The sequence below is a fragment of the Cupressus sempervirens genome, chromosome 1 (assembly GCF_028749045.1).
Source record: "Cupressus sempervirens isolate cs-2001-9-10 chromosome 1, ASM2874904v1, whole genome shotgun sequence".
Lineage (NCBI taxonomy): Eukaryota > Viridiplantae > Streptophyta > Pinopsida > Cupressales > Cupressaceae > Cupressus > Cupressus sempervirens.
Window position 1 is genome coordinate 143,779,435 of NC_143118.1, and position 72,089 is coordinate 143,851,523.

Genomic DNA, 72,089 nt, shown 5'->3' on the forward strand with positions numbered 1-72,089 from the left:
ACATACATACATATATACATACATACATACATGTATGTATTTATGTGTATAAACAGAGAGATCTTTTTTAAAGTGCTAAGTGACTTACCTTTGGATCCTGCACACAAATAATGTAGACTAGGAAAAAAGTTAGAGTTCACAAGAAATTTTACAAAAACATATCATAGCAAATATTTTTAGAAAGAAACATGCCATAACCTAGTTAAATGGGTCTAGTTGATTTGCTGGGTTGATTACAAATTCATGTAGATCTATCATCAGGTTAGGTATAATAAAATGAACGACATTAAGGGCATGACAATGAGATGTAGAGATCACAAGGGCATGAAACTAAAATGCAATGATCACAAGGGGATGACAATGAATCCAAGATCTCCACTGATCTCCAATATCAACAAGATTTCTCTATATATATACATATATATACATAGACACACACACATGTGTGTATGTATGTATATATATTTATATACATATAAATATGCATATATATATATGTATATACATACATACATACATACATATACATATTTACATATTTACATATACATGTATGTATGTATATATACAGAGAGATCTTTTGTAAGGTGCTTATTACTTCTTATAATAACAACAAAATTGATCCACCTGCATACATATTCTAGAATCCAAATAATAAAACAATAAAACTCACTCAAATTGTGCTAAGTGACTTACCTCAAAATTTTTCATAGAAATAATGCAAAGTTAATGGGCAATATGTGTGTGTGTGTGTGTGTGTGTGTGTGTGTGTGTAATGTAGGTTGTGAAAATATAATTCCCATTAACAATGGCATTAATTCTGCCCATTTTTCCTGGTTTGTATATATATGTACACACATACATACATTTGCATCCTTTACATGGTTTAGAGGTAATGTCATTGTGGTAGAGCCTTCTACAAGAGAAGAAGAACTTGCTTCTTCAACCCCTTACACTTAACTCCTAATTGAAGTTATTCTTGTAGTAGTGAGAATAACTGCTACAAATTCCTAGGAGCCAAGGGACCTTGAATCAATACTACATTTTTTGGAGACATGGGAGAAGTTACTACTAGCTTCAATACTTCATAACATTCTAGATCATATAGTAATGCCAAAATTATAAGAAATAGTAGATACTTATGACCCTCACAGGGAGACTATGCCAATACATGCATGGTAACATATTTGGCTTCCATTGTGGGCTAGCATATGGAGCCTTTATATCCAACCATTAGTTATAAATTGGGGAATATGCTTCATGCTTGGCATGTAAGTGATGCATCTACATACACAATTTTATCACCTTGGAAAACTATATTTGGTCATTGGCTTTGTTCAAGTCCCAATTTTAATGAAATAACAATGTGGTTTTTAGGATGGAAAGGATGATTTCAACCCAATATTCTTGCTAATGAGAGGATAAGAAGTCAACTAAATTTAGCCCTTGAACTGATAAATCAAGCTGTAGAGGGTGCAACTGTGGAACAACCTGGGGCTAGAGATAATGCAAGCTATCTTAGGGTGACAACAAAACCAATTTGAGGCACTTTAATAGCAACAAGAAGCAACAACATATGCTCAACATCAAGCCTCAACTTCCATGGGTAGTGGGATTCACATAAATAATTCCATTGGTGCACTTTAATTGAGTTTGAAGGAAGTGATTGAAACATATGCACAAGAACATGGCATCAAAATTTTCCCTAAAGTAGGATGCACACATGATGGTCTTTAGGTTTATGGCTTTGGAACTCTCAGCATCTATCTAGATTTTATTAAACAACAAGTGCTTGCATAATCTTGAGATAGATGGGTAATTACATCATTAGAGTAGTTAGCTGAGATGTACTATAATAAAATTGAAGGAAATCATTGATAAACCAAACATATAATGAAGAGGAAACTTTAAAAATTGAATGGTGAAATGCTGAAATGAAAGTTATTGAGGATCAAATACGTATGCCAAAGTTACAACAAAGTGTGAAGTTAATTTTAGATTAAAAAAAAACATGACATAAATCATTCACCATTTGTTTTGATTGTGGAGTGTTGTACGCAAAAGAGGCTGGATAGCTCCAAAAAAGGGTGGAGAGTTCTGAACTTTGGTGGAGATTTCATTGTTGTGTCCTTGTGATCTCTGCATTTTGTTTCCATGCTCTTATGATATCTGCATTTCATTGTCATACCCTTGGTGTTGATCAGTGGAGATCTAGGATTTTTTTTCTGTGCCCTTCTAATTGCTACATTTTATTGTCATGCCCTTGTGATCTCTACATTTTATTGTCATGCCCTTGTGATCTTTATGCCCTTTCTCTATGATTCTGTTGCTGTGTCATGCCCTTATAATCTCTGTGCCCTTGTTCTACAATTTCATTGCCATGTTGTGTCCTTGTGATCTCTATTCCCTTGTTCTAAAATTTTCTTCAAGGGGAGATAAAAGCTTGAGATGAGATTTGAATAATATTATTATGACATTATTTTGTAGACAATTTATATGGATTCATATCTAATTATCATTGTCCAAAGGTTTTCATGTGTATCATACACTTTTCATGAAAATAAACCTAGTTATAGAAGTTGCTTCTACCATTAGAGAAAGTATTCACCTTTGAGTGAGGACTTATATGCCATTTTTAAAAGTCCTTTACCTTTTTGGGACATGGAGCACATTCTATGTTAGTAGATTCAGGTCTAGAGTTATTTGCATTTTTTTTCAAAGATGTGAATAGTGATTGATTAGAATTTCATGAATTTGTTTCTAGATATTACCCTCTATCATTTTCTTCCTTTGTACATTATTTTCATCTTTAATTTCTAAAATGTATCTATACACAACTTCCTTCTACCCCACCATAGGCAGGGACTAGAGTTGCATGCAACCCTTGTTCTCTAGCATGCATATGGTCAAATATAGACATGAATTACATAGGCATTATTTACTGACCTACATATAGTCTTTTATTTTACACAATCCTCCGTATGGCCTATTAAAAATATATAGTCTAATTTTAAGAAGAATAATAGTATTAAATGAAAATGATTAAATAAAATAAACAAGAGTACTAGCTGGGTATGTGCAGGATCACGGTCAACCAAACTATGCTCTTAAGTGGCAATAAACAATAAAAAAATTAGGGTTATGTCACCTGACGTGCAATTTTCTACTTCTTATTAACTTTATATGAAAAAGTTGAGAGAAAAGAATCTCTAGAAAATTGAATCTAGTTTCTAAACTACTAGGACTTATCTCAAAAAAAAAAATTGATTTATCAAAATTTTGAATTTTAATGCAATATTACAAAAATTTTAGAACAAAAATAAGAAGTAGAAATATGTCTAACCACCTTAATCAAAATCAAATGATAATATTTTTTAATAATATTCTAGATATAAGTAGTAGACTTATGCCTAGATGTGACACATATTTTTGCATATTTTTATTCTAAATAAATAATAATTAATTAATTTTTGACTTTGATATTTTTGGAATAAAAGAACTCTCATGTTTGACCACCTTAACTAATTCAAAACAATGCAAAATTTAATTTTTCATTTTTTTCCTTATAGTATAAGAAACATAGAATGTGATGCATCTTTTGGATTTAAAAAATCTTGTACCAATTTAAAAATTATAGTTGTTTTTCAAGTATTGTGCCAATCGACACTTTATACATAACTCCATTAGAAAATAAGTAATAATTACTTACTAAACTCATAATTTGACAAAAATTACATTTATAGAAAGATAAGAACATTCTTAAGAAACCTTTTTCATTTCATCAAATTTTGGAGAAAAAAAAGTTGTCAGCTACATGTTTGAAGTAAAAGTCATATAAAAATAGGCCAAAAGCACATTTTTAGGATGTTTTAAAAGTTGACCATATAGGTTTGGTATCAAAAGATATAGTAGACTTTATAAAGATATTAATTGTTTTCATTTAATATCAGGGTGGGTGGGAAAAATGTTGGAATAGATTTTGAAATGGTTTGAAATATTTTAGAACTAAAGATTTTTTAGATTGCTTCTTTTTGGCACACCATGATCCTCCGCATACCCAGCTACAGCTATATAATTCTAGTATTACTAATTATTTAAAAAAAATGTTCAATAAAACAAGTATGAAGTAACATAAATGGATCATCTTCTTGATCCTATTATGACTTAATGTGCATGCATCTGATAATTACCTGGATGGTATTATGCATTAGATATTTACTCAATCACCAAGAGATAATATAATTTATAAGTACAAATTTCTACATACTTAGTTTGGTATGAATAATTTCAATTAAATTGAAGGATAACTACTTGTGTGAATTCAAGACATGAATGATTAATTTAATTTAACACAAGTACCATGCAAGTGTGTATGTATGCATGTAAAGAAGTTCACTTAGTGAATTGATATACATACATACATGCACATATGCATATAATCATCATAATTAGTTATCCTTGAATCTGACCAAAGCTATTGTATATGAATAAGAGATACATGTTTAGAAGAAAAGAAAAAAAACATTTATATAGTTACCTCTTCTCCCCTTGAAGAAAATCATAGAGCAAGGACACAAAGATTACAAGGGCACAACATAATAATGAAATGCATCGATCACAAGGGAAAGACAAAAAAATCCTACATGTCCACTAATCTCCACCAACATTTAGAGCTCTTCACCCTCATTCGGGGCTATCCACCCTCTTTCATGAATAGCTCTCCACAATCAATCAAAACAAATGGGGAATGATTAATGTCATGTTTTCATTTCTTTTTTTACTTATTTTATGCATTCCTCAATATGGCCTATTACAAATATATAGCCTAATTTTAAGAAAAATAATAATCTTAAATGTATATGATTAAATAAAATAAATAAGGGAACTAGCTATAACTATATAATTTTAGTATTAATGATTATGTTAAACAAAATATTCAATAAAAAAAAGTATGAAGTAACATAAATGGGTCATTTGCTCGATCCTATTATGACTTAATGTGAATGCATCTGATGATTACCTAGATGATATTATGCATGATATCTTTTCTCAATCACCAAGAGATAATATAATTTGTAAGTAGAGATTTCTGCATACTTAGTTTGGTATGGATATTTTCAATTGGATGCAAGGATAATTGCTTTTGTGAATTCAAGACATGAACGATTAATTTAATTTAGTGCAAGTACTATGAAAATGTGTATTAATATATGTAAATTAGTTCACATAGTGAAATGATATACATACATACATGCACATATGCATACAATCATCATAATCAATTATACTTGAATCTGAAAAAAGCTATTATATATGAACAAGAGATACATATTTAGAAGGGATAAAAAAGAACATTTACATAGGTACCACTTCTTCCCTTGAAGAAAATCATAGAGTAAGGGAATGACACAACAATCACAAGGGAACGACATCAAAATCCTAGATCTCCACTGATCTCCACCAATGTTTGGAGCTCTCCACCCTATTTTGCATGTACCTCTCCAAAATAAATAAATAAAAATGGGGAATGATTAATTAATGTTGTGTTTTTTTTTTTTTTTTTTATAATCCATAATCCACAATCCACAATCCACAAGATCTCTCTATATAGATACTTGCATACATACACATAGACACACATATACATTTACACACACACACACACACACACACAAACATAGATACATACATACATATATACATACATCTATGAAAATGATAATGTACTATGAGAGTTTATGATCATTAACAAAAATTTAGAATTTTTCAAGAAAATGAACCTGAAGAACTATTAGCTTAGAAGAAAGAACATGGTGTTGAAATAGTATAGAAAGTGCTTCACATGAGAGGTTTGCAAGTGAGGGTGTTTACCAATCTTGAAAATTTGAATGGTGAAATGAAAGCTATTGATGATCAAAGACCTATGCCAGAGTTACAACACAATGTGTAGTTGATTTTAGATATGGTAGAGGTAGCTATTCAGAAGTTTGATAATCAAAGTTTAAGGCACAAGAGTAAAGGAGAGGGAGTAGCTTTAGAAAGAGAAGGAGAAGGAGAGACTTTAGAAAGAGACTACATGAAAAAAAAACAACTAGACAACATAGAGGATATTATGGGAGCCACTGGATAGAATCTAGTAATGTGTTTCTCTAGGTACTATGACATTGGAATCATTTGAAAGTGTTATTCAAAATTTACAGTGCAAATATCAGGAGGACTACAAGTTTTGCAATTTGTCATGTATTGCATCTGCATTTTCTTCTAAGAGTGTTTCAAGTATTGGCATAGTATCCTAGTGATGATCCCATCTTACAAATTCTTATAAAAGTGTTTCAAGGTTGGGAATGAATTCAACATCCTTTCCATAGTTTAGAGGTAATCTCATTGTGGCAAAGGCTTATGCAAGGGAATGAGCCTCATGATTATGGAATTTACATAGAAGCATAACTTGCTTCTTGAACTCCTTACACTTAAATATACTCTTCCAATAGTGAGAATAGCTGCTACAAATTCTTGGGAGCCAAGGGACCCTGATCGTATGCTATGTTTTCTAGAGACATGGGATAAGTTACTACTGGCTTTAGTACTTCATTACATTTTGCATCATATAATGATGGCCAAATTAACAACAATAGTAGATACCTGGGATCCTCATAGGGAGAGTATGCCAATACATGCATGGTTGCATCCTTGGCATCCATTGTTGGGCCAGTATATGGAGCCTTTATATCCAACTATTTTGTATAAATTGGGGAATGTGCTTCATGCCTGAAATTGAAATGATGTATTTTCATATGAAATTTTATCACCTTGGAAAACTATATTTGATTTAACTAGTTGGGAATAACTAATTATTCATTTTTTTGTACCTAATCTAATGATAGTTCTATAAGAATTTGTAATCAACCCAACTAATCAACAACTGGAACCATTTAATTGGGTTATGGCTAGTTTATTTCTAAAAAAAATTGCTATGATATGTTTTTGTAAAATTTCTTATGAACTTTGTCCATTTTTCCTAGTCTACATTATTTTTGTGCAGGATCTTGAGGTAAGTCACTTAGCACGAGTTGAGTGAGTTTTATTTTATTATTATTTGAATTTTTGAATATGTATGTAGCTAGATTAATTTTTCTATTGCGCTAATATTTAATAAGCACCTTTAAAAAGATCTCTAAGATATACATGTTTAGAGGGAACTATAAAGAGATACCCATTTAGAAGAAAAAGAAATAAATATTTACATATCCCTTGAAGAAAATTGTAGAGCAAGGGCACATCAAAAAAATAGTAGAGCAAGGGCAGGACATGACAAAAAAATCATAGAGAAAGGGCACTAAGATCTATCTAGAAGAAAAAGAAATAAATATTTACATATCCCTTGAAGAAAATTCTAGAGCAAGGGAACATCAAAAAAATAGTAGAGCAAGGGCAGGACATGACAAAAAAATCATAGAGAAAGGGCACTAAGATCTATCTAGAAGAAAAAGAAATAAATATTTACATATCCCTTGAAGAAAATTGTAGAGCAAGGGCAGAACATGACAAAAAAATCATAGAGAAAGGGCATTTAGATCAGAGGGGCATGACATGGCATCAAAATTATAGAGCAACAACAAGACATGACAAAAAAATCATAGAGAAAGGGCATGGAGATCACAAGGGCATGAAAAAAAAACCATAGAGAAAGGGCACGATAAAAAATATGTAGAGCAAGGGAATGCCAATGAAATGTAGAGATCACAATAACAAAATTGTAGAGCAAGGTAATGAAAAGGAAATGCAGAGATCAAAACAACAAACTGCACTGATCACAAGGGCACGACAATGTTTAGAGCTCTCCACTCTCTTTCACATGCAGCTCTCAACATTAAAAAAAAATGGAGAATGATTTATGTTGTTTTTTCTATAATTTTTTTATACTTATGCTAGCATGAAAATTACAATATAAACACTAGAACTGTGATGATGTCAAGGACAATTACAAAAAAATGAAAATCACCACAAATTACACTACCATCGCAAGTTTCCATCATTTTTTGATCCCAAATGGTGTAGCAACACTAGCTTAGAGAATGGAAAAGAAGAAGATGAGAAAAAGAAAGAAGAAGAGAAAAAAAAAGTGAAAGGAAGAAGAAAAGAGGAAATTTGAAGAAGAAAATAAAACAAAACAAGAAGAAGAAAAGAAGAGGCAGGAAGAAGAAGAAGAAAGGAACAAACCTAAGAACATTGCCAAGAGTAATTAGAAGATAGTAATGCATGAATCTTCATTCATACGTCATCTCAAGCATATAAAAACTTAGTTTGAGAAAGAAAAATTCTAGCATGAAGAAGATATCTTGCTAAAGATTCTTGATAAAGGTAAGACACATTTGGATTCAGCTTTAGAGAATTTATCTGTAGATGATGATGATCAGCTAGGATTAATATCATCTTCAGCTAGGATTGATATCATCTCTGAGAAATTTATTCTAAAAGAATAAGAATGTAAAAATCTTTCAAAAAACCTTGGGAGAAGTATCTAATAAGTTACAAGATGTTGTATCTCTTAGAATAGTAGAATCTAATCCCCAAAAGAGAACAATTGTGCTAATGAGTGCATTTGATAGTGAATTCACTCTGTTAACAAAGGTAGCAAAAGGTCAAGCATAAATAAAGCATGATGCACACATATTTGATAGTATGTGTACTAATGTGAGAAATTATTTGTAGACACTTGATGCTTGCATCAAGGAGATAAGGAGATGTTTAGAAGAAGTAAAGAAATTGTATAGATAATGTACCTTGTCATTCAATTATGTCAAGGACATAAATAATGAATTCAATGCTAAGTTGAAGGAACTACAAGTTGTGATAGACAAACTTTAGTGTCCAGAAACCAACATAGAAGATCTTGAGGTGGAAATCACACAAGTTCATGATGATATTAGAATCATTGAACCGAGGAAAGAGAAAGTGATAAATATGTTTAGTTTTCTAATAGAGCACCTGGATTTGAAGATAAATAATGTGAAGAAGCATCTTGAGGAATTTCTTGCAGCCAAGACATCATATGAAAAGTTTGTTTATACATATTTGAACATAGTAGAGGTGGAATCTTATGGCCTATGTGTATTACTTAGCATATTAGAAACAATCAAGGACACCTTCCAAAAGAAATTTGAAAGCCTAAAGAAAAGCTTTACAGATTGGGTTTTAAGAGTAACACACTCATAATAAGGGGAAGGTAATATAATTTTGACTTATACATAAGTTTTTGGCACCTTTGTCATTTATGTCAAAGGGGAATAGAAGAGAAAGAAAAATTGTAGAGAAGGATAATTGTATAAATGCATATATGTAGAAGGATAAGGAAAATATATCATATGTATGAAAGGGATAATAGTCAAAGGGAAAATTATATAATGTAATTAGGAGATATAAGGAAAGATGGTTAGAATGTAATGATCCATAGCTTTAAATTTTTCTTAAGGCTAAGTTTTGTAAAGTTTTGAAGTTAGTCATTTTGGAACTTAACTAATTATCCCATATGTTACCATCAATGCCAAATGGGGAGATTATTGGAAATTTGGCTAAGGTAGACATTGGATGTTCTCATTTATGGAAACATATCTTTAGTATGAGAAGAGAACACTATAAAGAATGAGTTATTACATCCGTACTTAGAAATATTTTTAAGTGTCACCTAGCTTATTTGGCAGGACATATAGAGTTTTAATCATTGCAATTTATATTGTGATGTGGAGCTTAATTAGACTCAGAGGTTTATTCAGTGTGGTTTTCTCCTAGTAGTGTCCCTAAGATGGGATCAAGGGGTAGCACCCTTTTGGGGCCTTGGGGTAGCGCCTTAAGTGTAGTATAGGGTGGGGTCAAGGGGCAATGTCCCCACGGACATTTTCAAGGGTAGCATGCCCAAAGCCAAAAATACCCATATATTGTAAAAGGTGTCGACTACTATTTTTCCTATTGCCATAATATTGTAAGCAACAAAATCTTGTATAAAAGGGCTTACAGTTAGGGATTCTATAATGTAATGGTGATATTCTAGCTTCTTGTGGTGATATTGAGCTGTAAGGGATTGTGGATTGTAATCACTAGCTAATAATAATATTGGACTTGCTATTGGTGGATGTATCCTAGGGTTTGGGTGAACCATGTAAAATCTTGGTGTCTTGTATTCTCTTTTGGGAAATTCATTATTTTTTGATATTGGTTATATTTGCATGTAATTGTTATTTTTGTTTAAGGTTAATCTTAATAGTTTACTGAGGAAACATGGACACATGAAAAGTTGCATACAGACACCTAGGATAATAATGATAACATGTTTGAGCTTGTACCTTAGTATAGATAGGATGACAAGAGATTTTGGCAATTTACCAGTTACAACAATATATAGACAAAACAAAGTATACTAAAGAATTAGATATTTTAGGTTAAGGATTTTTTTTTTTTTTTTTACAAAATATTCATTTAACTAATTAGGGATGACATCCTAGATGTTAAACATAAGTTAGTGAAAGATAATAATGTATTTTGTAAAGTGTGTAAAAGCATGAAGGCTGACTGGGTAGTAATATTATAATTTTAAAGGATTGCAATGTTAGAAATGATTGAATTGATAATAAGAGTTGTTGGAATGATAAATAATGTTCTCAATCATTGTTTTGTCATTGATGTCAAACTTGCTACTTGCAGGAATGAAAATTGCTTTAGTGATCCAAATACTATCAATTAGTTGGTTGACAAGGTGGTGGCAATCAATAAGATGTAACTAGAACACCTAGAGAAAGGTTGAAGTTATGATGTTGTAATGAAGTACTAGGATCAGCTAAGTCATTGATGAAAAAGTGTATTTGATAACATACTATAAGATACAGAAAAAAGGGCACACTGAAACATATTAAAGAGGTTAGGTGTTAGCTAAGTCTTTTACAAAGCTCAACTAAGAGAAGGTGCCAAGTATATCATATAAGCCGAGTGATCTTCAGGTGCCGAGTAAAGAGCAGGTGCCGAGTAACACAGTTTTCTGTAGGTGCCGAGTAACACAGTTTTCTGTAAGTGTCGAGTAACACAATTTTTTGTAAGTGCCGAGTAACACAGTTTTGTGTAGATGCCGAGTAACACTGAGATGCCGAGCATCAGTAAAACAAATAATGCCGAGTTGCTGCATTATTTCGAAGATCGAAGATTCGAAAGAACTAAGCCGACAAGGTTATTACTTAGAAGTTTGTAAATTAAATAGAAGATAAGAATGATGAGCTGGTGGCACAGAACACCATGCAAAACATTTTTGAGGATACAGCTGGCGAAGTTTCTAGAAGAGAACAAGATATGGGGTAGATACATTATATTTTACCTAATCCATATTGAAACCCTAAAAGTAAAGAGGGAGAATTGAGCGGCAAAGGCATATCAGATCTCTATATAAGGAGTCATTAGTTAATGAAAAAAGAGAGAGAGGGGTGGTCAAGCATGAAAGTGTAAAGTGCTGAAGAAGGTGGAAAAGAGGAAAGAGAGCATAGTTACTCTATTTTAGTAAGAAGACCCCTGATATGGATGCATTAGTACAGTGAGTTAGAAGACTCAAGGAGACGAAACTTGAATAGATGACAAGCAGTCAGAGCTGAGGAGATAAAAGCCAAGCATAAGGACTAAACTGGAAAGTGTGATATGAAATCTGCAAAGTATGTTGTAAGTTATATCAGATCAAAAGTTCATTGTTGTTACTTTCTAGCAATTGTAACAATTGGTTTAAATCCTATGGACTTAGGTTGGTTTGATAGCCATGAGATAGATCCTTTAACAGGGTGACATTCCCAGTGAATGTTCTAAAGTCCTTTAACCAGGCCCATTCCTAACAGTTTGGTGAAATCCTTTGACAAGGTCACATTTAATAGTGTGTTGTAAGCCTTTAACAGGGCAGGCCTTTAACAGGGCATCACTTCAGAACAGTGAGAATCAAGTAGCATGTTACTGGTGGTTTTTCCCAAATTGGATTTCCATGTAAATCATTGTGTCATGTGTTGATCTTGCATGTTTTACCTTCACATGTTGATTTACTGTAACTTGGTAATATGATTGATTTAAGCTTGGATGGTTAAAAGGCTTATGAGTTCACTACATTTGGTGAAAAAAAAAAAAAAGTTTTATTAGGGCATTTGGGACCTTGAATAACTAATTCACCCCCACTCTCAGTTATTCTAAAAGATTCTAACAATTGGTATCAGAGCAGACTGCTGATCCAGTTTAAAAGGACTAGAAGCAGAAAAGATCAAAATGCCTAAGAGAGAAGTTCCCAAGCTCAACAAAGAAAACTTTGTTGCATGGCAAAGTTTTATGAAACTACATCTTGGATCCATAGGAGATTATGCCCAAAAATCAATTATTACTGAACATGTCGATCCAACAAGTGCTCCTACTGTAGAAGATATGAAAAATAAGCAAGAACATAACCAAACAATGCTGGAGATTGCCTCTGCACTTAGCTATGCTGAATTTGATGATATCAAAGGATGTGACACCGCATTCAAAATGTGGAAAGCCCTATCAAACATCTATGGAGGAGATCAGAATGTACAAAGAGCAAAAAGAGAAAGTCTCAGAGGAAAATTTGATGATATGAGAATGGAAGAAAATGAGAATGCTGTTCAGTACGGTGCAAGAATAAAAGAAGTGGTAAGTGGGATAAGATGTTTGGGTGGTCAATTGGATGAAGATACTGTTAATAGTAAGTATTTGAGAACCTTGCTCCCTATCTATGCTATTAGAGTATCAGTAATAGAGGAACTAAGATGTGTGCCAGGAAACAATCTAAGTTTTGAAGGTATCATAGGAAGACTCACTGCATTTGAGTTATCTAACTTTGACAACTACAGACCTGATAATGTTGAATCTACTTTCAAGGCCAAGTTATCACTGAAAGATGCTGAACAGGTGAAATCTAAGAAGGGAAGAAAGATGAAATATGTATCCAGTGACAGCAGCACAGATGAGGAAGATGTGGATCAATTAGAAGCTTTACTAGCTAGAAGATTTCAAAGAGGTAAAGGAAAATTCAAAGGTAAGATGCCTATCATTTTTTTCAATTGCAATGAAGTAGGTCATATTGCTGCAAGATGTCCACAGAAAAAGGATTACAAGGAAAGAAACAAATACAAGAATAGAAGAGATGATGACAAGAAAGATTACAAAGAAAGAGGTAAGAAGTGTTATATTGTTTAAGAAAATTCCGATGACAATGATGATGAAGTTGTTTATGTAGCCATGAAGGACCGATCCGATGAAGAAGAAGCCACAACACTGATGACTTGTATAAACAAAAATGATAGATGGATCATAGATAGTGGATGTTCACATCACATGACAGGAGACAAAAGTAAATTTGTTAACTTTACTCAGTATGATGGAAATAGTGTTAGATTTGGTAATGATGCCCCTTGTCAAATCAAAGGAAAAGGTTCCATCAAGCTCACAGAAAAAATCTCATGTGACAATGCATACTATGTTGAAGGATTAAACTACAATTTACTGAGTGTCTCACAGTTACGCAATATAGGATGCAAAGTGGAATTTGGAAACAAAACTGCAAAAATCTATGATACTGATGGTAAACTAATAGGAAAAGGAGATCAAATGAAGAGTAATCTGTTTTACCTTGATATGGATGTTGTTTCTTGTTTTATTGCAAAATTTGATGATGAATGGTTATGGCATAGAAGATTATGTCATGTCAATTTTGATAATCTGGTCAACATTAGTAAAATGAAGAAAGTCAGAGGTTTACCAAAATTGAAGAAGCCTGATAATATTATGTGCAAACAATGTCAACTAGGAAAGATGACAAAGTCAAGTTTCAAAAGCAAAAACTATACATCTAAGGAGATACTTGAGTTAATTCACACTGACTTATGTGGTCCAATGAAAGTACAAAGCTATAGAGGAGATAAATACATCATGTTATTTGTTGATGATTATTCCAGGATGATGACTGTCATGTTCTTAAAACAAAAATCTGATGCTTTCCAAATATTTAAATGGTATGTGGCTAGAGTTGAAAAGGAAACTGGAAAAAGATTTAAATGTCTAAGATTAGATAGAGGTGGTGAATTCACATCAAATGAATTCGAGATATTCTATAATGACAAAGGAATCAAAAGACAAATGTCAGCTCCTAGAACTCCCCCACAGAATGGAATTGCTGAAAGAAGAAATAGATCTGTAATTGATTGTGCCAGAACATTAATGATGGAAAAGACTATTGCTCTAAAATACTGGAGAGAAGCTGTAAGTGTAGCTGTTCATACACTAAACCGTGTACAAATCAAGAAAGGTACAAATGCAACACCTTTTGAATTATGGTATGGTCACTCACCCAATGTAAAACATTTCAAAGTGTTTGGCTGTAAATGTTTTATTCTTAATAATGTTAGAAATGGAAAATTTGATGCAAAAAGTGATGAAGGTATATTTCTTGGTTACTCCACAAGAAGTAAGGCATATAAGTGTTTGAATGTTAACACTAACAAAATTGTGGAAAGTACAAATGTAAATTTTGATGAGCACACAGAAGTTCAAGCTGAAGAACCAAAGAAAATGGAAGAATACAGAACCTTTGTGTACTCTTATGAAGGAATGACTGCTGAGGAGGATGATGTCAATCCAATTGAAACTCAACAACAAGTATCAGTCTCAGCCGAGTCTCAACCAGTGAATGCCAAGCTGCATTCAAAAGCCGAGTTGCAGAATGAAGGAAATAAACAATTTGATTCTGAAGATGGAATACATGATGAAGAACAACCAGACAACGAAGTGCAAAGTGATCCAGAATCTGAAAGATCAAACATGGAAACAAGGATAGAGCCAAGATTATCCAAATATATAAAAAGACATCACCCTGCTGAACAAATAATTGGTGACAAAGATGTAAGACCAATGACAAGGAACAGACTAAGACATGAATCATGTCTAATCAGCACATCTGAACCCAAGAAAGTGTATGGTGCATTTCAAGATGATGACTGGTATAAAGCTATGGAAGAAGAAATTGATCAAATAAAGAAAAACAAAATTTGGAGTTTGGTTCCCAGACCAACTGACAAAAATGTGATTGGCACCAAGTGGGTATTCAGGAACAAGCTAGATGAGAATGGTGAGATTACCAGAAACAAAGCTAGACTAGTATGCAAGGGTTATGCTCAAGAAGAATGAATAGACTATGGAGAAACATTCGCTCCTGTTGCTAGGATGGAAGGAGTAAGAACCTTGCTTGCATATGCTGCCTACAAAATTTTTAAAGTCTATCAGATGGATGTAAAATCTACTTTCTTGAATGGTATAATAGAAGAAGAAGTCTACATTGAACAACCAGAAGGATTTGTTGATAAAAACAACAGGGATATGGTGTGTAAACTACACAAAGCACTTTATGGTTTGAAACAAGCACCAAGAGCATGGTATGAGAGACTTCACAAGTATCTAGTGCAAATTGGATTTGAAAGAACTGATGATAATAGCAACATGTACATCAAAGCAGAAGAAGGTAAAGACATTATTGTATCTGAAATTTTTGTGGATGACATAGTATTTGGTGGAAAGGAAGTACTTTGCAAAGGCTTTGCTGACAAAATGAGACATGAATTTGAGATGTCTATGTTTGGAGAAATCAAATTTTTTGTTGGCTTACAAGTACATCAACTCAAAAATGGAATATTTATTACACAATCAAAGTACATCAAAGAGATTCTTAAAACATTTGGACTGGAGGAATCCAAACCAGTCAGCACACCAATGGCCACAGGAAATAAGCTGTCCAAAAATGATGAGTCAGCTGAAGTCAATCAAACAATGTACAGATCCATGATTGGAAAATTACAGTATGTAGTACACAGCAGACCAGACATAGCATTAGCAGTTGGAATAGTGGGTAGGTTCTCTGCTAATCCTAAAGAAAACCATCTTATAGTAGTAAAAAGAATAATGAGATATCTCAAAGGAACTGATAACTTTGGTCTATACTACAAAAAGAGTGAGAAATTTGAACTCAATGCATACACTGATGCAGATTGGGGAGGAAACATTGATGACAAAAAAAGCACAAGTGGAGGTGCATTATTTTTAGGCAAAAGGCTAGTTACCTGGACTCGTAATAAACAAACATGCACATCCCAGTCCACTGCAGAGTCAGAATATGTGGCAGCTGCAGTCAATTGCACAAACATTGTATGGCTCACACATCTATTGAATGGAATGAAAGAAGAGGTAACCAAACCTATGATATTGTATTGTGATAATACAAGTGCTATAAACATATCCAAAAATCTAGTAATGCATGCAAAAACCAAGCACATTGCAATCAAGTATCATTATGTCAGAGAATTGGTAGAAGACAAACAAGTGAAGCTGGAGTACATTCACACAAAGGAACAAATTGCAGATATTTTCACCAAACCATTGCCCAAGGATGCTTATGAATATCTTAGAGGCAAGTTGGGGGTAATACCCCTAACTCAAGCAGTTTAAGGCAACAAGGAAGCTGCCTTGCATCAACAAAAATCAAACGTTGGAACAGTAACAGGTTGATGCAAAGGATGATAGTAGGAACAGAAACTCCAAATCAGTCACAAGCATGGTGACAGAGGGAGAAAGACAAAGAAAAAGACAAAGCTTATATTTTGCATGATAAAGATGCTTCATCTTTGGCATTTATGTCAAAGAGGGAGAAATATGATGAAACTGATCTATGCAAAGAAAGAGGGAGATATATATGAAAGAGGGAGATATATGCGATCAGTAGTAAAGATGCAGCAGCACAGAAAAGAAGCAGATAATATATACAATCAGTTTTGGTGGTAACTAAGTTGATCCATTGATCAGTTTGGTTTGCCATCAATGCCAAAGAGGGAGATTGTTAGAAATGATTGAATTGATAATAAGAGTTGTTGGAATCATAAAGAATGTTCTCAATCATTGTTTTGTCATTGATGTCAAACTTGCTACTTGCAGGAATGACAATTGCTTTAGTGATCCAAATACTATCAATTAGTTGGTTGACAAGGTGGTGGCAATCAATAAGATGTAACTAGAACACCTAGAGAAAGGTTGAAGTTATGATGTTGTAATGAAGTACTAGGATCAACTAAGCCATTGATGAAAAAGTGTATTTGATAACATACTATAAGATACAGAAAAAAGGGCACACTGAAACATATTAAAGAGGTTAGGTGTTAGCTAAGTCTTTTACAAAGCTCAACTAAGAGAAGGTGCCAAGTATATCATATAAGCCAAGTGATCTTCAGGTGCCGAGTAAAGAGTAGGTGCCGAGTAACACAGTTTTCTGTAGGTGCCGAGTAACACAGTTTTCTGTAAGTGCCGAGTAACACAGTTTTCTGTAAGTGCTGAGTAACATAGTTTTGTGTAGATGCCAAGTAACACTGAGATGCCGAGCATCAGTAAAACAAATAATGCCGAGTTGCTGCATTATTTCGAAGATCGAAGATTCGCCAAAACTAAGCTGACAAGGTTATTACTTAGAAGTTTGTAAATTAAATAGAAGATAAGAATGATGAGCTGGTGGCACAGAACACCATGTAAAACATTTTTGAGGATACAACTGGCGAAGTTTCTAGAAGACAACAAGATATTGGGTAGATACATTATATTTTACCTAATCCATATTGAAACCCTAAAAGTGAAGAGGGAGAATTGAGCGACAAAGGCATATCAGATCTCTATATAAGGAGTCGTTAGTTAATGAAAAAAGAGAGAGAGGGGTGGTCAAGCATGAAAGTGTAAAGTGCTGAAGAAGGTGGAAAAGAGGAAAGAGAGCATAGTTACTCTATTTTAGTAAGAAGACCCCTGATATGGATGCATTAGTACAGTGAGTTAGAAGACTCAAGGAGACGAAACTTGAATAGATGACAAGCAGTCAGAGCTGAAGAGATAAAAGCCAAGCATAAGGACTAAACTGGAAAGTGTGATCTGAAATCTGCAAAGTATGTTGTAAGTTATATCAGATCAAAAGTTCATTGTTGTTACTTTCTAGCAATTGTAACAATTGGTTTAAATCCTATGGACTTAGGTTGGTTTGATAGCCATGAGATAGATCCTTTAACAGGGTGACATTCCCAGTGAATGTTCTAAAGTCCTTTAACCAGGCCCATTCCTAACAGTTTGGTGCAATCCTTTGACAAGGTCACATTTAATAGTGTGTTGTAAGCCTTTAACAGGGCAGGCCTTTAACAAGGCATCACTTCAGAACAGTGAGAATCAAGTAGCATATTACTGGTGGTTTTTCCAAATTGGGTTTCCATGTAAATCATTGTGTCATGTGTTGATCTTGCATGTTTTACCTTTGCATGTTGATTTACTGTAACTTGGTAATATGATTGATTTAAGCTTGGATGGTTAAAAGGCTTATGAGTTCACTACATTTGGTGAAAAAAAAAAAAAAAAAGTTTTATTAGGGCATTTGGGACCTTGAATAACTAATTCACCCCCCCTCTCAGTTATTCTAAAAGATTCTAACAAATGTGAATTTTTGATGTGGTATGCATGTATTATGTGATGTGTGCAATTTGATATATGATTAGAAGAATGAAAATTTTGCGAGTAAAAAAGGTAGTACCAGATATTGAAGATATCAACAATAGTGTAAAGAGGTTTTTATACGTATCTCTTTGTATTAAGGAACTACATTATATATTGCATATTTGGGCAGTGGGGTCATCTTGCATACACTACAACCTTTGGGTCAAATTATGATGAAAATTTGCAACAACAATATAATTTGCGGTGATTTTCATATTTTTTTGTTTGCAATTGTCCTTGACACCATCACAATATCAATGTTGGCATCACAATCATGATACCCATGTGAGTAAAAAAAGAAGGAAAACATGACATAAATCATTCCCCAATTATTTTGATTGCAGAGAGCTACACGTGAAAGAGGGTGGACAGATTCAAATGAGTGTGGAGAGCTCTGAATAATGTCATTCCCTTGTGATTGGTACATTTCATTGATGTCATCTCTACATTTTATTGTCGTGTCCTTTCTCTACAATTTTGTTGCTATGATTTCTTCATTTTTTTCTATGCCCTTGCTCTGCGATTTTATTTTCATGTGCTTGTGATCTCTACATTTCATTGTCGTGCCCTTGCTTTGTGATTTTGTTTCTATATCCTTGCTCTGTAAGTTTGTTGCCATACATTTCCCCTATGATCTCTATGCCCTTGCTCCATGATTTTGTTGTCATGTCTTGCCATTTCTTTGTGATTTTGCTGACGTTCCCTGGATCTATGATTTTCTTCAAGGGCTATGTAAATATTCATTTCTTTTCTCTCTAAATAGTTATCTCTGTATATTTCCTTCTAAACATATATATTTAGAGATATTTTTTAAGGCTCTTATTACATCTTAGCTCATCAAAAAAATTGATCCAACTACATACATATTCTAGAATTCAAATAATAAAAAAATAAAAATACTCAACCCATTCTAAGTGACTTACCTCAAGATCTTCTGCAAAAATAATGCAAACTAGGAAAAACGGGTAGAGTTCACAAGAAATTTAGCAAAAGCATATCATAGCAGATATTTTAAGAAAGAAACTAGGCATAACCTAGTTAAATGGGTCTAGTTGCTGATTAGTTGGGCTGATTGCAAATTCTTTTAGAACTGTCATTGGATTAGGTACAATAAAATGAACAATTAGTTTTTCCTAGCTAGCAGGATCAAATATAGTTTTTCAAAGTGATAAAATTCCATATGCAAGGAATTGAAGAATAACTTCAATGAAGAGTTGAGTGTAAGGAGTTGAAGAAGCAAGTTCTATTTATGTATAAATGCCATAATCATGAGGCTCATTCCCTTCCATAAGCCTTTTCCATGTTAACATTACCTCTAAACCATGCAAAAGATGTTGAAATGGTTCCCAACCTTGAAACACTCTTATAAGCATTTGATACTTGAGATCATCACTAGGAGACTGTGACAATACTTGAAATAGTCTTATAAGATTTGATATTTGGACTGTAAATTCCTAAAGATACTTGCAAGTGATTCCAATGTCATAGTATGTACAACAAGACTTTCTTGGATTCTATCCAGCGGCTTCAATTATATCCTCTATGTTTTTAAGCTATTGTTCCTTCCATGTAGTCTCTTTCCAAAGCCACTCCTTCTCCTTTGCTCTCATGCCTTAAATTTTGATTATCAAACTTTTGAATATCTACCTCTACCTTATCTAAAATAAACTTCACATTGTGTTGTAACTTTGGCATAGGTTTTTGATCATCGATAGATTTCATTTCAACATTCAAGTTTTCAAGATTTGTCAACAACCTCAGTTGTGGACTCTCATGTCAAGCACTTTCAGTACTATTTCAACACCATGTTCTTTCTTCTGAGCTAACAATTCTTTAGGTGCATTTTCTTGTAAAACATTAATTTTGTTGGACAATTGTAAACTCTTAGAAAGTGTATTTTTGTTTTTATGTATGTATGTGTGTGTGTGTATATATATATATATATATATATATATATATATATATATATATATATATATATGTTTGTGTATATATGTATGTATTTATGTATGTATACATTTATGTATGTATATATATATATACATATTTATATGTATATAGGTACATATACATATATACATACATACACACATATATTTGTGTGTCTATATATGTATGTATGTATGTATAGAATTATCTTGTGGATTGTGGATTATGCATTATAAACAAAGAAGAAAATAAAAAATGACATTAGTCATTCACCATTTGTTTTGATTGATTATGGAGAGATGCATGTGAAAGAGGGTAGAGAGCTCTAAATGAGGGTGGAGAGCTTTGAACATTGGTATAGATAAGTGGAGATCTAGGATTTTTTTTCCATTCCCTTGTGATCACAAAATTTCATTGCCATGTCATGCCCTTGTAATCTTTGTTCCATTGCTTTGTGATTTTCTTCAAGGGGAGAAGAGGTACCTATGTAAATGTTCTTTTTTCCCTTCTAAACATGTATCTCTTGTTCATATATAATAGCTTTGGTTAGATTCAAGTATAACTAATTATGGTGATTATATGCATATGTGCATGTATGTATGTATATCAATTCACTATGTGAACTTCTTTACATGCATATATTCACACTTGTGTTGAATTAAATTAATCATTCATGTCTTGAATTCACACAAGAAATTATCCTTGCATTCAATCAAAACTATTCATACACAACTAAGTATGCAAAAGTTTATACTTAGAGATTATATTATCTCTTGGTGATATAGTAAGGATCTTGTGGATGATATCATCCAGGTAATGATCAAATGAATTCACATTAAGTCATAATAAGATTGAGTAGATGATCCATTTCTATTACTTCATACTTGTTTTATTGAACATTTTGTTTAACACAATTAGTAATACTAGAATTATATACCTATAGATAGCACTCTTGTTTATCTTATTTAATCATATACATTTAAGAATATTATTTTTCTTAAAATTAGACTTTATATTTGTTATCAATAAAACACAAATATAGATCTCTGACAGTTATCTTTTTACATTTCAAGATCTTGATATAAAATGTGAAGAGTTTCCACTACTGGACAGTGGAATAGCCACAATTTGGAGCCACATAGCTCTTGGATTATTCCACCAAATCATAGTTTTATTATATTTTTTCCTTCAAAAATATTATAGGTGAATGTTCTTCTATTTTTCCATTCATTTACTAATTTATCGCTTGTCATTTGAGGAAATTTTTTATTTTGAGATAGAGAAATCTATCAGAATGATGGACATGCCATTTTTGATCATTCCACTTTCAATGTTGATTCCCTTATCAAATTAATGAAACTACTAAAAACTAACACCCTAATTTTTTGTAGCTTGCTCGATTAGCTATTCACACAACCATTTTCCTCTTACTGCACCATAGCACACAACTCTTGCTTGAGGTTTATATCTTAGTCCCTCTTGGGTTTTGAACCTCATTGAACCTATTTCAAAATGGTTCTAGTTCAATGTCCTAGGCAGTTTAGTGGTTTCAATGTTTAGAAGGCTCTTGGCTCAGATCAAAGTATTGAGATTCAAAGACTCTATAGTTTAGATTGAATGCTTCATATAAATCGGTGTAGATTCTTTTAGATGTTCCAACAACATTTAAGTGTATTTTGGTTCATAATAGTTCATGCACCACAAATCAAAATCAAATTTCACATTTCAAAAGCTAGAGGTTCTAATCATGAAACTAGTGGTTCAAAGTGTTGGTTCATCAATCTGAATGTATAGTTCAATGGTTCAAGTTTGAAAATTCCAAGTAGTTCATACTATTTCAAAAGTCCAAGTCCAGTGATTTGTATCTAGCAATTAGATGATATAAAAATTCAATATGGAGGAGGATATATTGGCATCACAAATGAATCATACCATATCCAACATAAAAAGCCAACTTCATATAGTTGTCAACCTTTCTAAGATACACATGCATTAATATATATGTAATGTTTGTAATGATCAAGTTTTTAGGTTTGAATTTTCAGTGTTGATGGGTGGAGCCATTCAATGGAGTGTTGATGAAACAAACATTGGAGACATGGGTGGTCATATGGCTAAGTCTTGACATTATTTGAACATAGGAATCATCAATGATCCTTACCAAAACACCTACAAATGGGGAGTTGATGGACCCAATTGAGGTTGACCATAACATCGAGTTTAGATTTGATAGAAACACTTACATTTCTCCTGTAATGTAGAAGGAATTTAAGGGCATGAGAAGATCATAAAGAGATAATGACAAGAATTATTTAGGGATATTAGGCGATGGTATAATAAGCACATGGTAAATCTAGAGGTTGTCACCTTCTCCCAATGCATATTTAGTGTAATCCCATCCAATATCAACATGCTCTGACTCGATACAAATAAAACCCAATATCACCATAGATGAAAATGATAGAGGGCAATATCTAGAAACAAAGGTTGGAGATTCTAATCAATAATTGTTCATATCTTTGAAAAAAATTCAAATAACTGTAGACTTGAATTTTAGTAACATAGAAAGTGGTCCATGTCCCAAAAAAGTAAAGGTCTTTTACAAATGGCATATAGTTTCTCACTCAAGGGCAAATACTTGCTCCAATGCTAGAAATAACTTCTATAACTAGGGGTTTTTTCATGAAAAGTGTGTGATATACATGAATACCATTGGCCTATGATTAATACATATGAATCTATATAAGTTGTTTTCCAAACAATATCAAAATAATTTTATTCAAATCTCATCTTAGGATTTTATCTTCTAAGTGAGAAAGGTTTTTGGGTAAGTAGGGATATTATAATTTTGATAGTGAAGATAGTAGTTGGTCTTCAAGAATGACACACAAGCCAAAACTATATCTCTATGGCTCAATTATAGTATCATCTTATTGGTAAATTAGTATTAGTTCCAAACAGTCCATAAGTTTGAATATCTCTCATGGTATGATCTTTCTGCACGAGTGTAATTTATTATTTGGATAAATATCTCTAACTAATATGTAGTTTGATAAAATGATAATGATGGAAAGAGTGTGGTAATTGAAAGGTTAGATTTGAATTACTCAATTCCTCAATTTCTTGAGTTCATCTCTGACACAATTCTAATTATGTATAAGAGGATTATATATTTCTTCATTGTTTCCAATATCTATGCTCATTATAAATTTGTACTATTTCTTGTTCTTAGTACATTCTTTGACAACAATTTACCTTTCAACTATTGTTAGGGCCTAAGCTTCAGAACCAATATATGTTAATTTGCATGGTGCTAGAATTTCTTAAATTTATTGACATAGTGGTAAGTGGAATCAATTTTTTTAAAATTTTAATTCTCCATTGGGGACATAATCATATTTTATTCCTTAATTTTGGATTAGTAATGAGGTTTTAGCTCAACCAATGGGAGAGCATTTGAGTTGTGAACATAAAATTGGGAACATTTAAGCTAGAAAAAACATCTAATCTTCTTTAAGTATATCTCCTCCAAAGACCCAAAACATGGAGCCATTATCATAATGAGTACACTTGGTCTCCTCAAATAAATTCAATTGATACTATTCATACCAAACTAAGTATGCAAAAATATGTACTTATAGATTATATTATCTCTTGGTGATTGAGTAAAGATCAAATACAGTTTTCCAAGGTGATAAAATTGCATATGCAGATGTATGTATGTATGTATATATGTATGTGTATATGTATGTATGCATCCATGTATGTATATATGTATCTATGCATCTCTATATTTTGTTTTTGTGCTCTTCTGATATGTGCATCTTAATGCTGTGCCATTGAAATCTTTATATATGTACACACACACACACGTGTGTGTGTGTGTGTGTCTATGTATGTATGTACATATATAAACAAAGAGATATCTAAAGATATGGATACATAGACACACACATATATGTGTATGTATGTATATATATCCATACATATGTGTGTATGTATCTATATATACACATATAGATACACATATTTGTGTACATATATGTATATATTTATATGCATACACATAAAGAGAAGCTTCTCTAATCACTTGTTGGGGGAAATATAAAGAGATACATGTTTAGAAGGAAAATTGCAGAGCAAGAACTACTACATTTGGGTCCAAATTACACCACAAATTACACAGTCATTACAAATTACAAAAAGAAACAAATATGAAAATTAGTGCAAATTACACTACCATCATAAATTTACATTGCAAATTGACCCCAAATGTTGTAGTGAAAAGGGCAGAAAGATCACAAGGGCATGGTATGGAAAACAAATCATAGAGAAGGGGCACAGAGATCACAAGGACATAACAAAAAAATTCAGATATCAAAAGGGCATGATAATGAAATGCAATGATCACAAGGGCATGACAATGAAATTATAGATCTCCACTAATCTCCACTAAGGGCATGACACAAATTGCAGAGATCATAAGGGCACTTCAATGAAATGTAGTGATCACAATGGCATGAAAATAAAATCTCTACCAACATTTAGAGCTCAGAGCTCTCCACCAACATTCAAAGCTTTCCACCCTCATTTAGAGCTCTCTACCCTCTTTCGCCTACAACTCTCCACAATAAAATAAATGGGGAATGATTTATGTCATGTTTTTTTCTAAAAAATAAAATAAAAATGATAATATCTGAAATCAAATTCACATTATAACTCTAGCATTAGTGTTTGATCCTCGATAGCTTTCATTTTAGCATTTTAACATTCAAGTTTCCTCTTCATTCTATGTTTGGTTTATCAATGATTCCCTCTAGTTTGATTACAATGCATCTCGACTAGCTACTCTAATGATGCAATCAACCATCTATCTCTAGATTATGCAAGCACATGTTGTTATATAGAATCTATATAGTGTTGGAAATACAATGGAAAAAGTAAACTCTAAGGGGGGGCGGGGGGTGTGAATCAACACTTAAAACCTCAAACTTAAAATTATTCACCACACATTAATCTCACAATCTATGCATGTATACTAAAATACCAAATTAAGCACATACATCCATAACTTGAAAGTAAAAAAATATTTAACACATGTATGACACAAGATATTTGGTTACCCAAAAACCCTCCAAGTAGAAGGTAAAACTAGGATGGGGATGACACCCACAAATCTCCACTACTGTCGTAATTATGTGTATCTAATGAAGGTTAAAATGTTTGATCATGAAACATGATCTACCCTATGAAAGGTCTACCCTATTAAGGGTTTACAAGATTGTTAGATCTTACCCTATTAAAGGATTTCAACACCCTGTTAGAAGTGTTCTTGGTAAAAGGACTTTAACTGACAATAAAGTAAGCACCTTATTGAAGGATTTAAAACAACCTATTAGGACTACTCTATTAAGAGATTTAACTAATTCACCTATTAAAACTTTCTTAGAAATGATCATGCACTTAGCACTCTGCTGCTAGATAATAGACCACCTCTTTCTTGATGTGTGGTTGGTCCTCACTAATCAGATGTATCTCTTTTGTCCTCTAATTCTTTTCCTCTATTGTCCTTTAACTGATTCTACAATGTACCTCAAATCAGCATACCTTAGTCACCATGAATGCTCTATTTGCACATGCAAAATTCTCTCTTTTCTCTTTCTATGCACATCAAAATTTTAGGGTTTATTTTCCTTAAGAAGACCTAGGTGACTTAAGGTTAGATATGAATCAACGATTTTGATTCACCCATTATGCCACTTAATCCTTCCCTTTTTCTAATTGGTTTCATGTACTAAATAGGGATTCTCAATAAATATTCTTCCTCATCATCTAAGATTGCAAAATAATACTTAAGTTGGCTTCAAAATAGTTTACATAGTAGTTTTTTCCATTACAAACAACTATGTCAAAAACTGTATTACTTGGTACTTGAAGTCCCTGATGCTCAACATCAACTGCAAATTCAATGTTGTAACTCAGTCGTTGAATGACTCAACATCCATTGATCACTTGGCATTTGAATGACTTGGAACTTACTATTTTCTTGGCACTTGGGTGACTTGGCACTTACTATTTGGCAACTTATGCTCAACATGCATTACTTGTTTAGCATGAACTATTAAATGACTTAAGTATATTGTTAATCATATGTCAAAACCAATCTAAGATTAATAATCTCCCCCTTTGACATGAGTGGAAAAATAGTTGGTCATGCGTGATTGATCTTAACTCAGGAGCATGACTTAGATATTCACTATCTTTGTTCGACATATATATAAAAAGTCAAAATTTTGCAAAAACTTGACTTAATAGTCATACCTCAAAATATTATAACTCCCCCTAAGTTGATTATTCTATTCCAAATTTGAACCAATACTCTTGCTAAGTACATATGCATATGTTGAACTATGTTGTACTCTACTTCTACCTTTGACACCCCTTTGGTTGGTCTCCCCCAAAACTCTATCTATTCTTTCCTTGGAGTCATTGCCACTATCAAAACTTAGTGCTCCCATTTACTTATTTCTCCCCTTTTTTGAAACTTATGTCAAAGGGTTATACATGTATAGTGTGTTTATCCAAGAAAGGTTTATAGATCTTAAGTATTAACTTCAAAACTGCATCCTAGTTATTACAAGCTACGTCCAATGATTTGATTTGGATGGCCAACTTAGTAGCAAGATGAACTAGGCCTTAAAGTGTAAAAATATTGGGATCTTTCTGAATTAATGTCTCAGAAAAGGCTAGCTCCTTGTGAAGCATCTCCATGTGAGGGGTCAATGTGGATTGGATGTTGATCAGTGTAGCTCAAATATTTGTATCTTGAGCATGTAGAGATGCCAACTGACCTTGGGAATTCATGAAATTCCTGAAGTGATTTTGAATTTGAGCTAGAAAATTTGGTAGTATAGTACCTATTAGCTTCGTATCTCCCTCTAGGTTTACAATATGGCACTGCACTGCTTGTGTGAACAGAGTCTTATCACACAATTAATTTAAAGTGAGAAAGTATTGTCTAATACTTTATGTACACTATCAATCTTGGTTGCTAACTCAACATGACTAAGTTCAATAGCACTTGATTTCTTTTCATTGACTTTTCCTTGAAAATTTCATTCAATCCATTCGATTAATTTTACATTTGAATCCATGTCTACATCATTGATTTGTTCTATAATGTTTACCAAATACTCCATGATAAGCTTGTCTTCTTTAGGTGTTGGTAGGCTGAATGCATCAAGAAATATATCCTTGATGTATTGCAATGTTTGGTTCTACCTTTGCTCCCTTTTGAGTAGTTCTTGATACCTTTTCATTACAAGTTCATCTTGTAGTATGCTCATTTATTCAATAGTGATTGTTGCAAGGTCAAACTTTGGTAAAACAATCACTTCATCCAAGTTGACATTACCAAATGATGTAACTTCATCTACCTTGGATGTAATAGGACTAGGCCTTAAAAACTATAGTGGTGTAGCTTCAACACTTAGCCTATGAAGTACTTGACTTGGAGGAGTAGCATTACTGATAAAGTAACCAGTGTTTGTATTGCTAATTGCTCCTCAAACTATGTAGTCAAGTCTGACTCTTCAGTCCTCTCCTCTTCTTGAATTTTAATTTTAATTACACCTTAAACTTGTGCTAGAGGTATAGGTGCATCTACCTAACCTATTTGAACTTTTGTTCCAACCTATGATTCTATGGCAAATTCTAGTATTGACACAGTGTGCACCAATTTGCTTATGTTTTTCATGGATGTCTCTTTTCTTTGATACACTACAATGGGTAATGTAGGTTGTATCATAGTAAATTGAGAGGTTTTTGATATGTCTTGTGCTTCCACTTTTGTAGATGACTTCTCAACCTTCTTAAGTTCATCTACACTCACCAATATAGGATGACTACATAGTTGGGCCCTGGTGGTGGTGTTTAGCAATATCTTCTTCATGTCCTCCTCCAATAGGGCATTGATGTTCTAAGGAACATTGTTAGAAACATACTTGATCTGTATAATTTTAGTGTCTTCTTTTGTCACATGTTGTGGACTGGCACTTGACATCTGTATAACTAGTATACTCTATTCTATTTTTTGATCATCTTCAACTATTTCCTATGTATCCCCATTTTCTTACTGCCTTCCATAGGTGCATCTTTTGCAATATCAACTTTAGTATTTTTAGTTACTTCTTGTTCATCTTTTTCATCAATAACCTCAACATATGTTTTCTCAATTTCCTTAGGTGTTGTCAGCCCATAAATTACCTTCCATATTTGGGTACTTTGTTGAACAACATCTTCAATTTTATTTCGCAAAATATGAAATGCTCAATACTTTGGAGCAAATCTTCTTGCATACTTCTTAATGGCCTTTGTCATCTTAGATTTATCTAAATATGGCATCAGTATTCCAATTGTAGTTTCTCTTATATTTCTCTTTATTATGAAACCATATTACCATATTGCTCAACTCTATCATATAAGTTCTTTCGTAGAGAATTGGAAATCTCAATTGGAGTCATCTTAAATGTTGGCATCATGGCATATATTGACTCTTCTAACTTATCCATTTATATCTTTCCAATCTTATCAAATTCAATATTTGAAAATTCACTTAAATCTACACTAGTCTTTATATTTTCACATAGATATCCAAATTAGAAGAAGAATTATGACTTACCTCTTTGAATTGGCTATTATCATTAGGTTTTTTCCTCTCCCCATCTAATTCATAAATGGAGCAATGTACATTCTCCTTTTTCTATTCTTAGAATCATCATCTGGTATAGGTTTCTTGGTATTCTTTTCTTTTGGCTTTTCCACTTCTTGAACTTTCTTAGCAATAGCTCTTGTGCTAGTTCTAATAGCTAGAATTGTAGGCTTAGGTTTTTAAATATTCTTTGGTTTTCTAACTACTAGAGCTTTAGTTTTCCTCTTATTCTTCTTCTCTATGGCTATAGATTCTTCATTGGCTTCTTCTCCCTTGGAACCTTCTTCAAGCTCAACTTCTTCTTCACCTTGATCTTTGGTTAGCACCAATGATACTTAAGCAAGGACATCTTCTTCTTCATCATCTTCATTGTATTCCTCTTCTTCATCTTGCTCTACTCCTTAACTAAATTTTTCTTTAAGCTTCTTAACATAGAAAAATACACATACAAGTATTGATCCAGACTCGCATTGTGCACTCTTGGTTTTCCTTATGGCTCCCAAGTTTTTTGATAATTATTGTAACCATAGCTCAACAAGGTCATAAGAATGGTCCTTCTTCACTATCTTGTAGCCTACATCAACTACAAGACATGGTGCATTGCTAAATCTACTTGATTGAAAGAATACATGTGAAATAATCCTTGCAAAAGTAGTGAGAGGATCTATGATAGTATCAGTTGTCATTGCTTTCTTGTTCCATACCACCCCTGTGTTTTTCTCAATAACCTCTTTTTCTTCACTTCTCATGGTTTTGGGTTTGTCTAGAGTTGGATACCCTATTACCCTCTGCACAATCTTCTTAGTAATCTAGATAGGTCCATCTTCTAACCATAAAAAATTGTCATGAATTCTTCTCAAAACAATCTTTATCCACTCTATCTTAAAAATGTTTGGAAAATCTAGGGCATGAATTGTTCTTTTAGTGTTCAATTTTCACATAATTTTTCATATAGGTCTTTGATTTCCATGTCACCTATGCTACCCATCTTGCATGTGTAGAAACATCTCACATCTTGAAGAAGAACTAGATGCCATATTTAATACTTAGGGTTTGCAAAAATTCAAATAGCATAGCTCGGTATATGATAAATACCTTCATAAACATGATGAATGTTGTTAAATAGTGATTTAACTCACTCTAAATGATCTCTTCAATTTTTCTTTAGCTCTTTATGCTCTCTTCAAATTTGAATGATGTCAAATGAGTCAAAAATCAATCATATAGACCTTAAAACTTCACAATTAATGCTTAGTTCTTACACAACACTAAGCCTGGGTTGAATAGAAATTTCAAATCACTCAGCTTCCATGGAGTTTTCTTTAACCTTAGAAACCACTATAATCTCAGTCAACACTATCACTTACGATAGCTTGACATTAAGTAGATTTCACTGGGTAGCTTAAGTGAAACTTTTTATGCTCAACACTAACATGAAAATTGACAAAAACTTAAAGGTTTCTTCCAAATTCTAAAAAACACTTTGCATCTTTCTTCATGCAAATATAATCTTTTTAGAACTAAATCCTTGGAAATACTATATAGTATATCTTTTAAATATCAGTCCCACACATACCTCTTGATTGCTTAATTGGAGGTGGTGTGATCACTTGACCCATTAGGTGAAGTGATCCCATCTAAACTTGATGTGTTGCAATCTTCCTTTCTCTTTTGTGTCTTGTTCATCTCATCTCTAACATTCTCAAATTTTCTTTTCCTTTTCCTTTGTTGAACTCATTGCTTGGTGCTCTTAACTTTGTTGGACAATTCCTACTTATGTGACAAGTCTTTAAGAAACTAAAACATGTAGTTTGACTCAACCATCTTTTATACTCACTTTTCAAATGTGTTCTAATGTAATTTTCAGCAACATGTCCATACTCTTGACAATAGTGACAACTATACCTTGTATTATAACCCCAATTATAAGAGTTGCAATTGTGATTTACCTTTGTCTACTTGTTTGATGACCATTTGGTCTATGATCTGCATTCATATGCTTTATGTCCATACTTATGACAATTATAGTAGTATCCTTCAAATCTTTGTGTGCTTATGATCTTGGTTCTGCATTCATGTTCCTGATGTCGTTGTTTGTTGCATTTGTGGTAGAGACCCATGAACTTTTTCTTAGGATTCTAATTTATATTCTTGCTCCTGCAAACATGAGTAGTATGACCTATCTTACCACAATTATGACAAGTAGGTTTTGAGTTCTTACCATTGGCATTTCTTTGTTCACCACTTTTAGATGATTCTCCTTCTTCAGTACTAGTATAACCCAATCAAGTAGTATCACTATTAGATCTAGGAGATCTTATCAATTGCCCAAAATACTTTATGGCTTCACTAGGTTTTTTGAAACTTTCAGCAAATTCTTTTTCTCTTTTCAAATTATTTCTTAGTTGCTCATTCTGCAACTTCAGTGTTGTGATCTCAATATCTTTTCCATTCAATTCATAATTTGAAATCATCATTTGATTCAATGCTTCCAATTGCATGTGTACAGTCCTATTCACTTCTAATCTCTTTTCTTCTAGTCTATTGGTCAATGTCCTTTTGTCATCTTCAATCATGATTTTTTCTTACCCAACTTTCTTTTTCTGCTCAGTCACCTCACAAAGCAATATCGATTGGACTTCTTGTTCTATTTTGAGATTCTAAGCTCTTTAGTTAGGGATCCATTATTTTCCATAAAATTCACTTGTGTATCCTTCAATAAATGGTCTATTAGTATCAACTCTTGGTATTGTGTGTCATTCTCTTTAATGGCTATATATTCCTTCTCTTGAATGAATGCTTTAGATTATCTCTTAGTTCATTCAACTGATGTAGGGAAAGCTATATTTGAATCTTCCAGTTCTCAATAGTCTTTCCCAACTTCTATACTTCCATTTCCAAGATCTTTCCTTAAAACTACAAAGATTTACTTTCTAGAGAGCAAGGCTTTATACCAATTATTGGAAATATAATGGGAAGAGTAAACTCTAAGAGGTGGGGGGAGGGGTGATTCAACACTTAAAATTTCAACCTTTTAATCATTCACCACACATCCATATCACAATCTATGCATATAAATTGAAATACCAAATTAAGAATATACATACATAACTTGAAATTAACCAAACATTCGATACATGTATGACCCAAGATATTTGGTTACCTAGAAACCCTGCAAGGAGAAGGTAGAACTAGGGTGGGGATGACACCAGAAAGTCTCCACTACTACAATAATAAAGTGTATGCAATGAAGGTTATGTAATATTTTATCATGAAACATGATCTACCCTATGAAAGGTCTCCCCTATGAAAGGGTTATAAGATTGTTAGATCTTACCCTATTAAAGTATTTCAACACCCTATTAGAAGTGCATCTAGTAAAAGGACTTTAACTTACAATGAAGTATGGACCATGTTAAAGGATTTAGAACATCTTGTTCAGACTACTCTATTAAGAGATTTAATTGATCACCTATTACAATGCTCAATAATGATCCTATTGTTAGTGCTCTACTAATAGATAACAGATCACCTCTTTCCTAATGTGTACTTCATTCTCATTGATTAGATGCATCTCTTCCATCCTCTAACTCTTTTCCTATATTCTCCTTTAACTGATCTTGTAATGTATCTTAGATACCATACCTATCACCATGAATTCTCTATTTGTGCATGAAAAATTATCTCTTTTGTCCTTTTGCACACATCAAAAGTTTAGGGTTTGTCCTCCTTAAGAATGCCTAGGTGACTTAGGGTTAGGTATGAATCAATGATTATGATTCACTCATTATGCCACTTAATCCTTCCCTTTTTCTGATTGGTTGCATGCACTGCATATGGATTCTCAATAAAGATGCATCCTCATCATCTACTACAAAAAACTATGTCAAAACTATATTACTCAACACTTGAAGTCCCTAATGCTCAACACCAACTGCAACTTTAGTGCTATAACGTAGCCTCTAAATGACTCAGTTTCTATTGATCACTAGGTTTTTGAATGACTTGTCACTTACTATCTGCTCAACACTTACTAGTTACTCGACACTTACTATCTAGCAACTTATGCTTGACATGTATTACTTGTTTAGCATGAGCTAAGTAAATTACTTAAGTATATTATCACTCATATGTCTTAATAGATAGATATTGAGAATTCCAAAGCCATAAAACTGAAGACCATCATGTGTGCATCCCACTTTAGGGAAAAATTGGATGTCATGTTCTTGTGCATATATTTGAATCACTTCCTTTAAAATTAATTGAGGTGCACCCATGGAATTATCCAGGTGAATCCAACTACCCATGGAAGGCATGCTTGTTGTTCAACATATGTTGCTAGTGGTTGTTGCTACTGAAATTCCTTAAATTGGAATTACTCCATTGCTCTACGATAGTTTACATTCTCTCTAGAAAATGATGCAAACCTGTTGTCACCCTCAGGGAAAAATATTCCTTTCCACCCTAAAAACCACTTTGTTACTTCATTAAAATAAGGACTTGAACAAAGCAAATGATACAAAACCTACTGCCACTTTGGAAAATATGTTGCCTCCAACATTGCAACCATATGATAAATGGGAATAGCAATGCCTAAGCCATAACCTAGTTAAATTGGTCTAGTCGCTGATTAGCTAGGTTTATTATAAATTCCTATATAATTGTCATTATATGAGGTATGATAAAATAAACAATTAGCTATTCCTAGCTAGTAGGATCAAATACAATTTTCTAAGGTGATAAACTTGCATATGTAGATGCATCACTTGCATGCCAGGCATGAAGCACATTCCCCAATTTATAATGAATGGTTGGATATAAAGGCTCCATATGTTGGCCCAAAATTGGAAGCCAAGGATATAACCATGCATGTATTGGCACACTTTCCTTGTGAGGATCCCAAATATATACCATTGTTGTTAATTTGGGCATCACTATATGATCCAAAAAGTTATGAAGTACTACAGCTGGTAGTAACTTTTCTCATGTCTCTAGAAAATGTAGCTTAGGTTTAGGGTCCCTTGGTTCATAGAAATTTGTAGCATAGGTTTAGAGTAGTAACTTCTTACACTCAACTATTCACTAATGTTATTCTCACTATCACAATGGCATTACCTCTAAACCATGCAATGGATGTTGGAGTGATTCCCAACCTTGAAACACTCTTATAAGAAATGACAAAGAAAATGCAAATGCAATACATGATAAATTGCACAACTTGTAGTCTTTATATATACAAAGAGATCTTTTTTAAGGTGCTTGTTACATATTAGCACAATAAAAAAATTGATCTAGCTGGATACATATTCCTAAATCCAACTAATAAAACAATAAAACTCACTTAACTTGTGCTAAGTGAATTAGTTCAAGATCCCGCACAAAAATAATGTAGCCCAGGAAAAATGGGCAGATTTCACAAGAAATTTTAGAAAAACATATCATAGACAATATTTTTAGAAAGAAATAAGCCATAAACTAGTTAAATTGGTCTAGTTTCTGATTAGCTAGGTTTATTACAAATTCTTGTAAAACTTTCATCAGATTAGGTACAATAAAATGAACAATCAGTTATTCCTACCTACCAGGATCAAATACAATTTTCCAAGGTGATAAAATTGCATATGTAGATGTATGTATGTATGTATGTATGTATGTATGTATGTGTATGTATGTATGTATTTATGGATATCTATGTATGTATATATTTATGTATGTATATATGTATGTATGTATAAACATATATATACATATGTATATCTACATATATGTGTATATTTATATACATACACACACATATGTGTGTGTCTATGTATGTATGCATGTATATATATAGAGAGATCTTTTGGATTGTGGAAATTAGTGGAGATCTATGATTTTATTGTCTTTTCCTTGTGATCGCTGCATTTTGTTGCCATACCCTTGTGATGTCTCTATATGTATTTATGTATGTATGTATATACATATATATACATATGTATATGTATATATGTGTATATATACATACATACACATATATGTGTGTCTATTTATGTATATATGTATGTATGTATATAAACATAGAGATCTTGGTACAACAAAAAAATAATAAAACTCACTCAATAGATAGCAGGGCATAGATGCAATGGCAACACCTATTGGTGAGTAGATTCCTCTTTTTCTCTCTCTCATTTTTCATGTTTTTATTTCATCCTAACTATTATTTCTTAGGGGGCATTTTGTAATATTGGATATATTTTATGTAGGACATGATAAGGACATTCCTAGATGTGTACCCATGTGATGAATTGATCATAAGAAAGGAAGATGGAATTCCCTTGAGAGTAGCAGGAGGTGATGAGGACATTCTAGGTAATTTAAAGATTGGTCTCATAAAATTCCAAGTAACTTACCATGTTTATACATGTATAGATGTTTAGGTAATCAAGCTTACATTTAATAAAAGGAATATGCTCTTCAAAACTATATTTGCATTAAAAAAAAAATCATGCATGGGTAAACAATTTTACATTTGAAAAAGGGTCCCCTTATAGAACTAAGAATCCATACTTGTGGTTTATCTTAAGAAATTTTAGTAAATGCAACCTAGTCTACCCAAATTTTGAAAATAGAAGGCTAAATTCTGAGTTTTAGCATTAACTTGACTGGTCTATTTAGACTCGTTGATTATTGTCACAAGATTTTAAATAGATATAAGCAGTGAGTTAGGATGTATATAGGTTAACCTTACATTAACTATAAACTACAACACAGAGGTTGCAACAGGGTATTATAGTATTATAATCATAGAAAATCACTTGATTTGTCCAAGTGGGTATATGATGGTGATGAGCTATATTAGGCAAGTAAAGCTCACTAGTGGTTACAGGAATACAACTAAAAAAAAACAAGAATCCAAAACTAAATATTCATTAGAGTGAGTAGTTCAAGGGTCATGATCCCATGGATACAGGTATGTAGGCAACCTGGTAGACGAAGTATGCCTCCAGTGTGCAGATGCCTTGGACATAGTAAGGTAGCACTTAACTATTTTAAGACATTATATGTTAACTCACAAGGATCATTCTCCTACAGAAGTGTCTTCCAAAATGACATTACCTCTAAACAATGCAAAGGATGTTGAAGTGGTTCCCAACCTTGAAATATTCTTATAAGCAATTGCAAAGAAAATGCAAATTCAATACATATATAGTGAACCCACAATAATGGGTTCCACTTTAGTGGAACGAAGAAAAATGAAAAAAATTGCAAAATGAGGAATTGAGTTTACCATATGGTCGCACGAACTTTTTTTTTAATTATGTTCGCACGAACATATGTGATATATATATTCACACAAACATGATTTGCATGTTCCCGCGAACATGGTAAACGTGTTCGTGTGAATGCCATGTTCACATGAACATGCAAAATCACAAAAAATTTAACTTTTTTTTTTTTTTTTTGCTCTTTTGATTGCCATAATTGCCGGAGAATGATCTCCTACTGTAAAATAAAAAAATTTCAAAATGTGCTGCTTTGAGCAAGCTTACCAACGACTATAATTTTATTACATAATTTAATCATTAAGACTTTCAAATATGAGTTTAACTCATTATAGGTTCATTACCGATTGAACGTCAACCGACTTTGACACCTCCAGAAAATTAGTAAATTAGGTCAAATTTTTTTTGAAAAACATGGAGGCACTGGCTTATTGAGATACCTTTCTATTAAAAAAAAATAAAAAATGGTTTATGATAAATTGACTTCAAATTATCTGTGTCAACGGAACATATATCTGAATTACAGTTCATGTCACTTCAAAACTTCATAAACTATACAATATTCAACAAAAATAAATCAAACCAAATGTAGACATTGGATATTAATGTTACAAATCCAACACTGAAAGAATTACTTCATTATCATTTCTAGAAAAAAAGTTATGTGTGTCAAACGGATTGTCACTTTTTAAAATATTGAATTTTATTATGTACCACTTTTTTGAGGAGATAAAAAAAATTGACATAAATAATTTTTTTTTAAGATTAAAAAATATGGTTACAAAGTAGGAACAAAGTACTCAAAATCACTAGTTTATGTCATCTCGAAATTATTTATAGTTTTGGAGATATAGTCACTTGAACTTGACGTTTGTTGCAAAAATATTGATTTCAGTGTCAAAATAGGTCAAAAATTGGAACCCATTATTGTGGGATCACCCTACTATTATGTATGTATGTATGTATGTATGTATATATATATATATATATATATATATATATATATATATATATATATATAAAGAGATCTTGGCACAACAAAAAAATTGATCTAGTTGCATACATATTCTAGAATCCAAATAATAGAATAATAAAACTCACATACCTTAAGATCCTGCACAAAAATAATGCTGAGTAGAAAAAATGGGCTGAGTTTGCAAGAAAGTTTATAAAAACATATCATAGTAGTTATTTTTAGAAAGAAACAAGCCATAACCTAGTTAAATTGTTCTAGTTTCTGATTAGTTGGGCTAACTACAAATTCCTATAGAAATGTCATCATATTAGTGTAATAAAATAAACAATCAGCTATTCCCAGCTAGCAAGATCAAATACAATTTTTAAAGGTGATAAAATTGCATATGTAGATGCCTTACTTGAATTCTAGGCATGAAGCACATTCCCCAATTTATAATAAATGGTTGGATATAAAGGCTCCATAAATTAGCCCAACAATGGAAGCCAAGGATGTAACCATGCATGTATTGGCACACTCTCCCTATGAGGATCCCAAGTATCTTCAACTGGTATTAATTTGGGCATCACTATATGATCCAAAATGTTATGAAGTACCAAAGCCAGTAGTAACTTCTTCCATGTCTCCAGAAAATATAGCATAGGTTCAGGGTCCCTTGGCTCCCAATAATTAGTAGCAACTATTCTCACTATTGGAAGAATAGCTTTAGTAAAGAATTGAGTGTAAGGAGTTGAAGAAGGAAGTTGTCCTTCTGTATAAATGTCATAATCATGAGGCTCATTCCCATGTAGAAGCCTTTGCCACAATGACATTATCTCTAAACCATGCAAAGCATGTATATATATATTTATGTATGTTAGATGTACCTATGTTAGATGCACAAGAATCAGTTAAGAATTATGATGAATTGTTGAGGACATTCTCTTGGCCATAGAAGCTAGAGTTCTAATGTTCATGATGGTCTATAAGTTTAAAAACTTAATAGACCTATTAAATAAATGTAATCATGCTACATTTTTCAGCTATGCCTATTGCCCATGCATATAGAATGTAGTTGCATGTACATTCTAGAATCAGAGTGGAAGATTCCTATTTTGGATGCGATGGAAAAATGGTATGCACCAGAAGATGGGAAAACAATATCACTTTTGCAGGTTTGAAACCTTTTTTTGTACTTTAAAGAATGATCTTTTCTTAAAGATTTTAGATTTTAATAGGTTATTTAGATGTTGGGGGAGGGGTGGGACGTGGAAAACGAGCTTCCATCTTTACGTGATTGGCCCTAATTAGTAGAGAATATTAAATTGTTCTCAAAATCAAGTGAAGATCAACATTAACCTATGAATGCATGACAACTAACTATGTGAATCGATTGGTTATAGGCAATGCAAAAGGATGCCACAATTCAATATGCAATCTCAATTCATATGCATACGACATCATGTAGAGCTGAAAATATTCAACAACTTTGCATTTTTGTTAGAGGTTTGCATAGATCTATTAAATAAATGTAAACATGGTGGATTTTTTTAGCTTTGGCTATTGTGCATCCATATTGAATGCAGTTGCACATGCATTCTTGATCAGAGTGACATAATCTTATTTTGGATGCAATAGAAAAATGACATGCACTGGAAGATGAGAAAAGAATATCACTTTTGTAGGTCTGAAATCTTTTTTTGTACTTTAAAGGTTGATCCTTTCTTAAAGATTTTAGATGGTAACATGGAATTTAGACATTTAGGGGGTGGGGCCAAATGAGCTTCCACCTTCACATGGTTGGCCTTGATTAGTAGAGATTATTAAACTATTCTCAAGATGAAATGAAGCTCAATATTAACTTATGATTGCATGAGAACTAACTATGCTAATCTATTGGTGTCAGGCAATGCAGAAGAATGCCATAGTTCAAATGAAAAATGACTACAAATAGCCATTTACAAACATTAGTAAGACATCTCAATAAGACATCTATTGAAAAGAGTTGCCCAACCAAGTGTTCCATAAAGCTGAGCATCCCATACTGCAATGGCCACACTTCTTCTTTCTCCAATGAAGAAACATGTTGCATCTAAGAACATTACTTCTCTTGCTTCCCTAGAGCATCATAGCTGACTTTGAGCCTCTTGTGATGTCCTCATGGGGAATCTAGGAATACTTATTCAATTTCTTCCACCAATATAGATAGTAGTCACACTTACAATATTGATGTCACATACCCATCACAATTGAAATGGACTATTTTGATGGATATATGTCACTCCCATAGTACATATGTCACATACCTATTGCACTTGTGACAGATAGCTCCAATCATATGTTGTTAGTCCGACAACACACTAAAAGCTTAAACCATCAAAATTGCAATGGTCACTATCATAATTCATACAACAAGGAGATGAACTCTAATTGTTGCTTGTTCCAAGTTATGACATCGTCATCCTTCACAATTGTGAAAGATGCCCTTGCTATTGCAATTTGTGACAATGAAGTTCCAATGCTCATCTAATGGGAGGCAATTTGTGGTGCTATTGCTTGGGCAATGGGTGGCCATTGTAATTTAGGCCTAGATGAAGTAATGACACATTTTCTATTTGTATATAACAAATCCTAATAGGTTTGAGGCTTCTAGCAAGGCCTAAGTCCTCTAACAAGGACTAAGATGCTATACGAATGTAATAGACTCCTAAGAGGGTTAATTACATTTGATACTTTTGATAAGTGGATCATTTTGTTGGTACTATCTCCATCAAGGTTTTCCCTTAGCTAAGATTTCTCTAGTTAAAAAAATGGTCTTATGAGTTGTCTTATTTCATGGTTATGTTTACTTTTGAACATAGTTAGTTTACTTTCTTATGCAAGTTATATGATTGTTAATAATATCCAATTTAGAGCTAAATTTTGTAAAATACTGATTAAACCCCCTCTCAATATTTCCTTATTTCTAATTTTCTCCCCCTTAAAATGTTTCAACTATGGAAACATTAGTCATTGATCCTCTAAAATTCCTTTAAGAGAATAAAAAATGGCTACACAAATCCTAGTGGAAATCAATTCAAACGGATTTTATATTTCAAAGAAGATTACCATTCTATATAGCTAATGAGGAACAAAATACATGATTCAATGATAGGGATAAAAATATTTTCATGGTCTTAAGTGTTGGAAATTACTATCTATGTTAAGGGTAACTGCACAATGTTGTGGTGCAAAAAGGGGAGTATAACTGGCCTTTTTTATTTTATAGATTCTAAAATTAGCAATTTTTGAACTTCGACAAGAATTTGAAGATAGTTATATTCAAAATTTTAAGATATGACAAAAATAGAAGTAGTAGTCCTTTGAATCTAGTTTCTAAAATACAATTTTTTTTTTTCAAAATGCTTTATTTTTAGGCCTTCAAAAAAGGGGTCCACAGAAAGTGGTACTATTTTTTAAGAAAAAAAACATATCATAGTGCAAAGTGTGGCCGCTCTAAAATTTTAATATTTTTTAATAAAAAATTTAATTGCTCTAGTCAAAAGCTACCTAATATTGTGTAGTTTATCCCATATTTTTTGGGTAATTTTATAATGTGTATTTTTCTTTAAATGAATTTTGTAAGTGGACACATCCCAAAAATGTGAAATATCTGTGTGCTTACTTTAGAAATTTTTGAAATCTAATAAAAAATCAAAACTTCTTTTCTTCAAAGTGTTTAGAATGGAGTCTAGTTTCTAAAAAACTAACGTGTTGCAAAATTTGATGAATGAGCTAAAATCTACATTGCAATTAGTACATGTTGATTTTTGAAATAAAATGGACATAATTCAAAATGAATTATAGTTGAAAGGCTTGAAATAATATGACTTCAAAATAAAATATATGGTTATATAGCTAACACAAATATCTACAATATCATTTAACTTGATTTTACTAATTCTCAACCACAAGGAAACTTGAAGGAGAGCACAAAAGAAAAATCAAGCATTTTTTGTATACTTGCTACAAAACACATCTCAAACCAATTTAGAGTCCCCAAATTTTTGGGTTAGATCCAAAAGGAAAATCCAAGTCTTAGGCTTGGTGGTGTCCAATTCTTTATATAGCACTATATTGCATGTTCATTATTTAAAACCTTTTTAAATTCAAGGCTTAAATAACACGTGCATGCTATAATGCACACATACTTTGTAAGCGTTGTATTTCAATAAAGAGGATGGATAGGGAGAGAGAGGAGGAGAGAGGTAGAGAGGGTGAGAGCATAGAGAGAGAGAGAGAAGAGGAGAGGGAGAGAGTAGGGGATATGATGCAGAATGAGGGTGAGGATAGAGAGAGAAGGGAATGGGGAAATAGCATGAGATATGATGTAGAGAGTGAGATAAGGGTTAAGGTAGAGTGAGAGAGTACGAGAGTGTAGGGAATGAAGAGGGAGAAATGAAGGAGAGTGAGATAGATAGAGTAGAGGTTAAGAGAGTAGGGCATGGGAGGAGGGGAGAGAGAGAGAGAGAGAGAGAGAGAGAGAGAGAGAGAGAGAGGGAGTAAAGAATGGGGTTCAAAGTGTACATGGTATAGGATGAATAAAGAGAGAGAGAGGGGGTAGGGGAGAGAGGGAGAGTAGGGGTTGCTATTGTTTTATGTGATTTCTAATGGTGTGCACCCACTATTGCATGCACATGCTATGGAGAATCCCATATTGTGTACATGCCATGGCCTAGGCTCCACAAGCCTAAGCCCAAGCCATATCGTGTGCATGCTATTGGAAATTTTCAAAAAAAGGTGTCATATTTTTGGCATTACAACTTGGTTCATTTTCTCTTAATAGAATTTTTTTGAAAAACCCTAATTCTATTAAGATGGGCAACACTCCCAAAATTGACCATACTATTAAAAGATCCACCTTTACTACTTTGAATGTTCCAAGCACATAGATGGGGACAAGAGATAGATCACCAATCGTGTAGAATGGGATATATGATTAGTTAAGTCTAGATATGATAACTTTGTTAGAGATTTTAGAAAATGAACAATAAGTATGGATGGGTAGGATTAAAAAACACGGTATCTATATTAAGGGTATTATGATAAATCTTGTCATTTTAGGTCAAATATGCATCAAATGATATAATCACAATTTTTATGATGATGGTTGTTAAATTAGAAATGAAAACATAAAGAAATAGTCGGAATAACTAATATAAATGATGGTGAAGTTAGTGATGTCATGGTATAGATTTGATTACATGATGACCAATTATTGTGTTTTTATTGATGTCAACTATTAACCTAGTGTTCCAAGTATATATTTAAGGATAATATGATGTATAGAGTGTTTCAATCAAGATCAATGTGTGTAATTATTGAGAGAGAATTGGGGTTGTCTCTTTAAGTGTGCATGGTGACCATTGCTACTAAATAGAAGAGTAAGTTGATCAATGTATTAACATTGCAACTAATAGAACAATTAGTGGCAAGAGATATGTCATTGATTAGTTTGTTAAATTCATGTTGAATGAAATGGAGTAATTGTAGGATGATGTAAATAATTTACTTAAGATGATGTGGTTATGATAACAACTCATTACCATTATAGGTAAAGCATTTATATGATGGAAATGTGACTAGTAAAGTAGTGATAAGTTTGATAAACATGTTTTAAAGAAGATTTATTTATTGAGCAACAATCAGTTAGATGATGATTGATGACTGGTGACAAGGTTGTAATGAGTTTGGATGAGTCAATAGTGATCCAATGACGTGGATGAATATATGGAGGTGATGATTTGGCATTACATTCATTAAGAATAGTGCATCAAGAATATTTTAGAGGAAATATGTAGTTGGTCAAAATGTCTTTGACCTCTGGAGCAAAAGTCTATCAATTTTTCAGTATGATCATGTAAAAGTGATATAGAGCATAAAATATTGTCTTATAATGGCTAAATTTGAGTGAGATATTTTGCATTTCATGTTAGTAACATGTTTAAGGTTTGATTAAGGCATTTGAGTTGATAAAATGGTATATACAAGTGAAGGATGAATAATTTGTGTTTTTGACCGTGGTTGAGAAAGTGTGTTGAAGAAGTGCAAGGTTCCAACTAGGCTAGTCAAAGTTAAGATTATTGAGAAGTGAGTTTGAGCTTTGGCAGATTTGACTAGGAAGATGTTATTGAGAAGTGAGTTTGAGTAGTGTTGTTACACATATCAATATTTTTTTTGTTCCATAATAGTTACAACAATAAAAATCAATTAATGACACAACTTGGTCCCTAGATGTTCCTCATACTAATTCTATTTCCTTTGGTTGGTCTACACCTGCTACTGAACCCAAGTGGTTATTCCCCAACCTGGACTTGGCGATATCGCCCCCGAAAGTGGAGGGAGAAGATAAAGACAAAGTTGTTGCTACTGATGATGGGTGGCCTCCTCTTGAGCCACTCACCAACCCCATTGATGCTTGTGGTTTTCAGGATCAACAAGATCCTCCTCCCTTGGCTAGAACTTCTTTAGCCACCTGAGGGAAGTTTATATACTTTTTATTAATGAATAATTGTTATTATTTTTAGCTCTACCTTTTGAACTTTGGTGGAGTGATCTTGTATCCCCACACCCCATTTTTATGAATATGTAAGTTTAATATTTAACTAATAGAGAAGGGACTATTCATAAATTTAAAAAATTAATTAACTACTTAGATTCTTATAAGTCCTTTATTGTAAATCCCTTAACATGGTGAAACTTTAACTAGTGTTCACAGTCCTCTAACAAAGATACTCCTAAAATAGTAAATCTCCTAACATGGTCAAAATCCTATAGGACTAGAAGTAAATCCTCTAACAAGATGGCACATAATATTGTATTTCTAACTCCTTAAATGGTTAAGGTCCTAACAAAATGTACTTTATACGAGTACAAAATTTGTGGGTACTAATCTCCGCTATGGTTTTGATCCAATTTGGGTTTCCACTATACCAAAATTTGCGTGTCACCAATGTGGATGATTTTATATGCTACTATTAACTTTTTCATTAGCTGAAGGTGGCACCTAATATTCTCTTTGTAACTCCTAAATTGGTTAAGATCCTAAAAAAATGTAATTTAGAAGAGTACACAATTTGTGGGTACTAATCCCCACTGTGGCTTTGATCCAATTTGGGTTTCTGCTATACCAAAATCTTGATGTCAACTATGTGGATGATTTTATTTGTTTCTATTAAAGGTTTAAATTTTTTGAAATGTTAATTATTTGGCTGATTATTGATTCATCTCCCCAACCCCATAGTAATATGATCCCTTAGGACTAAAAATTTGTATTAGAGTTATGATCCTCTTTAGTGGTGAAGCTAACAACTCAATGAAAAGATCAAAGATTATGAATAAGGAAACTCTTAAGTTCTCAAGGGAAACTACCTAGTGTGATGTGATATGATGAAGATCTGTCTAAGAGGTATGGGTCAACAATATTGGAATCATGTAGTTACAAGATATTTTGTTCTTGTAGGCACTCTTCATGCATGTCAATTGAAGGTATGACTAGATCATATATCTATTATGGACATCATAACTAGTACCCTATGTTATGTGAATACATCATGTTCAAGACCTAAAGACTACTTTTGATATGTGGAAGAAACTGAAGAGTCTATGGAGGATTCTTGCATGTATAGAAGGCTAAGATAGATAGTCTAAAAGAGAAGTATGATGAAATGATGATGATGGAGAATGAGAACATTGTACAATATAGCAAAATGATCAAAGATTTTATTTTTTCTATTAGAGGTGTTGGAGGTAGTCTTGAGGAAGAGGATGTGGTAAGTAGAATACTTAGAACTTTATTTCCCTAGTATTCAATTAGAGTCTCAACTATTTAATATGTTAGATCTTTATGCACAGTTGTAGTTACTTTGGATACATTGATAGGAAAGTTGATAGCTTTTGAATGAAGTAACTTTGATAATATTATGCCTAATATAGAAGATGGATTCAAAGAATCTATGTATCTTTCCCCTCCAAGAAAAGGAAAGGATATCTCAATTTTTTCTTCTACTTATTTTTCTAATGTTTATGAATCTATTTTGACTAAAGAAAACTAACATGAGGAATTAGATGTATTTATTCCTAGGAGGATAGCTAGAGGAAGTGGAAAATATAAAAGCATACCACCTTTTGAAGTTCATACATCTTTCTTTTAGATGCCATAACATGACATAGAAGGAGAAGGAAAAAAATCCATGAAAAATAATAAGAAGACATGCTATCTTCCAAAAGGAGTTATTGATGAGGAATCTGATGGAGAAGAAGAAGAGATTATATTTTTTGATGTAAAAGAAAATCCGTTTGATGTTGATGAGCAATAAATGGTTTCTAGCATAAGTCACAATGATGATTGGATAATTGATAGTGGTTTCACATATCACATGATCAGTGATAAAAGAAATTTCACCTAAATATAATAATGTGATGGTAGATTGATAAAGTTTGGAAACAATAGTCCCTATGTTGTAAAATGTTAAGGTTCTATTATCTTGAATAATAAAACCAATTGTGATAACTTTTACTACTTTGAAGGTTTTATATGCAACATGAGATTGTGTGTTGCTCAGTTGAATAATTCTTTTTTATATTAGAGTTCAATGGAGAATTGGCAAGATCATTGGAAATTAAGGAGATGTTATTTATTGGTGAACATAGTAGATCGATAAAGTTTGGAAAAAACACTCCCTATGTTGTGCAATGTTAAGGTTCTATTATCTTGAATAATAAAATCAATTGTTATAAATTTTACTATTTTGAAGGTTTTAAATGCAATCTAACATTGAGTGTTGCTTACTTGAATAAAAAAGAATATTTTATTGGAGTTCAATGAAGAATTCACAAGATCATTGGAAAGTAAGGAGATGTGATTTATATTGGTGAACATACAAAAGGTAACTTATTCCAAGATGAATTATATTGTTAAGATATGTCTGATTTCTAGAGATGAAGATTGTTGGTTATGACATCAAAGGTTTTATTATGCTAAATTTGATAATATGATAATAGCAAGTAAGATGTAATTAGTGAGAGGTATTGCTAACCTGGTAAAACTAGACAATTTAATCTGTAAAGAATATCAACTTGGGAAGTTTAATAATTATATCTTCATCAATAAAAGTCATTCATATGAAGGAATCTTAAACATAGTACATAGTAATCTTTATGGTCTTGTAGGAACTCAAAGCTAACATGGAGGGAAAAATTCCATACTATTTGTAGATTATTTTTCTAGAACGATGTGGGTTGTAATCTTGATGTGTAAATTTGATGCTTCCTACACGTTTAAGACTTTCATAGATATAGCAAAAAGGGAGATTAGTAAGAGGTTGAAATGTCTTAGCTCAAATAGAGGAGGTGACTTTAATTGACATGAATTCATTACATACTATGAAGAATACAGAATCATAAGGCATATGTTAGATCCTAAGACACCTCTATAGAATGGTATTGCTAAAAAGAGAAATTGCGTGAATAAAAAGTCTCACACTTCTCTAAGACATTCTATCCAGGGGATCCACTAGATTAGGAAGCTTGGATGATGACTTAGAGCTTCCTATCTATGACATGCAAGATCTATGAGATGATGACTCTGAAATGAACCTAGCTAAAAAAATGCTTGCAAGGTGTGCCATAAAATGAAAGATTCAAGAAGTAGAGAAAAGAATTCTAATATTAAAGATGAGTGCAATGCAAATTGAAGCCAAATCAAAATAAAATTTAAGATGCAAGATCTAATCTAACAAATATGAAGATTTACAAAGAAACCTTGTTAAGCTATGTGAACTAAACTATGCATAAAGGAAAGACTAAGATAATGCACGTATGAGAATGAAAGTGCAAGATGAGTGCTCCAAGAGCTTAAAGTAATCCAAAATCTATAAGAAAACCTATAGCATAAAAATAGCATGAGAGTGTAAGATATATACAATTGAGAGAGTGAAAAGAAAGCCTCGTTTTAAAGAGAAATAGATGGTAGAGTTTAAGATGCAAAATCAAGGGTGGAGAAAGAGCCTTGAGTGATTCATGTACACAAGAATCTCACCTAAGCAAGATCAATGTATATTTTTAAGAGGGAAAAGATGTGTAGAGGAGAATAAAGACTCTACCCACCTTGGAAAGTGTGCATCTCATGTAAAACAAAAATGTCTTTTCTTTTATTTCTAAAATAAGAATAATGCTTTTCATATGCACTCTTAGAATAAGTGGGACTTTGAGGATTTAATATAATTATAAGAAGAGTTATTCTTTCAATTAGATAAAAGACATAGGATAAGATGGTCAAACCATAGGTCAAAATTAAATAAATATGAAAATGATGATTTGATCAAATAAGTGATAGAAAAATTATGAAAATTCCTCTAAAGAGGGCTCATAGTCTAGATGACCACGTTTGGGTGATGAAATTTTTGCCTCTTTGACTAATGTGTGATCGATATAGGAACATATTATGTCAAATAATCAAGAAGCCAAGGTAGTAGTTGATAGAGAGATTTGAGTCCAAAGAATGAAGCACACAAAGATTGTTGATCCTGAATGCACATTTGATAAATATCAAGATTGAACATTAGAGGAGAGAGAGAGAGAGAGAGAGAGAGAGAGAGAGAGAGAGAGAGAGAGAGAGAGAGAGAGAGAGAGAGAGAGAGAGAGAGTTTATGGGTGAGTCATAGATATATGGTAGGGGTTAGTGACAAAAAAAATAAGTTAAGGAATATGTGTTAGATAGATAGTGGGTAGGAGTTAGTGAGAGATTAAGAGAGGTTAGGAGTTAGTGAGTGAATGTGTGTGTGTGTGTGTGTGTGTGTGTGTGTGTGTGTGTGTGAGAGAGAGAGAGAGACAGAGAGAGAGAGAGAGAGAGAGAGAGAGAGAGAGAGAGAGAGAGAATATGATAGCACTCTTATTTACCTATTCTTTTCATGTTTGGGAAATAGTGACTACCTGTTTTAGAAAATATTTTATTCAAATGTATAAAAATAAAATATTAACATCTTAGTATTTTTTAGTTCCATTAAATGTTATAGATCTATTGAATATATTTCTAATGCATTTTGAATGGAGTCAATCAAACTCTAGATGTGAAAGTTATGGCTTCTAGAGTAAAGCCTATTTTTACCTCTCCAAAACTCCATCAGGCTTTGAAGAAGTAAGATTAAAATTTATCTACTCCATAACCTAATTGTGCTTTGAATACATTTTTGGTCTTGTAACCCAATCAATTTTTTATTTTATATATTTTTGCTTGGCTTGGTAATCAAGCCTAACGACATTTTGAAATGTAAATAAACTGATCAGGTTATTGATTTTTTTTTTTTATGTTTTTTTTGTGGTGTCCACTTTTTTGTACATCATCTTGGTGCAAATACCCCTAAATCCAATTTAAAAAGTACCTTTTCCTTTGATTCATTTCTAGGTGCAATTTTTGTCATCTTATTTCCCTTTCAATTACTTTCTTAAATTCATTTTACATGATTTACCTTTATTTACTTCGTAAATAATATCTATCATATATATTATGTTTCCTTATCATTTCTATTAAGGAATCAAAACCCTACATTATGTATATGTCATGTTAACACCATCACTCTTTTGATTGTACTAAGCATATTCATTTTTTAAGTGGGTTTGTATTCTAATGTATGTAAGAGTTGGGATTTAGTATCTTGTATGTAGTACATAAGTTTTTACTATACAAGTCCATTAAACACATGTTCCAATGCTTCCCATAAATGGATTTTCATGGACACTTACTAATTTACTAGATGGAAAGTGTACTAGCTTTGAGGGATTCCATAAAGACTTTAATGGTAGAATTCCTTGATGGAATTAAATCTATATTTGGGACCCCTTGTACCATTATAACTCATAAAACCAAATCCTTTATTGGAACTCAAATCTTGTCTTTGTAAATTAAGCATTGAATTAATTCAAAAAAATCATTAAATTATTAACCCCCAAAAATGGCTTAGATGATTCCTCCAACAAGAATCTCATAAATATAATCAAAATATTGATTGAGGAAAACTAGTATTATTGGTATGTTGAATTGCGAAAGGCCAAAAAAAAATTCATTGGTGTGGAAAGAAAAATGTGCTTTACTAGGGTTTGTATGAATTTTGTCTAAATATTTGTTTATTCACCACCTGTCATATTGTATTTACTACAGGATTTATTTTTGGTTATGATGGCCTTGACCTTCTTTGACCCAACAGTTGGTGCTAGTGCTGGAGTTGCTGCTATTGGAAAGAATAGTTCCATCAAGAGAACGCCCACAAAAGTTTGGTCCCAAGGTCTTTCATGATGTAAATCCTCTCCTAATATTGTTTTGAATGTCAAGGAATTTAATAGTGCATGTACTTGGCTAGAGAAACAAACCTAGTTGGGTATTTTGTGGGTCACACTCCTTCTAAAAGCATGCTATGAGAATGGGTTTCCAAAGTCTAGACACCTCAAGGTGTCTACCTTGAAGGTGTGCAAAGGCTTACTAAAGGATTTTTTATTTTTCTCTTTGGATACGCTAGCCAAGCTGAGCATGTTTTTTTAGATGCCCCAAGTCTGTCAAGTCTTCTCTTCTAGTTTTTCAACACTAGATCCATGATTTTGTTCTCTCTAATGACCAAAAACTTAAGGTCCCTATATGGGTGAGGTTCCCTATGCTTCCTATTCCATGTTGGTCCTTGTAAGCCACTACACAAACTATTGGCAACATTAGGCTTGAGCCAAAAATTACTTTTAGTGCCTAACCTCAATGAAGGGTTCTTGTTGAGGTTGACCTTTTCATGGACCTTAGAGAATCAGTTGAAATTCAGATAGGTGGTACAGTCTTCACTCAAAAATTTCTTTACTTAAACCTCCTAAATACATATTATATGTGTCACTCCATGGAATACAAGATTAATGATTGTCCATGGGTGGAATGCAATCGTACACTAGTCTAAGAAACCAAAATGGCTTTGATTACCAAAAAAGAAGAATGCACTACTGTTGTGAAAAAGGAAAAGGCTAGATTGTGACTAAGAAAGGATCTTTGCCTTAGGATAATGGACCTTACAACTTAATTTTGGTGCCACTAGACTCATCAGTCCCTTCACTTATGCCTCCACCTATTTCAAACCCTAGTGCTTAGGGGGCAGTGGGCATTCATATCCTTGATTCTCACCCTTCATGGGTTTGAGTGCCATAAGAAATTTTGATGATTTTTTCCCAATCCCTTCTTCATTCTCGCAGCCTAGAAAACCATGATAAGGTGTTTGATAATGGGGATAAGTTACAATAGGGTCATCTCTCTTGGGAACCACTCGTTTGATGCCTCCACATTTCTACACAACAACTTATCTTCTCTTGTGGATGAGGAAAACATGCAAGGTATGTTACAATGAATTGTCTCTCATGGAATGTGTTGGGACTAGAAAATATCCATAAAAAATATTATGTTCATGATACTAGGCATTGACATGGTAATTTTTACATTTTATGTCTTAAAAAAGTTAAAGTTGCTGACTTTCTTCTCAACTCAGTTTGTTGTGTTATTTTGTAAGACAGTGCCTTGTTTTCTTCTAGCATGAGACTAGAAGAGGTGGCATATTCACTCTTCTCTCTCCCCATTTACTTTCTTTAGTTATTTCACATGGCTCTAACCCCACATAGAGGATTATTTGGATTTTGTTTTCTTTTTAGAATCATTCCTTTGGTATTGTTAATATCTATGCTCCCAATGATTCTTTTGAGTGTTCACACCTATGGTGTTGGTTGGTGGATCATTTTTCACCTAACACTTGGGTTTTTGTGCAAACTTCAATATGGTTGATTTGGCTACTAATTAAGAAGGGCTTCTACCTTTTTGGGCAACTGGTAAATGAGAACCCTAGTTCTACATGCAGAACAAGCTGGGCCTTTTTGATCCCATTGCTAACCACTGCCAGTCTAGGGTTTGGCATACTTGGTCCAAATTTTGATCTAGGTCCAATAGGGTGTTAAAGAGACTAGATAGGGCTATGATTTTGTCTCAATACATTTTTTCCCTTTCACATGAGCATGCATTCCTTGTGAACCCTTTTCTAGATGTCAGTTTGTCAGATCATTACACCATCCTCTTTTCTATCACCTAGTATGCATCTCAACCTCATCCTTGCAAAAAAATTTCTTTCTTAATACTTCCTTGCTATCACATCTATCCACTCTCGCCCATATTCTTCAAGTCTGGAACCTTGAGCCTAGGTCCCACATCCTTGTTGGGTGGATTCAAAGCTAGAGTGGTGCCATCCTTTGTACTGCACAATTTCTTCACATTGATAGGAGATAATTGGCCATGAACCATAGAATATCATATGAAATCACCACTAAAGATCTTCATACAACCTCAGAAGCTCTCACCATGAATCCTTTTGTTACAAAATTAGAGGTTTGACTTCCCAATCTTCAATACTAGAAACAAATTGTAGATAATTTTGCTACTAGGGGAGCTCAGATCAAAGCTTGTATCCATTGGTTGGAGGTTGGCGATCAGGCTCGTAAGGAATTTTTAGATTTTGAGTGGGTTCACCACTTTGCAGTGGCCATGAAGCATATTAGGGAAGGCCAATAGGTGCTTTTTGACCTTCCTAACATCCTTCAAGATTTTTTGCATCATTATGAGAAGATTTTCGCTACTTAGGGGCCCTCTAATGCACATGACCATGCTTTACAAGCCCACATTTTTGCCACTCCCAATAGGCTTGCTCCAGAGCAATATGCCTTCTATAATTAGAACCTCACACTTGCCAATCTCAAGGAAGATATCTTCTCCATGGCTGATGATAAAGCCCCCAACTGTGATGGCTTCCCTTGTGAATTTTACAAAGCATCGTGGGAGGATATTGACCTTGATTTGCATAAGGTCTATCAAGAAGTATATAATATTCATTCCTTAGGCAGCATAAGTTATAAGGTTAATATCAAATTCATCCCTAAAGTCAGTGATCCCAAAGACATATGCAATTAGAGGCCCATCACTCTATTGAATGCTTACTATAAGATTATTACCAAGACTCTTTCCCTTAAAATTTGGCATCTGCTCTTCCATATTGTTCATCCTCAACAAACTAGTTTCATTATTCTAGATAATATTACTTATGTTTGGGAACGTATAGGGTGGGCTCATCCCATCTAAACAATAGGCCTTGTTTCTTAAGATTGACTTTGCCAAAGCCTATGACTAGATTGAATGGCCTTTCATTATGGCCATGCTTCAATCCCTAGGGTTTGGCCCAAACTTTTTGTAATCAACTCAAATTCTTTTTGGAGATGCCTCTACTTGTATTACCATAAATGGTCAGCAATCTAAAGCCTTCAAGCTCTATAGATCTACTTGTGAAGGTTTTCCTTTAACACCTTCTCTTAATGTCTTGGTTGCTGAAGGGTTTGGCTACCTTCTTGTTGACACCATCTCCTAGGGCCTTGTGTGTGGAATAGCTCTCCCTAACTCTAGTATGCAACTTGTGAATGAACATTTTGTAGATGAATGCATTCTCACCCTTATGAAAGTTGAAGGGAATATTTCCAATGACTTGCAATGATTGGATACTTTTTACCTTACTTTTGGGTCTGCTAGTCAATGGAACAAGATCCTTTTCTATAGAAAATATTTCTTTCTAGGACCTCAATGACTGCAACGCTATAGGTGGAAATGGGTAAAGCATGGAGAATTTTTTTTTTTTGGGCATTCACTTTTCTTTGCAAGCTTCCCCTATGGAGCTGTGGAATGTTGTCCTAGCTCAGATTGAGAAGAAGTTGGATAATTGGATCACCGAACCTCTCTCCTTTGAAAGAAAATTTTAAATTTTTTCTAAAGTCTTGGCTACTATGCATGTTTACTACTCCTCATGTTGGGCCCCTTCCAAAGCTTCATATCTCAAGTTTGAATGCCTCTTAAGGGACTTCCTCTAGGCCTTTGATGTTGTGCATCATGAATTTAAAAGAGTAGTTTGGGACTTTTTTTGTCTACCCAAAGACTCTGGTGGTCTTGGAATGCTTTCCACTTGCAAGAAGGGGATTTCCATTTGTGCCAAGTGCACCATTTGTGCTCTCACTACCAATGAGGCCTAGAAAAGTTTGTTGTGACACCATCTTTCTTCAAGATTTTTGATAAAATGACCAGCCTAAAAGGGGATTTTCTTTCAAACCCTTATTGTGACCCCTAAACTAGTGAAAAATTAGGGCACCTTTGTCACTAAAAGTATTTGGAAATCCCAGGAAGCCATCAAGCCTTGGCTTTGTTGGAAAAGCAATGAATTGATAGATGGGCTCTCTATGCACCATCAAAACTTGTGGTAGTATCCTCTATTTTCTACGCAAGGTGTTTCTTTGGGAAAAAATTAAGGAGCTAGTGTAGTGTGCTTATTTAGAAGGGGAATCAAGACACCTAAAGATCTCTTTTTAAGAGTTACTATGAGCCTTCCCTCATTGGAGGACCTATAGGTGTAGTTCAAACTTATCCATCTAGATCGACAGATAGTTGATCTTCTAGTTTTTATGGTGCCTCCCCATATGTTGAACAAGCTTGGTATTCATTCATCTCACCCATGATGGAAGGACCAAAAGTGGTATCCTACCACTCCTTTGACTAGTTATAAACCCAACTTGGCTTATCGATGGCTAGTTCCCAACTTTTTGATGGTTGAAACTCTCAATCAACATTGGCATTTATAGGCCTCTCATAAGACTTGAAGTCTTGGATTTTTCATGGTTTGGAAAGAAATCACGCAGCTAACAAATTTCTCATTTTTCCCAGTGTCTCCTTTATCAAGGGTAGCCATTAGGCCCTTGACTCCAACATTTGAGTGTCCCAGACCCTAGATTTCCATTTTGTGGCTAGTTGAAAAGGTTCCTACATATTTTTTGTCTTTGCAGGTGATCCCATAATTACTAGCTTTGGATTCATGATTGTTTAAGCCTTTTCTTCTAGAGGCCTTCACCTAACATATGGTTGTGTTGGGAGATTCAACGAGAATCCTTTTTAAGTATTCCTAGATATTGTATGCTTTCAAAATAGAGATTTTTTTTACCATCTGGAAGGACCACAATGCTTTTTTATTCTCTAACTACTTCCTTTATATACATATTGTTATGTATGCTAAAGCACATATATATAATAATGTCATAATGTAGATTCAAGTACAAATAGATAAGTTGGTGTCAGAGGTTGTTCACCTTCTAGATATTTTGGGGTAATGTCCCTTGTATAGCCACTCGAGTATTATGAGTTACTTTATCTGGTGATCATACTCCTCTACATAGTTGCTAGAGAGGATAAAGTAGTTTAGTGTGCTCCTCACACACTCTTAGGTCATAGCTTTCTCATCGTTCTCCCAATGGTGGTTTTTGTGGTCATTGTCACTCGGCCTCACCTCTATGGAGGATGCATTTGGGTTGATCCTTAGTGGCTCCTCCTACTAGTCTTGATGTAGGTTGGCCCTCTAAGTACATAGACCCTAAATGAGATTTCCCTCTATTGGACTTAGTTATCTCTCCACCCAAGCTAGAGGGAAAATAATAATAAGATGATGTTGTTACTAGCCCTACAGATGGTTGGGCTCCCCCTGAGCCATTTGCCAACCCCACAGACTTTTGGGGTTTTGATTATTAGAGTAAATAATAATTATTTACACTTTACTTAAGTTTACTTAGGTTAATGCATTTATTTATTAGTTGTAGTCTAAGAGTTGTTGACAACATGGAAGTTTGTTCCTATCTAAGTCATACTTATCCTCTCACCTTGATTGAGGATATCCCACCCTTTGTGCATGTATGCTTAGTTGTAAACCTTATCTCCTAGAACTTTCTAGCTTGTTCTAGAAGTCTCCTTGAGGCATTTATATTCAAGCCCTCTCATTTTATTTCATAACTCATTTTTCAAGGCATATTGTATAGAAATACATTTCTCTTTGTTTGAAATATCTTCTCTCTTAGTCTATTTAGTTCTTCCAAGCTCCATCTATTCCTTCTTTTGTTTCCCTTCAATAGGTTCTTTGCATGTAGGTGATTTGGCACAGTATGAAGTTGACTTTCATCAACCTCTGCATGGTATCAGAGTCTCCCTGCTTCTTCTTTTGAAGCCACAATTCGGAGATACAAACCCTAATTTGTTCGTGAGTTTTTTTCTTCAATTCAAGGGAAGAGCATTTTTCAAAGCACTTTGGGCCTAAACAGATTTTGCCATTGAGTTTAGAAGGTCCATTACAGTTAGGATCCATATAAAATTTCCTAATTTTGGAGAAAGTTGATCTGGGAGGCAATTTTTTTTTGCTTGGGAGGTTGTACGGATTTAAAAATACATTTATTATAGTTTATTTTTTAAAAAATTGGATGTAGGCCACACCATCACACCATCACCTAGTGGCCACAACCACACCACTTGTGCTCGACCTAGACACCACCACTGTCGATAGTGCCATCGTGGGGCAGTTACAGTTTGGCTGCCGCTCCATGGCCACCTTGTGACCACCATTCCACCACCTCCATCGTGGCGACATCATCTCTACCACCACTGTGGCCACCGCTGCTAGTGGTTGCCACCCACTTATGGCCCCAGTACCACCTATAGCCCACATGGCTTTTCTGCATAGTTAGTGATAGTTGGAGCAACCTATGGCTGCCACATTGGCACTTACAATGTAGCCCCTGCCACATCACCCATAACACATTAGCAACTGCCATGTGGCATGCTATGTGGCACCTTTTCTTTCTACGACAACCCCGTGGCCATCAATTTTAACCCAGTAGAATGATGATGTCAGAATGATGTCACCTTGCATTAAGACCCCTGTAAGGGCATCGTCTATCCAGCCACATTGTTCAAGATGGATGGATGTCTGCTCACAATGTAGCTACTATGACCATACCATGGTGACGACTTGCTTTGAGATGCATTTTTGTCAGTACTCTGTCAAAACTTGTGTCAAATCATTTAATCACCATAAATGTTTGAATACAAGGTAAAATTCATTTGGAAAAAGACTTTAAATTTGAATGTTAAATTTAATAGTGGGCTACATTTTAAAATGATTTAGAATAAATATTCTTTAAAATAATTTAATTATTTTTCAAAATATTTTTATAAATTTTAATATTTATATTATATTTAGTTAAGGTTATTGTAAATTATTATATTTATATTATCTTATCTTAATTAAAGTTTTTTGAGTAAAAATTATGTGAATGTGAAAGCTAATTATTTTTAATATATGTGATTAATTTAAAATTAGTGGTTTAAAAAATAATAATATTTATAACATAAATTAAACTTTTAATTTCTATGTTGATTAAATTGTCATATAGTTTTAAAATTTAATTTAATTAGTTATAATTTAATAACTGCCTTCAATATTTATTTTCTTAAATATATTTTTTATTAAAACTTATGTGTTAATAATTTTATAAATTGAAAAAATGTATATTAACCACATTTTTAAACAATAAAAAGTTTGATGTTAATAGATTATTAATTACAAAATATTATCTTATAATGAATTTCGTTCTATAGGCTAAATACTATTGTAATATCTTGTCATCTTTTTAATTTTTAACTTATGTTGGTTGTTTTGGTTATTCCGTACTATTTGAATATGCAAAAAAAATGCTCTTGTATTTAACATTTATAATGCTAATAATTGTCTTAAATATTTAAAACTGTCAAGTTGATACACTTTGTTTTCTAAATAAATGTTTTGACATATTATATATATATATATATATATATATATATATATATATATATATATATATATATTACATTTATTTATAAAAGAAATATTACTTTTTACTTTATAATTAATAAATTCTATTAATTGAAAAATATGTTTACTATTGTATATTTTAAATTTTTTTGCAAATATAAATGGACTTTCATTTTTAACTAGATAAATTAAAAATCTTATTATCTAATTAATATTGTCTATTATAGTTGTGTTGAATTATATAAAACTAATACTTATTCATTCAATATAAAATAATTAAATTATACTATAATATATATTATAGGAAATCAACTAAACACAATTTTTTAAACATAAATTATTAATTATACTATAATGTGGAAAATCATGGAGTTACAAGTTGAAAAGATGTTATTAATAAAGTTTATGTTCTACAAGTTCATGTAAAGAATACTAGGAAAAAAAAGAACTTATAGAACATAAACCTTATTAAATAATTTCATTTCTACAAGTTCATGTAAAGAATAATAGAAAAAAAAAAAAACCTATAGAACATAAATTTTATTAAATAATTTCATAAAAAATTATCATACCTATCATATAACATAAATTTTAAATAATATTTTCACATTGATAATTTACATTACATATTATTTACCTTAATTATATATTTTTTAATATCTCAAAAATTTAAAACACAATATTTGTTTTGAACACTTATAACAATTTACTCTCAATGCATTTTCATTCTCCATTTACTGATTAATTAGGAAATGAGTTTAAACTTCACAATTATTTATTTCTGAAAATCTTATAACCAATCTTATCTCCTTAGTAGTGATGCATTTCAAATCAAATAGATTTAAAAAATGTGCCCTAATAGCCTACATGGGTATGAATGCATGGGGTTTACCAAAATGCATTCCAAAGTGGGCGCACCATGGTATGGCCATAGCCATTGCATCATGGGTAGACATCCATCCATCCCAAATGATGGGGCTGGATAGACAATGCCCCTCTACAAGCACTCCAGGTCCCTTTTTGACCTACTCATGGTTTTTTGGCCATAACTTGACCATACATAGGTATTTTTCCGATCCAAAAGAAGTGCCAAAAAGATGGTTCCCAGATAGAGACATTGGTGCAAGTATTTTCAAGTTTTGATATAGTTTTATAGCTCATTTTGTAGTCAAATTCTAAAGTTCTATTTTTCACTCCGACAAGCATATCTTTTGTGTCCCATATTTGTTTTTTAAAAAATGTTATATTTTTGGAAAGTTTCTTTTTTCATATTTTGAAAAATACTATCATTTCCTTTAGATTCTACCCCATGCTCTTTCTATCATGTTTTTGGCATTTTTGCTCTATGGTGGATAACTTGGGTGTTCTAGGTCTAAGGACCATTTTCATGCAATGGGATCTATTTTTTTGGGTTGTACTATCTTTTGTATAAGCTTTTTTCCTTTTTTGATCATTGTAGCTATCATTTGTAAGCATCTTTATGAAAATACATTGAGATAAAGTGCCACTCTTGCATTTTGGGTTTAGGAACATTATTTTGAGACAATTGCACTTGCATTATTTTATAAAGCACCATGGGGGAATAGTTGTTACCATTTTTGTGCCCTCTTCCATTGTCAAGTGAGTGTCTCTTCCATGAAATTAGCCCCATGCGGAGTCAGTGACTATGGCTTTATAGGTGTTTGTATGTCTTCAACTCTCTCATCATTCTTGGTTCTTTTTGTAGAGGATTTTGGCCCACTCTTTCAGTTGCCTATTGTCTCACCCCATCTGCATTAAGTGGGGTTATTCTATTGTTCTAATGCTTCCTTGGTTTGATGGTTTGATAGTTTGAGCTATGTATTTAGTATTTGATCCTATATACTAGGTGATTGTAGTGGCTGGCTACCTATGCATTTTGGTGAGATGGATCATCTACCATATAGACACTCTCAGTTCATGCCTTCTATTTTCCATGGAGCATCTTTAGATTAACATTTTCTTTCTGATAGTGTTTGTAGCTTCTTCATGCTTTAGTGATGCTCTTCATGATCTTCTTTGTTCCTATTTCTAGGACATTCCTCTAGTTGGAGGCTTCTTTAGTCCTTCACTTGGTTTTCTTACCTCTTTTTGGGGGAGGGATTTTCCCATGTGGTTTTCTCTCTTTCTCCATTTTCAGAGGTTGCATTTCTTTGCATTGTACATGGGTACCTAACATTTCCTAGTTGTCGAGACTCATTCTGCATTTCATCTTAGCTATTGTAAGGTTAAGTGCATTCCCCTAAGTTTCACTTAAGGGGGGGTGTTAAGAGTAAATAATTATTATTTACACTTTAATTAAGTTTACTTAAGTTAATGCATTTATTTAGTAGTTGTAGTCTACGAGTAGTTGACAACACGGGAGTTTTTTCCTATCTAAGTCATACCTATCCTCTCACCTTGATAGAGGATATCCCACCTTTTGTGGACGTATGCTTACTTGTCAACCTTATCTCCTAGAACTTTCTAGCGTGTTCTAGAAGTCTCCTTGAGGCCTTTATATTGTATAGCAATACATTTTATTTTTTTGCAATATCTTCTCTCTCAATCCATTTAGTTTTTCCAAGCTCTACCTCTTCCTTCTTTGGTTTCCTTTTAGTAGGTTATTTGCATGCAGGTGATCTTGGCACACTGTAAAGTTAGCTTTCATCAACTTCTACACTGATGATAGAAACCCTCCTTTGGCTAGCACTGCTTTTGCAACTTGAGGGTTTTCTTTTACCTTTTTAATATTTTTTGATAAATAGTTGTTTTATCTTGTATCCCACAACTCTTTTTTTGTGGATATGTATCTTTAATAGATAATTACTAGAGAAGTTTTATTCATCAATTTTTTTTTGGTTGAAAGCCTTATGGGTTGACATGATTACACAAAATTTTAAACTCACCCTTCATGCTAGTATATGGGAGAGAAGAAAATATTCTATTACCACTTGAGTTTACTTGTCTTGAATTATCTCATCAACTAGAGCTAATAGAAATTCTATCATCACAATTAGGTTATTTGAGCTAATACATATGGAATAAATAAAAAATTAAGTTGTGTATACACTTACAACACATCAACATTAAGTCAAGAAAAGTTTTAAGAAAAAGGCTAGTTATAGAAATTTTAAAGAAGGAAATCTTTTCCTTAAGTGGGATACAAAAAAAGGTAAACTATGTAGGCTCTAGATTTGATGCTATATAGAGTTTCCCATATATCATCAACAACTATAAGGAGGTCAATACATTCAAATTATCAATGCCTAGTGTTGCAATTTCACAACACATGCCCCATTTTTCCTAGAAATGGGGACCCCATACTTGATTATTTTAGATTTTTAGATTCGAGTCTCTTTTAGGGTTTTGCTTAGTGTCTTTAGTCAAATTTGGGTCCCAGCTTGAAAATGTAGATTCCATAAATTAGAATCATCTAAGAGAGTCATTTTTGCAAGAAAATGGTGCATCTAGTGCACCTCACTAGGTGCGCTAGTGCATCAAATATTCAAGGAAGAACACTTCCTCTTTGAAGTGTACAACAGTGCAGCTATGCACCTCAAAGAGGTGCACTCTGTCTCGAGTCCATAAAACTTGGGACCCCCCACCTCTCTCTTCACTTCTCATTTTCTCCTCATCGCTCCAATCTTCTGCACCAACACAACTCAATAGGCATATTATTGTACCTAAACACCTCCACCTACACACAAAATCTAACATGATAAACACCAAAAAGGTGCATAGTTGTGCACCTTTTTCTTTGGAAAAATCTTCAAACATTTAAAACTTAAAAACTAAAACTTAAGTATAGGCGCACAACTGTGCACCTATTTAGGTGCACCACTGTGCACCTTGATATAGCTACTACTTATGCATTTAAAATGATAAGGGTGCACACCAAGAACACCCCATAAGGTGTTCTAGTGTGCACTCTCATATATGGAAGTTTAAGTATAGGGATTAGGGGAACCTAGGACACCTCCAAGGTTTGACCTTTTTTTGCATATCAAGGTTAAATTAGGTTTTTCGATGTTTTTTAACACTTAGGGTTTCTTTGTTTTTTCTATGTCATCATTGGGGTTGGTATTAATTGGTTTTTCTTTGATTCTAAAGTAATAGACATTTTTTGTGTGTAGATTAAATGGCTATTTCATCCTCCTTTCTTGCTACAAAGATGGTCCTAAAACCAATGATCTTCAAGTTTCCAGGTGTTTTGACAAAATCATGCTTCCAAGATGGTTATTCAGAGATCTGGGACACTAAACTTGGTCATACTGACTAGAAAGAATTATTAGTATTGTCTAACAAAATAAAAAAAGGTCCCCAATGATATCTTCTCTTATCTAATCAAGACTAGCTAGCCCAACATCACACCTAGTATCGGTGCAATCCTCAGAGTTCATCATGGTGTTGGCAGAAAACTATGTCTCCAAAGAAAGGGTTCCATCTTCCAAGGACATATTAGTTTATTAGATTAAATTGGGTATGTGCAGGATCATGGTCAACCAAACTATGCTCTTAAGTGGAAATAAAAAATTAGAAAATCAGGTTTATGTCAACTTGACGTGCAATTTTCTACTTGTTATTAACCTTATATCAAAAAGTTGAGAGAAAAAAATCTCTACAAAATTGAATCTAGTTTCCAAAATACTAAGACTTATCTCAAAAAAATAAAAATTCATCAGTCAAAATTTTAAATTTTAATGCAATATTACAAAAATTTCAAAACAAGAATAAGAAGTAGACATATGTCTGACGACCTTAATCAAAACCAAATGATAATATTTTTCAATAATTTTCTAGATATAAGTAGTAGACTCATGCTTAGATGTGTAACATATTTTTGGGTATTTTTATTCTAAATTAATAATTAATAATTAATTTTTGACTTTAGTATTTTTGGAATAAAAAAGCTCTCGTGTTTGACCACCTTAGCTAATTCAAAACTCTGCAAAATTCAAATTTTCAATTTTTTTCTTTATAGTAGAAGAAACATAGAATGTGATGCATCTTTTGGATTTAAAAAATGTTGTACCATTTGAAAGTTATAGTTGTTTTGCAAGTAGTATGTCAGTCAACACTTTATACGTAACTCCATTAGAAAATAAGTAATAATTATCTAATAAAATCATAATTTGACAAACCTTACATTTATGAAAAGATAAGAACATTCTTAAGAAACCCTTTTCATTTCATTAAATTTTGGTGAAAAAAGAGTTGTTAGCTACATGTTTCAAGTAAAAATCACATAAAAAAAGGCCAAAAATGCATTTTTAGGATGTTTTTAAAGTTGACCATATAGGTTTGGTATCAAAAGATATAGTAGACCTTATAAAGATATTAATTGTTTTCATTTAGTATCAAGGTGGGTGGGAAAAAAGTTGGAATAGATTTTGAAATGGTTTGAGATATTTCAGAACTATAGATTTTTCACATCGCCACTTTTTGGCACACCATGATCCTGCACATATCCACTTATCACCAGGTAGAAAGATGGTATAGAGAACATGTAGAGGAAGAATCCAAAATCATCCAATCTTCATGCCTCATTGATAAGACTCCTATAGGGCATAAAGCAAGTAAAGTGGACATGACAAGGGCTTACATGAAAGAGAATATTGGGTATGAACTATAATACTCTTGAGTAGAGTCATGGGGTTACCTGTGTCAGGACACCTGAACATATGGATGGTTCAATTTATTGAGACTATCAAAACAACAGAGATGCCAATTGATTGGGCTTTGATTCTTAGTGAGAAATTCAATGAGCAACTGGTGGTAGTTAAGAACAACTGTATGTTCTACATGACATCTTATTTGGTGTACCTATTAGCTGCAAGGGCAATAGACTATTCGAGATTGTTTAAAAAGGGCAATATGCAATATGCAAACATATAGCCATATATAATTTATCCCCAAATGGTGGAGAAAAATCTTATAGAGCACAATAAGGAATACAAGATAGTGAATGATGCATTCATATTTGCAATGATCTAGTTTATTAAAGGGGATCATGTGAAGAGGATGTCAGAGGAGGTAGCAACAAAGATTTCAAAAGTCAGAGCTTACTACATCCAATGTCGAACATTCACTTATTTGAGGGTAGTGGGTACCACTATCAATCCCAAGAATCTCCCTAGATGTCCAAGTGATAGATTTATATTACTTGACATCACTCAATAGCTCTTGTTTGCATATGACAGAGTTACGAAGCAACATAAGATTACTTGGGTGTGGCCCATTACTATGAGACCATTTAGTGTTGTTTAGAGATAGGATATTCCATATTTTGAGTCTAAGTGGCATCAATATCCTTTGGATGAATATAATTCTCCTTGGACCTATTTTGATAGCATAGAATGAGTACAATACTTAGCTAGCAAGACATTTCAACATGAAGATGAAATGAGGATCATTGGATGAACATAGTAGACGACTATGATATCTGAATAAGAAGTTATTGTAGGATGACTTTCTATCTAGCAACCAGTACTTTGAAGATTAAGGTTCCTTTAAAGGTTGTGCAACAAGATACTAAAGATGTCCTTGATCCATTTCTCAATAGGGACAAGATTGGTGATTGACCCATTATGAATGCTGAGATTGATAAGGAAGAAAACTTAGATATTAATCATAAGGCTAGGAATATCATCAAACTGACCAAGTATTAGATTAAGAGACCTTTCAAGGGTATGTGTAGGATCATGGTGTACCAAACTATGGCATTAAGTGGCAGTGAAAAATCAACAAATCAGGTTTATGTCAACTTGACACATAATTTTGAAGTGGTTATGTACTTTATATCAAAAAGTTGTAAGAAAATAATATGTAAGAAATTGAATGTAGTTTCTAAACTACCAGGCCTTATTAAGAGAAAAAAATAATTAATTGGTCAAAAGTTTAAATTTTAATACAGTACTAAGAAAATTTTAGGGCGAAAATAAAAAGTAGGTGTATGTCTGACCACCTTAATCAAAATCAAATCATAATATTTTTTTAATATAATTACAGATATGAAAATTAGACTCATGCCCGTGTCTGACCACCCTAACTAATAGAAAATTTTATCAAATTAATTTTTCTTTTTCTGATACTAGCCGAATTATAGAATGTGACGCAACTTTTAGATATAAAAAATGTTATACCGTTTGAAAGTTATAGCTATTTTTCAATCAGTGTGTCAATCAACACTTTACAATTATCTTCATTGATAATTAACTAATAAATACTTATTGAACTCAGAATTTGATAGAAATTGTATTTATGGAATCTAGAGATCGATATTAAAAAACCCTTTTCATTTTATTCAATTTCGATCAAAATAACATTGTCAGACGGCTACCCGAAGTTTGAGTATTACTAAAACCCTCTTCAAACATGTCTTTTGGGTTGGTTGGGTAGACTTGGTATTTACCAAGCCTAATCAGATATCCGATTGCAAATCGGATATCCGATATGTGGAGGTGGGCAAATTTAAAATCTCAACGCATTTTGGAGGGAAAATTGAGTTTAAACGTCACATCTTATTATTTCTAAATAATTTCACTTATATTACTATGTAAAGATGTATATATATATATATATATATATATAATAACATAATGTAAAGATATAAGATACTAATATATTATGTTAATATTATTACAATCTATAAATATAATTTATATTATTATTATTTTTACTAAATATAATAACGTAATTTTTATATATATATATATAATACTTATTATATATTATTATATTAATATGTATAATAATATATTATATATATATATATAATAAAGTAATATATTAAATATAAATATATAATATGTATTATATATTATTATATTAATATGTATGTTATTAATATATATATATATAATAACATAATATTTTCATTAAATATAATAAAGTAATGCATATATATGTTATTAATCTATATATAATAACGTAATATTTTTATTAAATATAATAATGTAATATATATATATATATATATATATATATATATATATATATATATTAATATGTATGTTATTAATAGATATGTATATTATTAATATATATGAGTCAAAGGGGGTCATAAGTCAAACATTGACCCCCTTTGATGCATTAAACGACGACATATGTCCTTAGGGGTCCTAAGAGCCCTAGGGACATATTATTATGGTTAATATGGGTCAAAGGGGGTCATAAGGTGGCCTATGACCCCTTTTGATTGATTAAATGACGATATATGTCCCTACGGGTCCTAGGACCCCGAGAGACATATTTGAATCGTTCATATGGGTCAAAGGGGGTCATAGGGTGACCTATGACCCCCTTTGACCCATTAAACGATGACATATGTCTCTAGGGGTCCTAGGACCCCTAAGGACATATTTGAATGGGTAATATGGGTCAAAGGGGGTCATACATCCCTTTGACCCATTAAATGATGACATATGTCCCTAAGGGTTCTAGGACTCCTAGGCAAATATTCAAATAGGTAATATGGGTCAAAGGGGGTCATAGGGTGACCTATGACTCGTTTTGACCAATTAAACAAAAACATATGTCTCTAGGGGTCCTAGAACCCCTAGGAACATATTCGAATGGGTAATATGGGTCAAAGGTTTGACCCATTAAACAACAACATATGTCGGTAGGGGTCCCCGGACCCCTAAGAACATATTCGAATGTGTCATATGGGTCAAGGGGGTTTTGACCCATATAAATGATTCAAATATGTCGCTAGGGGTCCTAGGACCCCTAGGGACATATTCGAATCATTCATCTGGGTCAAGGGTGTCATAGGTGACCTATGACCCCCTTTGACCCATTAAATGATGACATATGTCTCTAGGGGTCCTAACACCCCTAGGGACATATTTGAATTGTTCATATGGGTCAAAGGGGGTCATAGGGTGACCTATGACCCCCTTTGACTCATTAAATGATGACATATGTCTCTATGGGTCCTATAAACCCTAAGGACATATTCAAATCGTTCATATGGGTCAAAGGGGGTCATAGGGTGACCTATGACACTCGTTGACCCATTAAACGATGACATATGTCGAATCGTTCATATGGGTCAAACAGGTATGTTGTCATTTAATAGGTCAAAGGGGGTCATAGGTCACCCTATGACCCTTGGGTATGTCATTATTTAATGAGTCAAAGGGAGTCATAGGTCACCGTATGACCCCCTTTGACCCATATGAACGATTCGAATATGTCCTTAGGGGTCTTAGGACCCCTAGGAAAATATTCGAATCGTTCATATGGGTCAAAGGGGGTCATAGGGTGACCTATGACGCCCTTTGACCCATTAAATGATGACATATGTCCTTAGGGGTCCTGGGACCCCTAAGGACATATTTGAATCATTCATATGGATCAAAGGGGGTCATAGGGTGCCCTATGACCCTCTTTGACCTATTAAATGACGACATATGTCCCTAAGGGTCCTAAGGACATATTCGAATGGGCCATATGGGTCAAAGGGGGTCATAGGTCACCCTATGACCCACTTTGACCAATTAAATGATGACATATGTCCTTAGGGGTCCTAAGACCCCTAAGGACATATTCGAATCATTCATATGGGTCAAAAGTGGTCATAGGGTGCTTTATGACACCCTTTGACCCATTAAACGATGACATATGGTCCTAGGACACCTAAAAACATATTTGAATTGTTCATATGGGTCAAAGGGGGTCATAGGGTGACCTATGACCCCCTTTGACCCATTAAACGACGACATATGTCCCTAGGAGTTCTAAGACCCCTAGGGACATATTCGAATGGGTAATATGGGTCAAAAGGGGTCATAGGGTGACCTATGACTCTCTTTCACCCATTAAACAACAACATATGTCTCTAGGGGTCCTAGAACCCTTAGGGACATATTCGAATGGGTAATATGGGTCAAAGGGGGTCATAGGGTGACCTATGACTCTCATTGATCCATTAAACGATAACATATGTCACTAGGTGTCCTCGGACCCCTAGGAACATATTCGAATGAGTCATATGGGTCAAAGGGGGTCATAGGGTGACCTATGACCCCCTTTGACCCATTAAATGATGACATATGTCTCTAGAGATCCTAGAACCCCTAGGGACATATTCAAATTGTTCATATGGGTCAAAAGGGGTCATAGGGTGACCTATGACCCCCTTTGACCCATTAAATGATGACATATGTCCTTAGGGGTCCTATAACCCCTAGGGACATGTTCGAATTATTCATATGGGTCAAAGGGAGCCATAGGGTGACCTATGACCCCCTTTGACCCATTAAACGATGACATATGTCTCCAGGGGTCCTATAACCCCTAGGTACATATTCGAATCGTTCATATGGTTCAAAAGGAGTCATAGGGTGCCTTATGACACCCTTTGACCCATTAAATGATGACATATGTCGCTAGGGGTCCTCGGACCCCTAGGAACATATTCAAATGGGTCATATGGGTCAAAGGGGGTCATAGGTATGACCCTCTTTGACCCATTAAACGATGACATATGTTGCTAGGGGTCCTTGGACCGCTAGGAACATATTCGAATGGGTCATATGGGTCAAAGAGGGTCGTAGGGTGACCTATGACCCCCTTTAACCCATTAAATGACAACATATGTCTCTAAGGGTCCTAGAAACCCTAGGGACATATTCAAATTGTTCATATGAGTCAACCTATGACCCCTTTTGACCCATTAAATGATGACATATGTCCCTAGGGGTTCTAGGACCCCTAAGGACATATTCGAATCGTTCATATGGGTCAAAGGGGGTCATAGGGTGACCTATGACTCTCTTTGACTCATTAAATGATGACATATGTCCCTAGGGGTTCTAAGACCCCTAGGGACATATTCAAATAGATAATATGGGTCAAAGGGGGTCATAGGGTGACCTATGACTCTATTTGACCCATTAAACGACAACATATGTCTCTAGGGGTCCTAGAACCCCTAGGGATATATTTAATGGGTAATATGGGTCATAGGGTGACCTATGACCCTCTTTGACCCATTAAACGACAACATATGTCGCTAGGGATCCTTGGAACCCTAGAAACATATTCGAATGGGTCATATGGGTCAAAGGGGGTCATAGGTCCCTTTGACCCATTAAATTGTGACATATGTCTTTAGGGGTCCTAGAACCCCTAAGGACATATTCGAATCATTTATATGGGTCAAAGGGGGTCATAGGGTGACTTATGATCCCCTTTGACCCATTAAATGATGACATATGTCTCTAGGGGTCTTAGAACCCATAGGGACATATTCGAATCATTCATATGGGTCAAAAGGGGTCAAAGGGTGACTTATGAGCCCCCTTTGATCCATTAAACGATGCCATATGTCTCTAGGGGTCCTATAACCCTTAAGTACATATTTGAATCATTCATATGGGTCAAAGGGGGTCATAGGGTGACCTATGACACCCTTTGACCCATTAAACGATGACATATGTCCCTAGGGGTTCTAGGACCCCTAGGGATATATTCCAATCGTTCATATGGGTCAAGGGGGTCATAGGGTGACCTATGACACCCTTTGACCCATTAAATGATGACATATGTCTTTAGAGGTCCTCGAACCCCTAAGAACATATTCGAATGGGTCATATGGGTCAAAAGGGGTCATAGGGTGACCTATGACCCCCTTTGACCCATTAAATGACAACATATGTCTCTAGGGGTCCTAGAACCCCTAGGGGCATATTTGAATTGTTCATATGGGTCAAAAGGGGTCATAGGTCAAGTTCATATGGGTCAAAGAGGGTCATAGGGTGACCTATGACCCCCTTTGATCCATTAAACGATGACATATGTCTCTAGGGGTCCTATAACCCCTAGGAACATATTCAAATCATTCATATGGGTCAAAGGGGGTCATAGGGTGACCTATGACACCCTTTGACCTATTAAACAATGACATATGTCCCTAAGGGTCTTAGGACCTCTAAGGACATATTCAAATCGTTCATATGGGTCAAAGGGGGTCATAGGGTGACCTATGACCCCCTTTGACCTATTAAACAATGACATATGTCTCTAGGGGTCCTATAACCCTTAGGGACATATTAGAATCATTCATATGGGTCAAAGGGGGTCATAGGATGACCTATGACACCCTTTGACCCATTAAACAACGACATATGTCCTTTGGGGTCCTAAGACTCGTAAGAAAATATTCGAATCATTCATATGGGTCCCTATGACCCCCTTTGACTCATTAAACAACGACATATGTCCTTAAGGGTCCTAGGGACATATTCGAATGGGCCATATGGGTCAAAGGGGGTCATAGGGTGACCTACGACCCTGTTTGACCCATTAAATGATGACATATGTCCCTAGGGGTCCTAGGACCCCTACAGACATATTCAAATCGTTCGTATGTATATGGGTTAAAAAATGAAAGGATATATATATAGTATTTATACTATTTTAGGATAATAATAATAATAATATAAATAAAACTTAAATATTAATATTATCATATCTATAGTAATAATAATAATACAATTATAGCTATAATAATAATATATATTAATACTATATTGTAGTATAATTATAATAATAATATAAATAAACACTAAATATTTACACTATTATATCTATAGTAATAGTATTAATACTATTATGGGTATAATAATATTGATACTATAGCTATATTAATACTATATATTAATATTACTATATATTAATACTATTATATATTAATACTATTGATACTTTATATTAATACTATTATACTATTAATACTATTATATATTAATACTACTATACTATTAGCTTAGTGATAAACCAAAGTTGAAAAATTATAGCAAGTTTTGATTTTGATAATATTAATATAATTATGGAAAAAGAGGGAAATTATAGCAAGATTTCCCTCCAAAAATTCACTTTGCAATATCAGATATCCGATTTCAAATTGGATATCTGATTTTACTGGCACCAATTCCCAATAATTTCCTGTCCCTGCAGACCCGACAACATCACTTTTCCACTTTTTTTTTCATGGGTTTTGAAAAAAGTCGCGTTTTAGGGCCCAACTAATCAATTTTTTTTTGAAAATATAACCTTAGGTGTTCGAATTTGTCAATTGAATGGGGAGCAATAGTTGTCGAAAGGATAAACACAAAAGGAAGATATCCAATGAAGACATTGCGACATATAGACAAAGGGACAAAATGGAACACCAAAGCAAAAGACAAGGTATGCTAAATATCAGTCAAGTTGACGATGAATTAATTGAAGGTGAAATCATAGAATCAAATAATGAATATGTACAGTTGGGGAATGAAAATGTACCTATTGAAAATGATAATGCCGAAATTAAAAATTTGGAGAATGAAAATTTTGAAGAAGAAATGCCACCAAGTCATAATCCAAATTGCATAATTGACCATGTCGAAGATGACAATGCACATGAACCTAATGCACAAGAACCTTATATATCTCCTAATTATAATTGACATGAAGGTTCTAAAACACCAAAATGGATAATTGAAATTGATGAAACGATTATTGCTAGTTTGGAAGGAAAAAAATTAGAAAGAACCATTCGGTTATTGGCTTCAAGACTATATCAAATGTTTTTCGGCAGCAAGACAGTGGTAGAGCAATGTTAGATTTTCATGCACTTATTAAAGATGCAAAATATGAGACCTATGCTTTCCAAATTGAAGATTCGTGTCAATAAAAAGTTGGAAAGAAATGTCATTATCGTGAAGAATCTTTTCAGTGCTCTCAATAGCATTGAGAAAAATAGCAGAGAGAAGGATAATAGAGATGATCGAAGGGTCATTACAACCTCTTTGGTAAGTCATCATTTGAGAAAGGGTAGATATATGAGACAAACTTGTATTGATTTGAATCTAAATCGTACTACTTTGAGAAGAGCACTTAGTCGACGAGAGAAAATTGATGATCCTCTTCAAAATGAAACATGGGCATTTGGTGGGAGACTTCCACGTTTTGATAAGAAGCTATCTGATGATGTGAAGGAATAAATTACACAATTTTGGCACTCTAACTCATGAGTATCACCCAATGCTAAAGACATCTTAAAGTTGAGAATTGGCATCAGAGATCGCACGCCACATCCTAAACACCATTTAGAAGTAAGTCAAACTATGTTGTTCAAACAATTTAGAGAGAGTCATCCAAGTCTTCATATATCACAAAGGGCTTTTGAATCTTTGAAGCCATTTTATTGTGTGCCACTCAAAATTCAAAATAGATGTTGTTGCAAATATCATGTTGAGTTTTCTATGCACCATGAACTATTACGCTCCATCCGTTCTACTTTTCATAGTAAAGAAATGTTGGAGGATTGTGGGGCTAGTGGGCTTCCAAAATTATCAAGAGACTTGCTAGATCAACTCTTATGTCGTAGAGTTGATGGTGTTTCCTTTTATAGAAATGCTTGCTTAAATGAGAAGTGTTTAGAATGTGGTGGCTTATCCAAGTTTTACACATGTTTCCATGAGGGGTGCAAACAAGATCTTGGAAAGACAATACTAAAAAAAAGGTATATGAAATGGTGAAATACACATTGAAGAGTGGGAGTGAGAGCTCTAGATGTGAATTGGTTGGAAAAGATATCAGTGTGGCTAATTTTATTTCAGATTTCAAGGCAAATCTTTTTTACAAGTATGCGAGACATAGTCACAGGTCTTAGTGGTTGGATCAACAATTTAAAATGTGTAAGGAGACTTTTCCCATTGGCACTATTATATTAGTTGTTGATTCTGCTGAGAACTACACATTGCAACCTCAAAATAACACACAATCTCAGTATTACAACTCCATTCAGATTGCAATTTTTGTTCATGTAACATATAGACATGCCCTTGATAGTGTGGAAGATAATCGAAAGATTATTAGAGAGTATCATTTTTATATGAGTGATGATAGAT